General features: G+C 29.4%; 8 protein-coding genes across 8 annotated transcripts; 2 read left to right on the top strand and 6 right to left on the bottom strand.

The window, feature by feature from the left end:
* Nucleotides 1-3,235: 3,235 nt before the first annotated feature.
* LOC132926010 (zinc finger MYM-type protein 1-like) lies at nucleotides 3,236-6,294 on the top strand. The gene is given in 7 exon segments (XM_060990362.1): nucleotides 3,236-3,277; nucleotides 3,391-3,630; nucleotides 4,923-5,105; nucleotides 5,248-5,491; nucleotides 5,685-5,835; nucleotides 5,837-5,866; nucleotides 5,961-6,294. Coding segments are annotated over 7 exon segments (1,224 nt in total).
* A 25,087-nt stretch (nucleotides 6,295-31,381) lies between these two features.
* Nucleotides 31,382-32,245, bottom strand: LOC132926009 (zinc finger protein 28-like). The gene has a single exon (XM_060990361.1). It carries the CDS (start codon nucleotides 32,243-32,245, stop codon nucleotides 31,382-31,384), a length of 864 nt encoding a protein of 287 aa, XP_060846344.1.
* Nucleotides 32,246-33,508: 1,263 nt separating this feature from the next.
* LOC132924157 (uncharacterized) lies at nucleotides 33,509-34,303 on the bottom strand. Its single transcript, XM_060988295.1, has 2 exons — nucleotides 34,280-34,303; nucleotides 33,509-33,850 (listed from the first exon to the last, which is right to left on the bottom strand). The coding sequence occupies exons 1-2, from the start codon at nucleotides 34,301-34,303 to the stop codon at nucleotides 33,557-33,559; spliced, it is 318 nt and encodes a 105-aa protein (XP_060844278.1). The 3' UTR covers nucleotides 33,509-33,556.
* Nucleotides 34,304-41,950: 7,647 nt separating this feature from the next.
* Nucleotides 41,951-42,566, bottom strand: LOC132926008 (putative nuclease HARBI1). The gene has a single exon (XM_060990360.1). The coding sequence runs from the start codon at nucleotides 42,398-42,400 to the stop codon at nucleotides 41,951-41,953; it is 450 nt and encodes a 149-aa protein (XP_060846343.1). The 5' UTR covers nucleotides 42,401-42,566.
* A 7,134-nt stretch (nucleotides 42,567-49,700) lies between these two features.
* LOC132926007 (uncharacterized) lies at nucleotides 49,701-51,607 on the bottom strand. The gene is made up of 3 exons (XM_060990359.1): nucleotides 51,587-51,607; nucleotides 50,484-50,586; nucleotides 49,701-50,377 (listed from the first exon to the last, which is right to left on the bottom strand). The coding sequence occupies exons 1-3, from the start codon at nucleotides 51,605-51,607 to the stop codon at nucleotides 49,701-49,703; spliced, it is 801 nt and encodes a 266-aa protein (XP_060846342.1).
* A 141-nt stretch (nucleotides 51,608-51,748) lies between these two features.
* Nucleotides 51,749-55,867, top strand: LOC132926006 (uncharacterized). The gene is made up of 5 exons (XM_060990358.1): nucleotides 51,749-51,968; nucleotides 52,059-52,592; nucleotides 52,691-53,080; nucleotides 53,583-55,250; nucleotides 55,374-55,867. Exons 1-5 carry the CDS (start codon nucleotides 51,749-51,751, stop codon nucleotides 55,865-55,867), a joined length of 3,306 nt encoding a protein of 1,101 aa, XP_060846341.1.
* Nucleotides 55,868-62,298: 6,431 nt separating this feature from the next.
* Nucleotides 62,299-63,526, bottom strand: LOC132926005 (zinc finger BED domain-containing protein 4-like). Its single transcript, XM_060990356.1, has 3 exons — nucleotides 62,854-63,526; nucleotides 62,416-62,667; nucleotides 62,299-62,315 (listed from the first exon to the last, which is right to left on the bottom strand). Exons 1-3 carry the CDS (start codon nucleotides 63,524-63,526, stop codon nucleotides 62,299-62,301), a joined length of 942 nt encoding a protein of 313 aa, XP_060846339.1.
* A 1,407-nt stretch (nucleotides 63,527-64,933) lies between these two features.
* On the bottom strand, nucleotides 64,934-69,330 carry LOC132926004 (zinc finger MYM-type protein 1-like). The gene is made up of 5 exons (XM_060990355.1): nucleotides 69,319-69,330; nucleotides 68,876-69,120; nucleotides 66,322-66,839; nucleotides 65,602-66,246; nucleotides 64,934-65,508 (listed from the first exon to the last, which is right to left on the bottom strand). The coding sequence occupies exons 1-5, from the start codon at nucleotides 69,328-69,330 to the stop codon at nucleotides 64,934-64,936; spliced, it is 1,995 nt and encodes a 664-aa protein (XP_060846338.1).
* Nucleotides 69,331-72,089: the final 2,759 nt, after the last annotated feature.

Raw genomic sequence — 72,089 nt, 5'->3', positions numbered from 1 at the left:
ATTCGCTATGGCTATTGAAGTCGCCTAGTAGAATAAATGGTTTGGGAAGTTGTTTGATAATGTTGTCTATATCATATGTGTTAAAAGATGTTTGGTTTGGGACGTATATGTTACATATAGAAATTTTTGATTCTAGAGTTATCTGGACTGCGATGACTTCTAGATTGGAAACGATAGGAATCTGTTCACAGGGATAGTCAATGTGTATTAGAGAGGCGACGCCGCCGCTAGCCCTAATACAGTTTTGTCGGTTGGTGTAGAATATATTGTAGTTTTTTATATTGGGTATGAGATTGTTTTTAAGATTTGTTTCTTGAAGGCTAATACACATGGGTGAATATTTTTGTATTATTAATTGTAGATCCGGCCGTTTTTTGGTGAGGCTATTTATATTCCATTGTATTATATTCAGGTTCTTCATAGTAGGTTACTTTATTTAAAATGCAATGTATACAATGAATGGGAATTATTATTGTTGTGTTGTAGTGAGTTAGTTGAAGTCGGAAAGGGGGGTCAATTCGAGCAGTAAATTGGCTAGACTCGAGAGTCTGTTCTTGATGCAGATGCTTTTGATTTTGGGGCGGACTGTCTCCAAGATCTCGATCATTTCTATGGATGATATATTGAATGGTGTTAAAACGCCGGAGGGATCTTGTCCAGTGAGTGTGTTTTCAATAATATGTTTTAGTTGGTTAAAGTCAATTTTTAGGTTTGGTATATTCTCAAAAGCAGTTTTTGCTGGTAATAATGCTTCATCCAGTTTGAGTATAATTTGCTCAATTGAGTTTGAGCGCCTTGGTTTTTTTTGCTGAGGTTGAGGGATTTTGACAGATTCTTTTAATTTGGTTGCGAGTGAATCGGTGTTTTTCCGTATATTTGTAGTTTCTGTTGGTGGTGGTGTGGGGTTATTTGGTGTTGGGATAGGGGTGTTCTCATGGGAGCTACTATTCGAGGTTGATGGTGCGGGTCTTTTTTCTTGAGTGGTAGCTTTTTGTGTGGAGCGGGTGATGGTATTCGTTTCCTTGATAATATTTTCGACGCTTGTCTCTGTGTGTGTGCTGTCGCCAACGGTATCTTGTATTATCTGTTCATTGTGGTCCGTTTCGTTTCTAACTTGGTTGTCGTTTGTGTTATTGAAGTGTTCTGATTCGGCTTTATTTTCTATTATATTTTTGCAGTGGTTAGAAGTGTGTCCTGTTTGTTTGCACAGATAACAAGTCACTGTGTCGTCAGCGAAGAATATGCGATATTCAGTTTGGTCATATTGTATCAGAATGGAACCGGGAATTTTATTACTATGTTCAGGGTGTATATACATTTGACGCCTGAAGCTTCCTATATGACCGAACTCGTCATTAGAGAATCCGGCCTTCATAAATGTAATCGGTGACACCATTGTAATTGAGAGGTTATTAATTGCCTTTGCGATTATGTCGTGTGGTATAACCGGTTGTACGTTAGATATGATTATGCGTTTGGCTGGGTTAATGAGACGGCGATAAGATATTTCCGTGTTGTTTATTATGATATATGGTTGTTTTGAAATGATTTGTTCAACTATATTTTTGCTTGCAAAGTATATGCAGAACCTATTGTTTGAAATGCGTGATGCGAATTTTATATTATTTGGGTGTGTTAGTTGGCTGAATGCTTTAATATATTCAATTTGTGGCACATCTTGAATTGTATTGAAGATTATTGCTTGATCTCTTTTTGGAAAATGTGTGTTTGCAGTGGTTTCTGCAAAGGTTTTATGTGTATTTGGTTGTTGTGTGTGTGATGCAGTGGGGGGTGGGTTGACAGTGGAGTCGACCATCGTGAAGAACGACGATCCGACGAGAGTGATATTACCTACTACGGATGAGGGGGGCCGTAATTATGCAACATACCTCGTTAATTGTAGTGAAGTTCTGATTACTGCTATCGAGAGCTAATAAATGCGATAGGCGACAGACGGTAACACACGTGTGTATCGGTCGGCTGTAACACACGTACTGTGTAACCTTTTTATAGTGACTATATTAGTGCATGTTACGGCATAAATGTTGAGAATCATTGGTTTCCGGATTTTTGCAGTCCGGAATTTTATGTTCCGAGACATAACAGTCCGTAGTTTTATAGTCCGTAATCTTAAATTCCGGAAATTTACAGTCCGTAATTTTTATAGTCCGGATTTTTACAATCCGAATTTTTAACTTTCCGGACTTTTACTATTCCGTATTTTTACTTTCCGTAATATTACAGTCCGGAGTTTTACGTTCCGATATTTTACATTCAGAGATATTACGTTCCGGACATTTTATTTTCCGGATTATTATAATTCCGAACAATTACGGCTTCCCTTAGTAATTAATATAATACGTAGTAAAACGCGAAACATTTTGGTAACTGGGCGCACGGCCTATTATTGTCCGTTCCCGGGTCAAACAATTCTAATTCAATCAAATACTAGATTTTAAGACACAAATAAATTACTTTTTTTACAGTTAGCTGATGTAACTAATTTTAAAGAATATTCTTGTAAATTTCCAGAAAATACTTTAAATAATTTGAAATTAACTTATTCTAATATATTTTGTGATATAATTAAATTAAAAGTTGAATTGGAGGTTTTGTATAGTGATATAAAATATCAACATTTATTACATATTTATGACATGGTTAAAATTATTGAACAAGATAGATTGAAAGACATTTTACCTGAAGCTTATAAATTATTTATTCTTATTTTGACCATACCATCAACTAGTGTATCAAATGAAAGAAGTTTCTCTTGCCTCAAAATAATTAAAACTTATTTTCGAAATACTATTTCACAAATTCGTTTAAGTTCTCTCGCTATACTATCAATTGAAAAGTCCTTGATCCATCAACTTAAAGAGATAGAATCATTTTATAATAATATTATAAACATATATGCTAATCAAAAAGATTGGAGTATAAATTTAACATCCAAAACATAATCTATCTATCTATATATATCGCCTAGCCGGAACTGCTGAAGCTATTAATAAGAAATTTTCAGTAAATGTACTTATTACTATGTATATAGTCTATACCAAATAAGAGCGCTACCGTCGTGCGTTCCAGCGCCACCAGGGTCAACCGCTTATACAGAGTATGTTATATTATCACACCATTTTAACGGTCTTTAGCGGTAACACGTATTTTTGTTTTTTTGTGCGCATTCGCTGTTTATTGAATTTTTCTTGTTGTTTAATTTTCACGTGACACTATGGCAAATGTTTCACCTTCAACGAAAAATCCTATGGGAAAGGTTAGTAAAAAAATATATACACATAATGTATTATGCATTATTATATACGTATTATAGTTTTGTCTGTATATTATACATTACTTAACATAGTTTTTTTTTGTTTTTTATTCCAGCCAGTTTCATCAGGTCAATGCATCATGATTGTAAATTCATATAAAATGGAATTAAGAAAAAATCCTAATATAACTGTTCGAGAAGCTCGGATTTATATATCGAAACAACTTGGCATCGGACAACGAACAGTTTCAAATGTCATCAGCGAATATAATACTAACAAAACTGTCACCTCTCCGTGCAAAACTCGCATAAGAACATCATTCAAAGATAAGTTTGACGATTTACAGATGAACACAGTACGTTTTCATGTTCATTCATTCTGGTTTAATAAAACTATACCCACATTGGACAAAATACTGCAAGTTATTAAAGACGACGACACTTTGCCAGATATTTCCAGAATGAATTTACATCGTCTGTTGAAATCCATGGACTTCGTTTACACAAAACGCAATCGCAATAGTGCTCTTATACATGGGCGCAACTAGGGGGGGGGGCTTGGGAGTGCTTAGCACTCCCAACATCAAAATTAGCACTCCCAAATTTTCTATACCGTTTTTTTACAATATTGGTACCTGGTACCTATTAGTAAAATTTCTGATTTTATAATTAATAATTTACGAGTATTGACCAGTAAAATTGATAATTTATCAAAATATTATAAATGGAAATTACATATTATGCGTTTATTGCTATAATGCACTAAAGGCGTAGGTACAGTACTACAGTGTACACACTATACGTAGAATCAATAAGTTGTATTTTTAAATATTTTTCCAAGATTCTCAACCAATCAATGACCGTCGTTAATTTTATCGTCAACATTAGCGTGGCGAGGCGAGAGTGTACTGTCGACATAACAATACAATAGATTAATAATAGAATTAAATTGAATGTTATGGATTTAAAAATTATATATAAATATATTATACGATTTATACGTCTTGTAAACAATATTTCCATCTTGGTACAATAATACGTGTTTGCCATTCACGATTCACCACTGCAGTATTGTATTTTGTACTTATTAGTTGGTACTTGATATTATAGTTATTTTATATTTGACCGAGTTTTACTTTATACACTTGTACATCGTGGTTTCGTGAACCTGTCATTTAGATCCTTAAAATTAACATACAACATTGTCTACAAAATTGTATTTTAAAATGTTTAGTATTTTTAATAAAATTAAAACAAATTCACGTGTTACTACTGAAAACTCGACAAATGATCAACTTCAAGAGGAAGATAATATTGATGATCCTATAATTCTGTCGACTATTAAAACTAATAAAACAAAAGTAGTTGAACACAACTGCAATGATTTGGGAAACATTGAAACTGGACCTATGCGTCCCGTACTAACAGTAAGTGGATAAACTATTTATGCTTTTTAGTTATTATGATTTATATTTAAAGTTAATATCAATTTATTATATGCTTGATATTTAAAAAATCCGTATTTTAAGCAACTATACTTATTTTTTTTATGATTAATTTTTTTCTCTTAGATATTCAGTAAAGTTAATAATTGTGTATAATGATGTTATAGGTGTTCAATATTATTTTTGTTTCCTTTTAATTTCAGGCATATCCAAAAACAAAATTTGGTTCTCAGTTAAGGTCATTCAGTAGTGAATACTTCAATACATATAACTGGCTTGAATATAGTATTATGTGCGATGCAGCATTTTGTTATGCTTGTCGGATGTTTAGTAATACAAATATGGAAGATACTTGGGCAAAAATAGGATTTAATAACTGGCATAAAGTAAGTTAAAAAAACATAATTAATTTGAATAAATTCAATACTTCTAATTACTCAACTTTTTTATTTGCTCATACATAATTAAATAATGATTTATTTTTTTGAAAAATTAAATTGTATACCTACTTATTGTTATTTTATATAGCTTTCAGAAAGATTGAAGAAACATAATTCATCTAAAAGCCATTTGACAAATGTTTCAAAACTAGTTCTTAATATATCAGCTAAAAAGTCTGGAAGTGTAGTATCACAACTGTCTGCTGCACATCAAGAAGAAGTTAAGCAAAATCGAAACTATATATGTCACATTATAGATATAGTTCTGTACCTTAGTAAACAAGGAATGGCATTTCGAGGCCACTCTGAAGAAACTAATTCACTTAATCAAGGTAAGTTTTAATGAAAATATTATATTAGCTTATTAACATTTTACTGAATACAATTAAATAAAAATATATAATTATATTTTGTAGCAAAATAAAATAATATGTTAGTTTACAGTACAAAATTTTTTTTTCTTGATTTAAATTTATATTTACTTACTACTTAACTATTTAAAAATAAAAATAAATACATTTTTAGGTAATTTCAAAGAGTTAGCTAAATTGTATGTAAAGTCAGTACCTGGATTTCAAAATATTCATAACCGGCATGTTAATTATACCAGTTGGAAAATTCAGGATGAAATTATTCAATTATGTGCTAATGAAATTAATGAAATTATTGTAAACGAAGTTTTTCGCTCTAATGTGTGATGAAGCAAGGTAATTTATTATAATAATATAGTCATATAATATGTAGAAATAAATTAAGTAATTTAATATTTGCTAATTTAAAAAAAAAAACTTAATGTTATAGATGTCATAAAGAAGAGCAATTATCTATATTTATTAGATACACGGTTGGATTAAATATTCATGAACGATTTTTAGGATTTGTAGATGTATCTAGTGGTCAAAAGTCAGACCAGATTGTAATAGCTATATTTGACTTTTTTAAAAAACAAAAAAATAGTCTACAACATATAAATATTGTAGCACAGTCATACGATGGTGCCAGTGTAATGTCTGGTCACTTAAATGGTGTACAAACTAAAATAAAAGAGCACCACCCAACTGCCATTTACATACATTGTATGGCACATCGTTTAAATTTAGTTGTTGTGGATGTATGTACTTCAATTAAGGTATAATATTAATAATATTTTATTATATATATTAACAAAAAGAATCATTTATCAATTTATTTAAATTTAAATTTAGGAGGCTCGTAATGTATTTAATACCCTTGAAGCTGTTTATGTTCACTTTGCAAAGCCTACAAACAATACTAAACTATATGAAGTACAAACTAAATTAGGTTTGAAAAAAAGTTCTGTTATGAGGGTATGCGATACCCGTTGGGTTTGCCGTTTTAAAAACTGTAAAGCCATTATTGATAATTATGTTGCTATTGTCGATACACTTAAAATTGAAATTGAAGATCAAGCTGATAAGAATGTGCCTCAAGCTTTAGGTAATTATTATTTTCAACTGTACCATAAAAAATTTATTTATTTTTTTAATTTTTACTCTTTATTAATAATAAACTTTTTCAAATAGGAATTCTTACTTCAATAGGAAAAAGTGAATTTATTGTTTTAGTTTTTATTCTTCATGAGGTATTAAGTATAATAAATGTATTGAGCAACCAACTACAGAATATTAATACTACATTAGGAAAGTCAGTTAATATTATTAATGGAGTTATATCAACATTTAAAAGCCTAAGATCTGATGAATCGTTTGCTAACCTTTGGACAAGAATTGAAAAATTTTCTGAAGAAAATGAAATAGATCTTCAAATTCCAAAAACAGGTGTATTTTTTTATCTAATATATTTAATTAAAAATAATAATTTATAAAAATTAGTAACTTAATATATTTTGTTTAGGGTCAAAACGTAAACGAATTCAGCCAAATAAATTAAACGATTTTGCTTTATTTACTAATACTGGTATTCAAGATGAAACTGTAGATAAGAATATTGAAGTTAATGTTTATTGGAGACAAACAGCTTATATGCGTATAATTGATCAAGTTATAACTAATTTAGAAAAAAGGTTCTCAACTGAAAGTTTGCAGTTTGCAATATCAATAGATCACTTTTTAAATCTTGATTTCCAAAATAGCATGCTTTTTATAAACCATTATAAAGTAATTATTATTATGAAAGAATAAAATTGTATTATTATTTACTCCTCAATATTTTACACAGGACCTTTTAGGAATATGCATAGATAGTTTAAAGGCAGAAATAATTGTTCTGAAAAATTGTTTAGCTAGTAATTACAATTTTGAAGATATAAAGAAAATAATAAATAATAATGTTTATCCAAATCTATACAAATTGATACAAGTTGCAATCACAATACCAGTAGCATCAGCTACATGTGAAAGATCTTTTTCTGCCATGCGTAGAGTGAAGAATTGGCTCTGAACAAGCATGCTACAAAACCGATTTACAAATCTAGCATCAATTTGTATTGAAAAAGAAATAGCAAATAAAATAAATACTAAAAATATTTTAGATAAATTTGCATTAACTAATAGAAAAATTAATTTATTATAACAAATAACAATGATGATATTATATTATTATTATATTATATTATATTATTATATTATATAATATTATTATATTATTATAATTAATTATTAATTTTTATATTATATGCTATATTAAACTAAAAATATTTTTTGTGTAATAATTTTTTTTATCAAAAACAATTGGGGGGGGAGCCTCTCGTGTTGTATAGGTTTTAGCACTCCCATAAATTTTACCCTAGTTGCGCCCATGCTCTTATAGAAAAAGATGAAATTGTTTTGTGGCGTAGACGGTATTTACAAAATATTCGTAAATATCGTGAAGAAGGGCGGCATTTATACTATCTTGACGAAACCTGAGTCAACGCAGGCGGCTGTTCCAGCAAAACGTGGGTAGACAAAACAATTAAATCGCCTCGTGATGAATTTCTTCAAGGTTTCACAACGGGGTCTCAGAACCCATCTGGCAAAGGTAAGAGGTTAATTGTTCTCCACATTGGGTCTGAAGATGGGTTTGTGCCAGGTGGCCTATTATGTTTTGAGTCAAAAAAAACGACCGACTATCACGAAGAAATGAATGGTAATACATTTTATGACTGGATGAAAAACATAATACCACGGCTCAAAGAAAATTGTGTCATTATAATGGACAACGCCCCGTATCACTCTGTAAAAAAGAAAAAATTCCAAACACGACAACAAAAAAATCAGACATCATCAAATAGCTACAGGAAAAAGGTGAAGTAATCTATCGACCTATGGTGATCCGTGAAAGATCACGTTAAAAAGAACAACACCAGCTACAAGTTGAGTGACGTCAAAACACTTTTATTGGAAGGTATAGAAAGAGTGGATGAGAACATGTGGAAAAATTTTATAAGACACACTATGACGGAGGAAGAAAAATTCTACAAAATCGATTTTATAGTAGACGATTTGTTGTCTGCAGAAACAGGAAGTCTGGCAATGACGGTTGGCGATACGTCTTCGGAGTCTGAATTCTCTAGCGACGATGAGTAATATTAAATATATTTTGTTTTTTTATTTTTTTTGTTTTTAAATTTATTTTTATTTTTTGTAAATAACTTTGACAATGTGTAAAAACTGACTGTGTAATTTTGATAAAGTGTAAGAATACAAAACAAAATATGTCCTATTAAATGTTATTCTTTATAATCTACCCTATCCTATTGGTATGAAAAATTAAAATATTATATATTATCAAAGTGCATATGAAAAATAAATAATAAAACGTACACAAATAAAAAAAAAATTGCAGTAGTATCGGTAGTAAAAACGTTTGTGTTCAATATTTTTTAAAAAAAAATTAATTAAAAAAAAACAAAAAAAGGTCTATTATTTTACTATGTAATACGCGGTAGCGCAATATAATACGCGGTAGCGCATTGTTACTACAATTCCCTGTATGTACGGCGGCGTCGCCGATGGCGGTAACATCGTCGACGACGCTGATCATAGCCGACTACGGCGACCAATCACAGAGCTAATAGACCTGTCCAGGGGGGTCCGGACGTCGCTCCGCGATTCATTTGTATGCGCCAACGCGGTGCGCTCTTATTTGGTATAGACTATAGGCGCACTAAGAAAAGATTTTTCGAAATTCGCATTTTAAAGGGTGGGTGAGGTTCGCGGTACGGCAGCCGTCGACGCGTGGTGGCTAGACGTGGCCGCCCGAATTTCCCCTTCCGTGTCACCACCGGTGCACCGCGCACCACCGCGTCACCGACCTATTTCAATAAAATATTGTAAATTATATCACCTCAAAATCCTAGCGTTACCATACGGTCACATCAAATTGTAAGTAATTGAGTCGATGAATAAAAAAAATTTGCGTAAGTTTTTTATCAAATAGGTTATTTATAGTAACTAAATGAAAAAAAAACGACATTTATAAAAAAAAAAATACTTCGGACTGTGACAGCAATATGTTTCCAAACATGTATCAACTCCTAAAGTTAATATCAGTACTACCTGTATCGACTGCTACTGCAGAAAGGAGTTTTTGTTCTTTGAGAAGACTAAAAACTTACTGTTCGCGACTCACACACGGCCGAATATTTATCGGTGCTATTATTGTCGTTAACGATGATAATCGGCGATAGCCGACGATGTCCGTCTGGCTATCTAAAGTCCAGCAAGCTCCCCGCCGTGCTTTGGTGTGGTCACCAGTAGTTGTTGCTCCGCCGTACGTCCGGCATTTTGCGGCCTTTGGTTTTTTTGCTCTGTGAGCAACCGTGTCGGTTTGCGTGCGCCGCATTTTACGGATCCTGAGTCTCGTGGTACTCAGACTGAAGAGCCGCCTTTCGAATTGCGAACTGTGTTCGTTGTGCCACCTGCTTTCGGCCAGTACGTGTGTTATTCGCCCGCTGTTATTTATATACCGCGTGGTTTTCACTGCCCGATTATTTCGACGTTTTGCCGTGTCGCACTTACGGTCATTGACCTCCGGCTGTGCTGATAAATCGCCGTCGTCATGTCAGTTGTCGGACCCGATCGCCAATCATCATCGTGATAACAGTTGTATCACGTCGTCGACGCTATCACGGTCGTATTACTATTATTATTATTATTATTTTGTTACCCTAGTCCTTTTGGACGGTTATGTACGAATCTTTTTATTATTTATTTATTGTAATCTGTGGAGACGTCCACCTTTATTATAATTATTATTAATATTGTTATTATTTAATATAACTAAAACAATAATTCGACAAAATTCTTTTCTTTTTATATTATCTACATATTACCACATCTTATAGTGCGAGTCATTGGGGCTAACTGTATATTAAGAGCCCTTTTGGCGAACACTTACCTTAGAAATTCAACTTCAGAGTCAAGACTTGTCGGTCTCGCACTACTATCCATTCATAGAGATATTGACATTTCAGATGATCAAATATTGGACAAATTTTCTAACAGCGGAAAGGCTGGAAGGTTAAAATTGTCACTTTAATTTTTTGTAAATAAATATTGTTAATTTTTTTTTATTCATCATATTATATTCATGTTTATTAAATTCGAGTTTGTTTTATTATATAAAATGTTATTATACTAAATGATGTCCAATTGAAAAGAAAATTGATTACTATTTTTATTGTTTTTTTTTTTAAATAAATAATACAGGTAAAATAATTTATTGTATATTACTAAACCACCGATGTGTAAAAAATTGATCAGCCCCCCCCCCCCCCGAAAAAAATCCTGGCTACGCCACTGCGATGTATAGGCAGTTGTTTGCCGCGACTCGCATGGACTTTGATTAGGTTACCAATATATTATGATAAATTATTATGACAACAAATCAATTATGAATTCTCATTATATATATATATATAATAATAAAGACGATACTGTCGCACTCAACTATAAAAAATATTATAACAACACGGGGCCCCAAAATAATAATAACATAAATAATAATAATAATAATAAATAATATAGAATATTTTTTTTTTTTTTTTAACTTTATTTTAAAAACATACAATCTGTAATTTAAATTTACAATAAGCATGTATGCGGATATACATTTATTTTTTTGACATGCGACGCTTGAAAAAAAAAAAGAAGCCACCCAATAGCAGCACTTTATAACAGAAGTTAATTTAATTTATAGTTATTAATTAATTTTGGTTTAGATTACGACACCATCTTCTCTTTAATCTACGCGGATATACAATATAAATATGGAATATTAATTCTCTTTTAATTCTTTCAGGCACGGTGGGATACCGTTTGTCCCACTTCTAAAATCACATTTCCAGCACGGTGGTACGAAAAATAACCCACCTAGTGAAATATTTTTTTCCCAATTAGTTGTATTTATTTTTTTACAATAAGTGATGTAAATAGTTTTAATAGCTTATCATGTATCTATTAATATCAAAATAAATCTAAAATTAATGTATTTAGTGTTATTATTAGCTATTTTCCCGTTTTTTTATTTCGATAACAACGAGTCACTCATAATTTTGTTAGGCTTATATTACAATATATTTTTTATGCATTTGAACGAAATTATAACATATGATGAACTATATTGTAAAGTGTCATTTGGTGCAAATAAAATCATTTTATCGATAGCGGTTTGTCTGTTACGACGTAAAAGTCGAGAGTACAAATTTTAACCCACCGTGCAGCAACTGTCGTCGCGACTCGTAAGTATTATTCATACGCCGCATACCTACTATAATGTACTAAGTAATAAATTGCATTATAGTGTTTGGAAATTATAATTTATAAACACATAGGTACACGTCGTAATATACATTAACAATTTATTAATTTAATGCTACATTTAATAATAATATTAATATTATTATCTTTCATTTTTATGATAAATGCATATTACCTATTGCTTTATGTGTAAACAAAATTTTTCCAAACATTTTATTTTTCAATTTTTTTTATAAAGAAGCAACTTTCTTTTTTGTTTTTAAATTTATGTTATTCTAAAATATATTTTATTATATTTTAGTGTTTTGATTTTCAAAAATGAGTTCTCATCTAAACGTTGGTGAAATTTCTGATGTGTTATTTGAAGAAATTCCGTCTGATGATAATAGTATAACTTCTTTTGTTGATTCGGATAATGATAATGATTATGTCCCACCTTCTGGCGAGTCGAAAACGAAACCCGTCTTATTTGAATCTAGTGACGACGAAAGTGACGATGAAAATTCAGAAATTTTGAACTTAGATGATAGAAATATTTATTTGTTACCTTCGCCAATAAAGCAAAAAAAGTATACTCGTAGTTCAAACCGTCGAAAATGTATATTAAAAACAACTGAAGTTAGATCTCGGACAACTATACACCGACAATTATTTCCCGATTCTGAAAATGCACCTTTCAATAACGAAAATGTGTCGTTAACATTAGATATTCATTCTTTACCTAGTACTTCTTCAGATCTAAATAATGATTATCAGTCTAACTTTGAATCTGCTCCAATACGTCCAGTAAATATTAAAACAGTTGAAACTGAGATTGAAACTCAACCAACGTGGTCAAAAAAAAATGACATTATAATAATTGATTCTACTCCATTTACAAGTCCAGAGGGTCCCACAACATTAATAAATTATTTGACAATATGTACACCAACAACTATTTTTAAATATTTATTTACTGATGAAATTATTAATCAAATAGTTCATCATACTAATTTATATGCATATCAAAAACAATTAAAAACAGGAAAAGCTTTTATTCGAACAAATATATCAGAAATGAAATGTTTTATTGGAATGCAACTTCTAATGGGTATCAAGAAGCAATGCAGTTATAGGGACTATTGGTCATCATCGCCCGATTTGCATGATTCTTATATAAGTTGTTTGATGCCAGTAAATCGATTCGGTTGGTTATTATCTCACTTACATTTGAATGATAATTCACTAATTCCAAAAAAAAAATCAACCTGGGTATGATAAATTATACAAAATTAGGCCGTTTATACAAACTCTTCTCAATAATTTTCAAAGAGCGTATAATCCTTCTCAAATAATTGCGATTGACGAAAGTATGGTCAAATTTACGGGACGAAATTCCAACAAACAATATATGCCGAAAAAACCGATAAAGAGGGGATTCAAAATTTGGTGTTTAGTTGACAAGCAAGGGTATTTATGGAATTTTGAAATTTATACGGGATAAGTCGGTGAAAAGGCTGAAAAACAATTGGGTGCTCGTGTAGTAAAACAACTATCACAACCTTTACAAGAAAAAAACCATTGTTTATTCTTTGACAATTATTTTACTAGCTACCCACTAATAACATACTTAAAATCAAAAAATATAAATGCATGTGGAACAGTCAATCTGACAAGAAAATTTTTACCAGCATTAAAAAACGATAAGAATTTAACATTGGGAGAATACGATTGGTCCATAGATGAAAAATCTACATCGATTGTTAAGTGGCGCGACAAAAGAATAGTAAGTTTGTTGTCAAATTTTCATAATCCGATGGAGACTACGCTAGTTCAAAGAAGATCCAAAGATGGTTCAATTACAATGGTATCATGCCCTGTAGTATTAAGTGAATATAATAAACATATGAACTGCGTTGATAAATTCGACAAGAATAAGAAGTCCTATCAAATAGATCGAAAAGATAAAAAATGGTGGCACAGACTTTTTTTTCATTTTATTGATGCGGCAGTAGTTAACTCTTACGTCTTATACAAAATAAAATCAGGTAACAATATAGTTATTTTTATATATTTTTAAATTATTTTTACATTATTTATTATAGTTTTATCAAAAATCGTTTTCAAAATTTAGGTATAAATATAACAATGAAAGATTTTTGTCGTGAAATTTCTAACGATTTCGTTTCAAAAACATTGGTTGAAAAACGATCTGTTCAAACCGTTTCCAAAATACAAACAGCAGTAGCTGTTAAAAAACATAAGCCACATGTAAGTTCTATGATTAGGTTCGAACAGGCTGCTCATCAACCTAAAAGAGGAACAAGAAGATGTGCAGTACTAAGCAAAATGAAATCCGAACGGAATGGATTTGCTCAATATGCGATGTTCCTTTGTGTTTGACAAAACAAAAAAATTGTTTTGCACTTTATCATAGTTCATTATAATTTTAATTGTCTTTTAACTTTTAAAATTAAGTTATTAATGTTATTTTAATTTCACAGTATAATAGTAAACCTAAAAGTGTAGTATAACTAATAAGTGTAATGTTGTTTTTTTAATAATATTTCCATTCAGTATTATTTGTAATATTAATATAAGGATCCAAGTATACTATAAAATTTACTAAAAGATTAATACTTAATTTTTTTTATAATATTTATATTTTACGGGTCTATGTCTCGAAATTTAACATATAATATAATACATTTATTAAATAATTTTATTCAAATAATATATCCAATAAATATATAATAAAAAAAAATATTTGTGTACTTATTGGTAGTATACTAGTATAACATATAACTAAACACTTAATGCATGGTGGGATATACGTCATCCCACCTACATTAACTTTCTAAAAAAATATTTTTATGTTTTTTTAATATTTAAGTCTTATTATTTAAATTATTTTTGAATTAGTGATTTTAGAATGCTCTCTCTAAATTCAGTAACGCCCATTTTGTTACCAGTAACAGTAGTGAACAAGGTTAGTGCATTTAATAAACTTGTGTATAATAATATTTAAAACGCTACTTTGTGATACCACTTCAATGATCGCCAAAGCGGTGAATGATATGATCCCCTTAAGTCCAAAATATCCACAAATCCTTTGGCTTTATTATAGTCAAATACAACTTTTGGCTCAACAGTTTAATTACTATATTTGTTAGAAGTTTCTATAACGTTATCGTTGTGTTTAGTTGATAACATTAATACATCTCTCTTGTCCTTCCACTTCAATACAAGAATATTATTTTCATTTTTATTTGATATTATTTCCCCTTTCTTTAATTTTGCATTAATAACATTTTTTGGATTAAACTACCTGTTGGATCTTAAAGTACCTACTGAACTCGTTGACGGGATAAAAGTTCATTTGCTAAGCTAATAGAAGTGTACCAGTTATCTGTGAATATTGTTCTCCCCATATCCAAGTAGTCTTCGGACAACTCCATAACAATTTTAGTTGAAAGTCCCATCCCAGGAACTGATTTCTGTCCAGCGTATATTTTGAAACCTACTGTATATCCATCATTCGTGCATAGCTTGAAAACCTTTATTCCATACCTATGCCTTTTGTTTTGGATGTATTGACGGAACGACAAACGTCCGACAAAAGGAATAATTGATTCATCGACACATAAATTTTCACCTGGTATGTTGCAATTTTTAAATTTGTTTACTAAGCCACGTATCTTAAATATTCGATCTCCTCGAGGACATTCATTATTATTACAACAATGAAAACTTCTTAGTAATAAATCAAATCAATTTCTTTTCATATAATTAGAAATGTTAGATTTATAAATGTCATTTTTGCTCCAATATGATATGGTTGAGGAGTCAATCCCATCCAAATAATGATACCTAAAAATGTCCTCATTTCTACAATGTCTGTTTCTACCCATTCCTTGAGTCCAAGGCCTATGGTGTAAGCTGTCTACAAATACAACAGCGTACGTGACGAAACCAGTGAGTACCAGTATTGGTACTCATAGCGTGTGTGGACAACCCTGTAAAAATACTCCGGCAGTCAACTTGTTTTAAAAAAATATTAATTGCACAATTCCCAATATTTTAGAAGTAAAAATTATAGCTTTATTAATTTAGCTACAAATTTAATACAAAACCTTTATTAGTTTTGGAATATAAATATATTATAGATTTATAATCAACATAAAATTTAATAATGATAAATCAAAGTTTAATTTTTAGGAAATTAAACATTGATTCATTAACCAAAGTCTGGTTAATAAACTGCTTGAATTTCTTTGTTTCTCTGTATAAACAAATTATCTATATTATTATTTATTACCACAGACACATATTAAAACACAAAAGTATCTAAATAAAATATGTAACTATTTAAATGTGAAATACCTGATCCTGATGTGGCTGTAATTTCTCAATACTAGCAATGTTTGTTTCTATCAAGTCTGTATTTTTCTACGTTTTTTAAAAATTAAATATTTTGTATAATAATTTACTAATTTTTTCAACTATTTAATAATGTTTTAAAAACATTGCTAAATACTTACATCTACATTTTTCGATTTTTTGTTTAAAAAATGCTAACAAGTTGCTTTGGGATTGGGACCTTTTTTTGCTATTCATATCAGTCATATTGTCTAAAAGAGAATCGAGAAAATACCTTTTTTTTAATATGTTAGACGGAAGTGAATCTAAAAATATAAAGGTACTCAATGGCAGTTCACTATTATTGAAACTATTGTGCTAACTGTGCTATACTACTATTATAGACGGACGTAATTGTGATTTATATACAATAAAATAGATTAGATTACCAAAGGAATAGTTGTGATAACTGATATCACGGTTGTATATCGAGTAAGTATAAACCGCGGTCAAAGATAGTAAATCGTGATAATTATGGGAGCGCGTATAATAGCCGAAAATATATCAGCCGATCCGTATTCTAACCGAAAAATATTTCAGCCGAAAAATAATTGATTGGACAAGTATATTAGCAGAACCGTATTTTAGCCGACAAGTATTACAACCGACAGTATTTTAGCCGACAAATATTACAACCGACAGTATTTTAGCCGACAAACATTTCAATCGACAATATTTTAGCCGACAAATATTACAACCGACAGTATTTTAGCCGACAAATATTACAACCGACAGTATTTTAGCCGACAAATATTTGCTCCGACAGTATTTTATCCGAAACGTATTAAAGCCGAATTTACACCGATAAGTGTTATCATAATCAAGTTTTTAAATTTATTACATACCTAGTGATAGTACACAAATACACAATATAATTTTATATACATATTAATTAGTAGGTATATAATATTATTAATATTTTATTGCATAAAATTACATATAATGTTCAACACTTCAACCTTATTGAAAATAAAAATGCCGTAGTGGTGCAATTAATACCATTGGTTAATCAATACCTGATGAATATAACAGTTACAATGACCACACAGAAAACCACGGTCTTAGAAGATGTTCTTCCCAGAAAAATATTGTTTACAATTTTTAATCAATAATATTTGTGCTTGTATTTTATTTGAATGTACCTATCTGTAGTTTTTCTTATTCATTTGATTTAAAATAATCATTATTGTATTATTCTCTATCTCTATCACAGGCTTGATTAAAATAGAGATATTCATAACAATTATATAAATATTAAATAATGTAGGTATTATGTTAATTTTTATTGATGTTAAATAAAAAAAAAAACAAATATAAGGTGATAAGAAACAGCAATTTAATTTTTGTTTCTTGTCAACGTGAGCATTTATATGCAAATGGATGTCCTTAACATCTTTTAATTTGAATTTTAAATGGAACTGCAATTGAATAAAAAATGCCACCCAAAATTATTATTTTCAATAATTTAAATAAAAATAAGTGTAAATAAGCTACTTACTCAAAGCATGACATAAAACCATGGAAATATTTACCACAAAATATAATTAATACCTAAGTACTTTTGTTAACCTGTTTATTAATTTATAAGAAAACCTTAAATCACATGTTTTGAAGGACAGAGTAAACTTATTTGACTATACTCCAATAAAGGTACAAAAGTAGACAGGGTATTACTAATTTTGATTTGAGTTTTGCATGTATAGGTAACATAAATATAATTTTGAATATTTAACATATATATTAGTCTGATATTAATACATACATATGTATTACATATTACATTATTAATGATTAATTAATACCAAAATCTATAAAGAAGTATTAAATTAATAATATAGGTACACCTTGTACTCAGTACAACAATTTTAAAATTAATAGCTTAAATAGTTATACAACTTAGTACTTACCATTATTTGTATTATATCAGAAAATATAATATCCTAAATTATAATACAAATCCATCTTATTTAATCATTATTTCTAACAATCTATAATATAATATAAATTTATATTATAATTTATAATGTACTCTTTTGTGTAGGTATACGTAGTAGGTAATATTTGGTCACTGTTTTTTCATCGAGTTCATTGGTGGCGTATGGTGCTATTTAAAAATATATATAAATTATAAATAGCCAAATAGGTGTATTATAAAGTGATAAAGTATAAATATGCAAATATTGTAAATAGTAATGAATTTTATGGTATGCATTATTCAATCAGCCTGGTCAGATACTCAAATGAACATTTTACTGCACTGTAATAATAATAAATAATTAATAATATATTATAATTTACAAAAATGGGATCATCATGTTTAAAAATTACATTACTTATAATAAAAACCATTAAGACATTTAGTCGTTATTGTAAAAGCTTATTAGATATTACCATTTAACAAATATTATATTTGTATTTTTATATTTTAAATTTTAGTAAATTCCGCGGTATTATTACTGTAAAAATTAACTCTTGTAACTTGTTATTTTATATTATTATTTTTTTACTTTTGTCCTTTGCTTGAAATACGAAATACCAAGTTATGTACATAGAAATAATACATATTTATAATCATAAAACAGTAGACAAAGTTGCATGTATTGTCGATAGCAAAAAAAGTTTTACTACCCACAATCAATAAGTCTCAATGCATGACTTTCATGGACATGTAATACTTAGTAGCTCAGTTAATCATATATTCATATAGGTATTTCGTACAAAAAATTATACTATATTATTTTTTATATTATATAAATATTTTATTATTATTTATTTACATTTTACTTATTTAATATCACCTTTTACCAAGCCATCTAGGTTCTAGGTATTTACTATTAACTATTTACTCAAAAGCACGATTGAAGGTTTACTAATTACTAGGTGTATACAGTAAAAAATCTAAAATCGTGATAATATTATCAATATTATTGTGGTGAACCGTCACCACATAATTCCCCTCCGGGGGAGTTAAAACTTGTTAGACGGTTGGTCACCATGTTTTAGGCGACACAACCGGTCGCCTACTCGGGCGGCGGCCGGTTTACCGCCAGTTCCCTTCGATCCGAGCGCACCGAGTCACCGCACGAGCGACTCACGACCGACCGCCATTTTTGTTGCCCTTTAACGCGCTCCTAGAAAAACCACGTGACCACCGTCATCGCGTTTCGTACGCATTCGTCTTTTGTATATAAAATTGGCCTTTTGTTACACTAATAAACATTAAGTATTTTTATCTACGACATTGTTCATTAATTTTTCATTGCTCCTACCTCCATACGGAAATCACGTGTTGGTGATCGTTGGAGGTCAGAGCGACGTCAGCCATATTCGTCCTCCGTACGGCACGACCGAGCCGTAACGTCGACGTTGGAGATATCGCGGGGGAAACTCGTCGTACCTCGCCCGCGGATCTCCACATTATGATTTAATCAAATCATTTATCAATATTTTATCAAATTATATATCAATCACTATATATATTTCCTAGGTTATATTTAATATAAATTAAATGTATTTCCAGAAAATCACGTATTAAACATAAATTATTCAGTATATTTTCATTGTTTTTAGCGGTTTTTTTCGATTTTTAACGTAACTGTATCTTTGCTTTATATTTTACCAAAGTTTATGAATATATTTTTTACTAATAGAACACTATGTGCTGAAAAATTTCATATAATATTTATCATAGAACTATGAATTTTTTTATTTTTAAATTGCTTCGAAAAATGATGTGTTTTGACGATCCACAATATCTTAGACTTCACCCCACTGATTCGGTTTTAGGGTTGATGGAAATTTTCCAACAGTAAAATATGACTAAGGATGCCATTCTGATTATTTTAAAAAAAGAATCAAGTCGATATGTGCAATATTAAAGAAAATAGGTTTTCATATATTTTTGAAAAAACGTTATATTTTTCTGATAGATAATTACACGCTGATTCGTTTGGTATACAAAACTTAGCTTAGGTTCAAATGTATTTCCAGAAAATCACGTATTAAACATAAATTATTCAGTATATTTTCATCGTTTTAGCGCGTTTTTGAACGTAATAAGGCTATTTTTCCATCTTTTTTACCTAAAGATTATGAACATAACGTTTTCTGATAGACCACTATGTGTTGAATAGTTCCATAAAACATTTGCTTAAGTACTATGATTTTTTTATTTTTAAATTGCTTCGAAAAATGATATGCTTTGACGATCCCAAATATCTTAGATCTCACCCCACTGATCCGGTTTTACGGTTGATGGAAATTTTCCAACTGTAAAATATGACTAAGGATACCATTCTGATCATTTAAAAAAAAAAATCAAGTCGATAAGTGCAATATTAAAGAAATTAGGTTTTCGTGGATATTTGAAAAACATCCATGCTGCTTACGTATAACTGCAAATATGTTATTTCATAATTTTGCAGACCATATGTAGTAGAAAACCTATATTCCTCAACCAAACTCTATGAATTTATATTTTTCTGATAGATAATTATACGCTGAATCGTTTGATGTACAAAACTTAGCTTAGGTTCAAAAAAAATTCCAGAAAATCACGTATTAATCATAAATTATTCAGTATATTTTCATCGTTTTAGCGCGTTTTTTCTTTTTTGAACGTAAGGCTATTTCTATTTTGTTTTTTACCTAAAATTTATGCGCATAATTTTTTTTGATAGACCACTATGTGCTGAATATTTACATATATTATTTGTCATAGTACAATAATTATTATTTTTATTTACTTTTATAGCAATTAGACTTGTATTTTTTTTGTGCGATAAATATTCGAGTAAAATGATTGAAACTAATCTTCTAAAATGTAAAGCCATAATATGTTCAAACTAATATGATTTAAAAAAACGACCGAGTGACAATGATGTGACATGTAACTAGTGCGAGCCATGAAAATGAAATGAAGTGTGTAAAATAAAGTGAGGCTAGGGTATTGCGTCCTAGTTAATTGTAATTGAACATAAGGTAATTGGACATAAGGTAATTGAACATAAGGTAATTGAACATAAGGTACCATTTTTACCATACTGTTTATTGATAATATGATTACGACTGTGATTACTTAAACAAACAATATAACCATACATTAGGTATTATTTCGGGTAAATAATAACCGTCATGACCTGGATACATTTTTTTATATAGTTTTGGACAAATTTAATTCTTACAATTTAACACAGAGTAATATAGAGGGGCCATTACCGATACGCGTATGCATAGCAATATGAAGCAATCAAAACAGCAATCAACCACCTAATGAAAAGACTCCATGTCCTTATTCCATATTTTTCATAAATAAGAAGAATAAGAAAAATCAGTGTTTACATTTTCATAACACTGATAAAGATATTATTGTTATCAATTTGTAAAATATGATTGATATTATAATTAATTATTATTCATATTAAACTTTAAAGTTGTATAGGTAGTTCATGATGTTAATAACTTAACTTACTTACATGCTTCTTAAATACATATTATTAACTTTTAGCTTATTCAACAGTTATGTAAATTATGTAATGGTGCACGTGAATACTACATTATTTTATAAAAAATTGTTCTATTGTAAAATATTTTTAAAAACAATCTGAATTAATTAATTACAACAATACTTTTATACTACCTTATTTAATAATAATACAATTTAAAAAAAAAAAATCAAAATAAAACTGGTACCTATAGTCTTTACTGGTAAATTATATATTTTTAGTAATAGTACCAATTGAAGTTTTTTCCAACTACAATATAAAAAAATATATCTGTGATAAATTAATTTCATATATATTTTTTTATATTGTTATTGGAAAAGTACTTATAGTGGACGCCTAATATGAATATCTATATCCTGCACGACAGCCACCCGGTCGAATTGATAGAATTAAAATATTTATAAAGAATTGCATTTTTCCTGTTAAATAAAATAACTCAAACTATCATTAGGAAAGGGAGAATTTGTGTATTTAAAACCATTGTGTTCAAATGTACTCCCGGCAGTTAATTTTGGGAAACAAATTATAAAATATAAGTGATTAAAATATGAGACAACAATTATGTAGCTCTCAAAGCTATTGTGATTTGTGAATACTAGTCTGTTTTATTTTTTTTTTTGGGGGGTTAAGGCTTATGGGGCCTGATGTTCGAGGATCGAACTCGAACCGGCTGTGCCAAAGCCGACGCGTTAAAACGCTCGGCCACCTCGTCCCCCTCTAAGTTTTATTGTATAATGGAAATATTATAAAAATGTTTAATTTTTTAATAACAATATTGTTAATCAACATGTAAAACTATTTTACCTGATAGTATTCACACGTAATTTAGCCATTGCTGATTCAATTAGCCGATTAATTATAATATTAATGTCCGTTGGCCCCATGTCAACATATGAATCAGATGTATTTCTCAGTGAGACAGGTATAGGTTTGGGTGGCACAGAATATTCACTTTCCTTAGAAAGTTTATTGGACTTTTCGACCCTGTTCCCTAAGTAATATTTATAAATAGTAGTTATTGATTTATAATCATAATTTATAAAAAAAATTGTATTACTTGGAGGTGCTTTGTATTTTAACAAAAATTCATGTACTGCATCATACAATTTAAGCAATGTGTCCAAAGTTAATGTTTTCATCCAAATTTTTCCAGAACCTAAATAAGAATCGTTATCTAATACAATATAAAAAAACATATCTTCAATACCGCATGCACAAACACTTGTCAGCTGTAATGAAACAAATAAATATAATTATATGGTTGGTAAGATAATATATGCCTTGTTTGGGCTTAAAAGTACAGTGATAAAATTCAGGTCTATTTAACCGACCTCAGATGGGCGTACTTTTATTAATGAGTTAATACCAAAAAATATAAATGGATGTATAAAATACCTTTATATCCACTGATTTTTGTTCTATTGATTTTATTGGATAGTTTAATATTCTCACTTTTCCATCACTAAGATAGAGTCCTGTCTGGCCATTTAAAGTTTCAGTTATTCCTAATTCTTTAGGTAATATAGAGATATAACTAATAAAATCTGCAAAAGATTTCATTTTAACAACCAAAAAATAATGAAAATGTATACAACTAATTACTAGAAGCATCATGACCAAAGTCAGTATCCTGTTGTAAAGCCAACATGAGGCCCAACCACTCGTTCAGTTCTGTATTGCTATCAAATTGTATATACAAGGATTTTGCCTGGGTGTGCAAACATATTGATAACTTTTTAGTTTGTTCATCTTCATGCTTTCCAATACTGATGCAAGACGTTAGTACCATTATTCTATAATATAACGTGCAACAAGAGCATTAACAATATTTCAGCTAATACAGTAAAACCTCCTTATAACGGAATCGCACGGTACCAACTGATTTTTTTCCGTTTAGGGGGAGTAAAATATACGTGATATAGGTATTTGGGACAGTTGTTTTTTTTCGTTATAAGGAGAATTTCGTCTTATATAATATTAAGCGGGCTTTATACGTAGAATCTTTCCACCACTCCAGGAACGTACAGATTTGAGCAAAGGCTTAACCGTGCACAATCTTCAACAGTGAAATTCTTTCCCATGTGCTTTCCTTGTTTTAACATTTGCTCAAAAGTGTATCCCGTCGATTCGAACGCATAAATGCGTGGTACGTAGAATGTTTGCAATTCCACCAGTCTTGAAGACATAACACATTCCAATCAGTTTAGACAGAAATTCTATCCCATGTGATAGTGCGGTCAAAATTTTATGTGTGAAGCCCGCTATAAATAATTTAATTCATATAGGTTGAAAGTTATAACATACCTTTTAGGTGATGCATAGTTTCTCCACTTTTTTTCGGTTTTATAATATTCAATACAATTTCTGCGTAGAACAAAAAATTTTTTTTTGTTACAGTTTTTTTTTTTGTAAATAGCCATATTTTATGACATCATCAAAATTTTTGTCGGCCTGTCGGCCATCTGGTAGGCACTTTTTAAACACATTCTGAAAATACGAAAATTTAGAATTAGAATTAAGACAATAAGAAATTAACCGTTGGTTTAGTACGTTATTAAAATAATATAATACGGGTAGGTAATACTTACAATCAAAGCGTTAATAAATTTTGACATCATGTTCTCAGGGTTCTGACCTTTTGAAAGTTCTACAATAACGTCTAAGTCTAACGTTGTAATTCCGTAGACAATATTAACATTAGCAATTAAAGAGTAAAGACCAATTCACTGAGTTAACATTAATACTTAAATCGATTTAATAACGGACGAATGACGATATACGATATACAGCGCATAATTTAGGTCGACAGCCAATCAAGCATCTTCTGGTCAGCGGTATCGATGATTGCGTGCCCTTCCGGGAACTATACCTGCTAAAGATATGAACTACGATAACATTATACGAATAGTGTATTAGTGTGTATTTTAATTCTATCAATTCGACCGGGTGGCTGTCGTGCAGGATATAGATATTCATATTAGGCGTCCACTATAAGTACTTTTCCAATAACAATATAAAAAAATATATATGAAATTAATTTATCACAGATATATTTTTTTATATTGTAGTTGGAAAAAACTTCAATTGGTACTATTACTAAAAATATATAATTTACCAGTAAAGACTATAGGTACCAGTTTTATTTTGTTTTTTTTTTTTTTTAAATTGTATTATTATTAAATAAGGTAGTATAAAAGTATTGTTGTAATTAATTAATTCAGATTGTTTTTAAAAATATTTTACAATAGAACAATTTTTTATAAAATAATGTAGTATTCACGTGCACCATTACATAATTTACATAACTGTTGAATAAGCTAAAAGTTAATAATATGTATTTAAGAAGCATGTAAGTAAGTTAAGTTATTAACATCATGAACTACCTATACAACTTTAAAGTTTAATATGAATAATAATTAATTATAATATCAATCATATTTTACAAATTGATAACAATAATATCTTTATCAGTGTTATGAAAATGTAAACACTGATTTTTCTTATTCTTCTTATTTATGAAAAATATGGAATAAGGACATGGAGTCTTTTCATTAGGTGGTTGATTGCTGTTTTGATTGCTTCATATTGCTATGCATACGCGTATCGGTAATGTCCCCTCTATATTACTCTGTGTTAAATTGTAAGAATTAAATTTGTCCAAAACTATATAAAAAAATGTATCCAGGTCATGACGGTTATTATTTACCCGAAATAATACCTAGTGTATGGTTATATTGTTTGTTTAAGTAATCACAGTCGTAATCATATTATCAATAAACAGTATGGTAAAAATGGTACCTTATGTTCAATTACCTTATGTCCAATTACCTTATGTTCAATTACAATTAACTAGGACGCAATACCCTAGCCTCCGGTGCAACACGATTGCGGACTTTTTACCTTTTTACCTGAAAAAAACATAACACGATTGCGGACTTTTTACCTTTTAATATTTGAGAAAAAACAACACGATTGCGCACCTTAAGTATTTTTTCTTTGAGCAAACACAAATATTTAAATAAATTTACCAACATTAATAATAACTTAATACGTATAGTAAAAAAATCTTATAATATATCACAGTAATTACGCGTCAAAAAAAGGAATAATATGCCGATATTTATTTATAAAAATAAAGAATTAAGATACACTCATAACGATAAACAAATATTTAAATAATTTTAAATAAATGGTTATAGTTTAAGAAACACACCTATAATAGTATAGTATACGTATTACGTATACACAATTGTTACGGCCAGTGGATACTATTATATGGCGTCTAATAATATTTTATTACTATAATAACCGATAATAACTGATAAAGTGATAAGTGTTATAGTTGCTGTGCTTTTCCAACGTACGAGTATTCACATCTGTTAATATTTATTGTACCGAATTTTATTTTATTGATAATTAACTAATACTGTACGTCAAAGAGATCTATAATGTGATAGTCGTAGCCCGTCGGTCACATTCTCACGTCATATTATCTAAACGTTATATTATATTGAGACAGTCTAAATTGTGCAACGTATATATTTCCGTTTTATTTTTGTGCAATTTTGTTTTGGGAAAATGGAGAAACAAATACAAAAAAAATTTTAAACAGAAAAAGGTAAGCCGTGTATTTTAGTTGAAGATTATAAATATAGTGAATTTAAAATTCTGAAAAAGTGTGGGAACATTCGGTATAACTGTACGAATAAAAATTGTTCTGCCAGTTTACTCGTTGACAAGGATGTAACCAAAGTGTTAAGTATGTTAAATGAGCATACACATGAGGTGATTCCAAAAAATATTATTAATAGGCAAATTGTGAGTTCTCGTTTAAAAAGAAAATGTGAAAATGATCTTCTTACTAGGCCAAATAAAATAATTAGGCAAGAACTTATAAATACCGAAAACGATATCCAGCCGGTTTATTCTGATATAAAGTTATGGAGAAAGTGTATGTATGATAAACGTAGAAAGAATATGCAAAAAATTCCAAAATCGTTAGAGGAAGCGATAACTCAGTTGTTAGATGGTCGTGAAAATATTATAACTAATACTGGTGAACTATTTTGTCATATGGAAGAAACTTCAAGTCCAATTATATTCACTTGCAAAACTAATCTTGAACTATTGAGTCAATCTTCTCATATTTTTGCAGACGGTACATTTTCATATGCACCCAAATATTTTGAACAACTGTATTCAATACATATATTACAAAATGGTTTTTATGCTCCTATAATTTATTGTTTTTTAATTTCAAAATCAACTGAAACTTATATACAAATGTGGCACACAATTATTAATTTATGTTTAAGATTCGACATAAATATACAAAATTCATTAAAGTGTTCAAATTTTCATTTTGATTTTGAAAAGAGTGCTCACAACGCTGTTAGACATTTTTTCCCAAACTGCAAAATTATGGCCTGCAGATTTCATTTAGGCCAATCATGGTTCAGGAAAATTCAAAGTGACAGTAATTTATTAAAAAACTATAATTCAAAATCTGAACTAGGTGTATGGTTGAAACAATTTTTTGCACTTGGATTTTTACCTTCGGAAGATGTAGAAGATGCTTTTACTTATTTAATTGAAAATAGCCCTACTGATAATTTTGAATTTACTGATTATATACTGAACAATTATATATCATCTGATGCCGCTTTCCCACCGATTTTATGGGCAACTGAACCTTCAACAGAGGCAAGAACGACCAATGGGCCAGAATCTTTCCATAGCCACTATAATGCTCAGTTTTATACTTCTCATCCATCTATTCACCAAGTTATACATATTTTATTGGGTATTCAAAGTGAAACTTATTTAAAAATATATAGTATAAAACAACAAAATATTAACAAGCCTCGTAAAGAGCAAGAAGAGAATATTGCATTTATAATTAACACTTGGGAAAAATATAAAAATAATGAAATATCTTTAAATGATTATTTGCTGATATTAGGACCACGTTTTTGTGCTAAAAAGTTATAAGAACTTGATTTTTATTATATATATATATGTATATTTTTATTTTGACGCGTAATAATAAGTTACTGTAATGTATATACAAATACTTTTTTTTTTACTATACGAATTATGTAATTAATTATTATTATTGTCATCGTTATGAGTGTATCTTAATTCTTTATTTTTATAAATAAATATCGGCATATTATTCCTTTTTTTGACGCGTAATTACTGTGATATATTATAAGATTTTTTTACTATACGTATTAAGTTATTATTAATGTTGGTAAATTTATTTAAATATTTGTGTTTGCTCAAAGAAAAAATACTTAAGGTGCGCAATCGTGTTGTTTTTTCTCAAATATTAAAAGGTAAAAAGTCCGCAATCGTGTTATGTTTTTTTCAGGTAAAAAGGTAAAAAGTCCGCAATCGTGTTACGGCACCTAGCCTCACTTTATTTTACACACTTCATTTCATTTTCATGGCTCGCACTAGTTACATGTCACATCATTGTCACTCGGTCGTTTTTTTAAATCATATTAGTTTGAACATATTATGGCTTTACATTTTAGAAGATTAGTTTCAATCATTTTACTCGAATATTTATCGCACAAAAAAAATACAAGTCTAATTGCTATAAAAGTAAATAAAAATAATAATTATTGTTCTATGACAAATAATATATGTAAATATTCAGCACATAGTGGTCTATCAAAAAAAATTATGCGCATAAATTTTAGGTAAAAAACAAAATAGAAATAGCCTTACGTTCAAAAAAGAAAAAACGCGCTAAAACGATGAAAATATACTGAATAATTTATGATTAATACGTGATTTTCTGGAATTTTTTTTGAACCTAAGCTAAGTTTTGTACAACAAACGATTCAGCGTGTAATTATCTATCAGAAAAATATAAATTCATAGAGTTTGGTTGAGGAATATAGGTTTTCTACTACATATGGTCTGCAAAATTATGAAATAACATATTTGCAGTTATACGTAAGCAGCATGGATGTTTTTCAGATATCCACGAAAACCTAATTTCTTTAATATTGCACTTATCGACTTGATTTTTTTTTTTTAAATGATCAGAATGGTATCCTTAGTCATATTTTACAGTTGGAAAATTTCCATCAACCGTAAAACCGGATCAGTGGGGTGAAATCTAAGATATTTGGGATCGTCAAAGCATATCATTTTTCGAAGCAATTTAAATAAAAATAATAATTATTGTACTATGACAAATAATATATGTAAATATTCAGCACATAGTGGTCTATCAAAAAAAATTATGCGCATAAATTTTAGGTAAAAAACGAAATAGAAATAGCCTTACGTTCAAAAAAGAAAAAACGCGCTAAAACGATGAAAATATACTGATTAATACGTGATTTTCTGGAATTTTTTTTGAACCTATGCTAAGTTTTGTACATCAAACGATTCAGCGTGTAATTATCTATCAGAAAAATATAAATTCATAGAGTTTGGTTGAGGAATATAGGTTTTCTACTACATATGGTCCGCAAAATTATGAAATAACATATTTGCAGCTATACGTAAGCAGCATGGACGTTTTTCAAATATCCACGAAAACCTAATTTCTTTAATATTGCACTTATCGACTAAGTTTAGTATATATAAAGATTCAGTGTGATATTATCTATCAGAAAAATATAATTGTATAGAGTTTTGTTGAGAAATACAGTTTTTCTACTACATTTTGTGCGCAGAGTTAAAAAACAACGTATTCACAGCTATTCGTAAGCAGCCTGGACTTAAACAAAAATCTATGAAAACCTAATTTCTTTAATATTGCACATATCGACTTGATTTTTTTTTTTAAATGTTCAGAATGGTATTCTGACTCATATTTTACCGTTGGAAAATTTTTATCAACCCTAAGACCGAAATTATGGGGTGAAAATGACTAATATAAAATATATAATTGAATTAAAAGATTAAATTTTACCTGTACACAAGGCTTCAATGAAGCTATCTTACTATAGTAATTTACTATTTCATGTAGAGTGTTAAAGGTTGTATGCCTAACAATGAAGTATCCACTGTCATAAAACTGTTTAATTCGGTAATGTCTGACTCTATCACCACAGCGAACTATAAATAAATGTACATAATATAGGTACAGGGTGTAACAGAAAGAACTGATTTTTGGAATAATTTTTGTTCTAATTAATATTTTTAATTTATCATTGAGAGACCCTATGTAAAATGTATTTATTTTTATGTTTATTTTTTAGTACTGAAAATAAAAAAAATAAAATTTGATTTAATTTATTTTAGATAAATTAAAAATAGCCAATTTGTGAATCTGATTATAAGAACAATTTTGATGGTAAAAAGATTTATCTTAGTCAAGTAGTTTATGCTCATTCTGTGGAAAAAAATATGTTCAATTAACTCACCAGACAAAATTTAATTACAACATAATAATACACTACAAGATAAAAAAATTGTATATAGAATTTAATAAATGAAAAATTATTAGAAATATTTTTTTATTAAAAAAACCAAATAATTAATATTAATAATCAATCAAGTTTATAGTAAGTTTAATTAAATATAGTGCTTGGCAAAAAAAATTCTATAAATTGCTCTTATATTACAGTGCGGCCTTAGAATAGACTATAACTGATATAAAATATAAAATGAGTTAATGATCTTACCTGATGGGAAGATTGTCATACGAGCATCTGTTACTAATGGTGAATTGTCTTTAAGCCAAGTTATTTTTGGTGGAGGCTGTATAAAATTAATAGTATGAGTTTGTTGATCTTCAACCACTGATTGCTAAAAAACATTATGTTTAAGTTTTAATATTGATTTTTACAAACGTTTTATTTGAAAAAAACCTAAGCTGATAAATATATAGTTTCAATAAACTTACATCATAAATATTGACGTCGATTTTACTCTGTGGTTCAACAACAGGCGCCAGAGGTTTACTTAATGCTTTATTATAGTACTCAAATAATCCCCTTAGATTACTAAACTTTATATTCCGATCAATGAAGAATGAAGAATTTTCATGTAATTGTTTGATTCGGTAATGATGAACAATATTACCATAACGAACTATAGTAAATGTACATAATATATTAATATATCAATCAAAAAATATGTTCAATTAACTTACCAGTCAAAGAGTAAGCATTTACCACGGCTCGACTTTTAGTGGCATATTCTGAATGGAAACACTTGTGAATCCTGGTGTATCTTGCTCTGTTCTTGGAGTTTTCCTCCGACAACGGCGACAACTAAAGCAGCCGCTAATATATTATCTAATATACGTAATAAGTAAAAAAAACAGAAATACCTGTGACTTTTAAGTTTAATCTCCTCCTATCCCTCCGGTGGAGCTATGCCCTTTTTTTATATTAATATATATTATAGAAGGTCTCTTGGTCGCATAAAGATTCGAATCAGTAGCGCCGCCACGGGCGCCACGTCGATCCGAACTTTTTGCTAAGCGGTTTCACCACGTCAAGGTGGACCTTTTTCGAAACCGCCACCCTTACGCCCAGCCATCCTCCCTAATTACGTTAGCCGCTTACATAACTAATTTAATAATTATAACACCACATAAAAATAAGTATTAATAACAATTGCTTAATTATTGATCGTTCCGTTGTCTATCATTTGATTTTCTATGAATGTGGAGCAACCGAGGTGTCTCAAATCCTTGATTGCATTCCTTGCACTTATACGGTTTTAAGTGAGTGTGCTTTAAGTTATCGTGGTATTTTAGATCTAGTTGGCAAGTAAACGTCGAAGGACATTTTGGACAATGGACTGTGGTATCCTCTTCGCTATGAATCCTGTTAACGTGTCTAGTTCTGGCATGGGTAGTGCTAAATTTAGCCTTGCATATATTACATGAATGCTTCATTAAATTGTGAACAGTTTGTTTATGTCTCTTAAGGGTATCTTTCCTGTTGAAAACTCTGTCGCAATCTTCACATGCATGAATCGGGAGCATATGGGAAGCAATGTGTCTCTCCAACCAACATTTATATAAGAAAATGTGACCACACATATTACACGTAAAAACATCGTCTCTGGGGGTCCTCTCTGAGTCTTCTTCAGTGCAGTCTGAAATTGACATGCAACCGGCACGTTGTTCATCAACTTGATTTACTTGAAAATGTCCAATCCCTTTAAATTCACACGAATGACACATACAGTCTTTGTTATTTGTTCCAAAATAATGTGGGCCATAATATACTGTTATTTCTTCGCCGCGTTTGATTTTTTTATTTGCTTTTACGATTGCACTGGTTCTTCCTAAAGCGTATATATCCGTATTGGCTTCACAATCATGATTTAAGAATGCAGCCGGGCCAAGCCACAGTTTTGTTTCACCTGTAGTTCGGGATTTCACGACTGAATAATCTCTTATTTGATAATGTGAAAAAAAATCTTCAGTCACGGGTGTCATTGTACCGTATAATTCTGTTATGAGAGTATTCATGAACATGGTCTTCTTAGCCACAATTTTGACTCCAAAATCTTCGTCTCTTGGGTATCTATTACACTTCTCATGATTTTTGTTTAATCATAATGGACCCAGGACAAAGACACTTGCTACAAAAATTTGGACATGGAAAAGTAGTTTGTCTTGATGGGACCCACGGACTTAATGGATATGATTTTGAGTTAGTTACCTTAATGGTAATCGATGACCTTTGGTTCAGGGTTTCTGTGTTGTTTCATGTATAATCTGAAAGATAAAAAAATATATACTATTATGTTCACAGTAATTTATGATGTCACAGGTATAATAAAACCACAAACATTCATGACTGATATAGTTGAAACTTTTTATTCAGCATGGGAAACTGTAATGGGCCCAGTCCCACATCGCATTTTTTGTTCATGGCATGTTGATAAAGCCTGGAGACAAAATTTAAATAAAATTATTGGACCTCAGTGTAAGGAAAAACAATCAACAGTTTACAAATCATTAAAAATGCTTCAAACAATAACCAGTGAAACTGATTTAAAAAAAAATTTTAAACAAATTTGTTATTGAAACGATGAATGATCCTGAAACTAAAGACTTTGGATTATATTTTGAACGAATGTATGCAAATAGAGCAACATTATGGGCATATTGTTACAGAAAAGGACTGGGAATAAACTGCAATATGCATCTAGAATCAATGCATAAAACTATAAAGTATCATTATCTAAATGGATGTAAGATTGGAAGATTAGATAAAAGTATAATGACAATAAGACGATTCACACGTGATAAAAAAGTAGAAAGAATGATCAAATTAACAAAGGGTAAATCAACAACAAGAATACAGGAGATTAAAAAAAGGCATTTAACTAGTATTTCGCTTAATTTAAATATTACTAAGAACGATGCAAATAGCTAGAATGTAGATATACTCCGCGCCACGAGAGAACGCATACGGCACGCGCATCCAAATAATTGCGCTCGAACGTCTAGAGGCCAAATCTCCCCACCATGCAACAACTGGTCTCTGCATACAGCGCGGCTCAATTAATGCAATAGTAACACGCATCGTGTCGCGTATTTACGAAAAAATTATTATTATTATTTACCTGTAGTATTTTATGGAATATTCTCCGATCGAAATCGCAAATAATTAAACATCACAAAATTAAAAAATACAAATTAATCATTTATTGTCAGTGCATAGTATAAAAATACAAAAATTACAAATTATATATTAATTTAATCGGATGTTGTTTCGGAAAAATTTGGTAAAGTTGTGTCTTCGTTGACTGCAGTTAAAATTTTCTTTAACGTTGGAATTTATCGCCTGTGCCAAAACTTGTGAACTTTTTTCCTAATGGCATCTTGGTCAAAATCATCATCTTTTTCCGTAACAGTTGGTCGGACTTTGGTTTTGTTAAGTGATTTTACACTGCCTTTATTTCGGTATTCCGATAGAGTAACACTGACAGTCCTTTGCCCTATACCACTCTCTTCTGATATTTTCTTAATAATCTCCTTCGCTTTTAATTTTGGGCCGTCTGCATTGTGTTGCTGAGCCATTTTAGCCTTGTAGAGGTTTACGATCATCAATTTCTGCCGAGAACCAATGAACTAAAAATAATAACTTATTGAACATTAAAAACCGTATTAAAAATAAATGAAAAGTAAATATTTTCATATAATATATTCGAATAACTAATTCTAATGATTAAGATTTTTATTATAACTATTACATTTTAAAGATTTTTTTAGTATGACATCGGTTTTATATTTTATTGTTATTTTACTTTGAATTCGACTTAAAAAAAAAAATGTACATTTAAATAATCTTTAAATTGATTTAAAGCAATATTTAAACAAATAAATATGTCGTTCCCTCAAAAATATTATTCTCTATCGTTTTTGTAATAGGTGATTTTACTCTAAAATAACTCAATAACATAAAAAAATTAAATGATTCTGCGTAAATGTGTAGAGCATGGGCCAGAAAGACAAAAAAGTGCGCTGACATCCTCTTAAATAAATGTTTTAAAATCTTACTTTTCCACGAGGATTTCTTTTCATCGGCGATATGTTGGATCCACTGTCTTCATCCATTGTATTGAGAGTAAAATCGGCAAGTGAAAAAAACAAAAAACGAGAGCAAAATAGTACACGTTAAACAAAAATCGGTAAACGACTAACGACGTAATCGACGATAATAATTTTATAATGGATTGTAATCGCAGTGTATACACCTGCCGACAAAATCACTGTGCCCCGAAGCGCTCCGACTGGTGGCGATCGTGCTGGTAAAGTGGTGGGGATGCGCAAAAAAAAAACGTGTTTTGTTCGGCCGCCGTATGCGTTCTCTCGTGGCGCGGAGTTTAGTGAACATACACCAAATCAATCGTATGTAGTTAAAAAAAATAATGAAGAAATATGTTGTGTAATAGTTTGTAGTACGTGTAAAATATGCATTCATACATTTGAATGCACTTGTTTAGATTACTTGATAAAATCAATTATTTGTAAACACATTCATACTATCGCACTAAGTCATGAAAATGCCACGAATAAAATGATCAGTTCAGAATTAAATAATATAAATAAACATGTAAAAGATACAAACAATACAAAAGAAATAGAAATACATATGAAGACTTTAAATAACAAAAATGAAAATGAAAATGAAAATTTGTATGAAATATTAAAAAAAAAAACTATGAGCACATTAAATAAAATCCAATTAATCGAAGATTCTGATCACCTTAAAGAAGCTATTAAAAAGATAGATGCTCTCAATGCATTTATAGACGCAACATCAAAACAGTCTGCACCAAATAATGAATTCATCAAAGTAAATAACGATCCGCCTAATAAAAAAATAACCACACAAAACAACTTTTTTTCGACAAAATCAAAACGAAAAAAACCCGAAAACGATTTGTTTAAACCATCGGAACTTGAAAGCAATGAACTACAAGACACCTTTTTAAATAAAAAATTTAAAATATTGCAGGAGAAAGATGTAGAACATTCATATTTTAAAAACAATAATTAAAATTATTTTATACTTTCCAGACATTACTTTTATACATTTTATTTGATGAAGTCTAAAGACTGATTATTATTATTTAATTATTTTTTTGCGAATTACACTATTATAATGTTATTGTTTTTATTAATTTTCATTATTTACTATTTAACTATTTATATTAACTTTATTATATAGTATTATATTATACGTACCATGAAAATGTATGATTTACTTTTCAGTTTCTAGTTTTTTTGTAAACATATTCATATTATACATGAATGCATGATATAATAATTGATAAAATGATAAGAGATTTCAAATCTTGATATGGTACTCGCGCATGCGCAGATAGGCCACGGTTCAGTTCTGTGTTTAGACGCTCCTCGTAAATCATCGTCACTGTTACCAACTGCCGCATCGCTACCCGAATTGTGCGATCGGTCATCGTTTGATATTTGTAGGTTAGGTACATTTTCACCGCTTGCCTCACCATCATGATTGACATTATTTGACGGAAGAACTTTCCCGTTTCGCAAAAACCACGTAGAATCCACGTTGGAATCCGAATTCACACTATTCATCTTGCAGTAATTTACACATATGATAATGAACTACGAGCAATATAAAATTGCCTAATTGTTAATACAATTTACGGTCGTCGATCACGCGTAATAATATTATAAAAATAAAAACGAATCCACTTCTGAATCTGTAGGGCATTCTATACAACTACAGTACAATTAAGATACATATATAACACTTTATTAATATAATTAAATAAACAAATAACATATTAAAACAAAACGTAAAATATAAAATAAATATGCTCCGAGAACAACGTTGTGACGCGTAGACGACGCGTACGCGACGGAGCGTCAGTTAATAGTTAATACTAAAAATTAGAGTGTGTGCCATCCACTACGCGCTGGGGAAGTGAAACTTCTTATGTTAATTAATGGCCGGTAGAATTTTGGGTCAGTTGTTTAAAATAGAATAAACATAAAATACACAATGACAATTTTTATAAAAAACATGAACAATATGTTTATTAATTTAATTAAATACAATGATAATTATTATAACTTATTGACTAATATATTATTAATAATAATTATAATTACTTAATATCAATGAACTAATTTATAACGATATTTGTTGAATTTGTGCTTCGGGATTTTGTGGTTCTATGGGTACAACTGTAATTATTGGTTTATGGTAACTGAAATAAGAAATGTAATTTTGTGATTGGACATTATTGAGGTATCTTGTGAAGATGGCATCTATAGTGGTGCCGGATCTCGTTGTTGGAATCGTCGGATTATTATTCATAGTTAAATTGAATTTTTGACGTAAAAAATTTGTCAACGGCTGAGACTCTGGACAGTCAAACCTGACATTGAAGTCGCCACTTAAAATAATTGGTATTTTGTCTTCTCCAGTGCCGAGTTCTGAACCACCTACAGGTGTATAAGGCAGCAACGATTTATGCAAAAATCTAATTATATCAGGTATATTGCTATTTGGTGAAATGTAAACTGCTACGATGAGAATGATTTGTCCGTTTGGTCGTTTACATTCAGCAAAACATATATCACCAACTGATGTTACTAATGCTCCAAAATATTGCGATGGACTAACTTCCACAGACATTTTTGGACTTACAACGTGAATTGTGTCATTAGCATGGTGATAAATCGCTACTCGTCCATGTGATATATTTGGTCGTCTATAACTGATGACACAATTGAAATTTGGGATATTTATATTCTCATCAGTAGTATTAGGAAGTTTATGTGAACGTTAATGCAATAGTCATCATCCAAATTCCGAGGAAGAGTTTTAACCATGTTATTAACTGAGACAGGTACGTTAATAACTTGACCATAAATACCATACTGGCCAGTAACATGTCGTAGCCTCCTAATGTTCATGAAGGGAAGACGTGGAGAAATTAGTCTTTCTTCAACTAAATTCAAGGCTGGCAGACAGCTAGGTATAGCTGGATATTTGAAACCATTATACGTGGCCATGACTGGAATCTTATCCTTTGTTAATGAGGCTCTACACGTGTTGCATAGCATAATATCTTTGTTTGGAATATCTGGTACGATAGTCTTTAAAATAGTCTCGTATTTATTACCAGCAGGTTTCAAATCTTGCTGGAACCATAATCGATCACAAACAGAACATGGATAGCCAAATGGATTATTTATAAATTTATCCTCAAAGTATTTGTGTGCTCGACGAAAACGACGGAAATCACTGTATGGCAGAAGAAGATCATCGTCACTAGTATCATCATCTTCATCATTTATTGACACATCACTCTCACTGGAAGCCTCACGGTCCTCACCCTCATTCTCGCTCAAATATGCATCAACATTATTCGTTTTTTCACTATCTTCATTGAATTGTCTCTGCCTTTGTCTGTTTCGATATTCCTGCATGCGTTGTGCTCCAGTTTTAGGTTGTGATGTCGGTTGTGAAGCATTGACAGTTTCACCATTATCACTTTCACTTTGACGTACCCGATAGTCTCGACTACGTTCTGCAGGTGTTTTACACGTAGGCTGAAGTTGATTATTACATGCGATAGATGCTTGTGACCTTGCTTGATGGACTTGAGCATTAACAACAATTACCCTTGGTTGATTTCTATTAGATTCTTCATCAGAGCTATCATCATTATGAATTGAACGAGAATCAGGATTTCTCCATTGTATAGTTGTTGAATTTTGTTGTTGTGTATCTGAAAAATAATTTTTTTTATTGTAGATAGATTTTGACTTTATTTTGAATAATAATGAAATATTATTTTGAATATTTCCAATGATAAGTAAAATTAGTTTGAATATTTTCAATAATAAGTAAAATTTATTTCAAATAATGATTAAATATTATTGAAATAATAATAGAGATTAAGAAAGTCGTGTAATAACTATTAAATTACCATTTAAGCTAGGTAATGTTGGACCACTTGTTATTTCATCATTTTCTAGATTTTGCCGTTGAAGTTCTTTTTGTCGTGCCCGGAATTCTGGATTACGTTCTGCAGATGTTTTAGGTGCAGGCCGAGATACATGATTTTGATTTTCTTGTCGAGCTGCTCTTAGACGTGCCCGATAGTCTCGGCTACGTTCTGCAGGTGTTTTAGGCATCGGCTTGAGTCGATTAACATTGAAGTTAGGTTGAATTTTATTAGATTGTTCATCAGTACAATTATTATCATCATTTGATGTAGGTTCAGGACCCATGCATTGCATGGTTGCTGAATTTTGTTGTTGTGTATCTGAAAAATAATTTTTTTTTTGTATTACAAATAAATTTTGACTTTATTTTAAATTCAAATAATAATTCAATATAATTTTAAATGATAATGAAATATTTTTCCTCTTATTATAGAAAATAATAATTTAATTTAATTTTAAATAATAATGAAATATTTTTTCGAATAATGATTTAATTTAATTTTGAATAATAATTTTTTTTTTTCGAATAATAATTTAATTTAATTTTGAATAATAATGAAATATTTTCTCAAATAATAATTCAATTGAATTTTAAATAATAATTATTGTTCACCCAGACATTTTGAACTTACCATTCGAGCCAGGTAACGTTGTGGCACTTGTGACGTCACTCTCCACTAAATGTTGTAGTGTTATTTCCTCAGCTAACTTTATTTTTTTTCCGGCCGAACTCTCATATTCCGCGACGTTTCTTTTACTCATCGCGCACTCTGAAATATTTATTCTTATTATTTTTATTATTTATATTTATTCACTCCAGATAATGTTTACAACAAAACCTTCACTCTTATAACCTTACTTTTCTAGTGTCACTCGGTTAATGAAAAAATAACACTTACCTCACCAATGCATACGCATAAACAAAAGTAATAATATAACAAAACACAACAATATAACAAAAATTAATAACAAAAACAATAACAATAATAGATAACGATATAACAATAATTAATTTGTATTTTTCACAATTTTTAAAACGAACTGCAAACTTATTAGAACGTGTTAGAACGTATATAAACAAACGAACGACTGGTCGAAAGATATCCATCCAACGCGCATGCGCGTACAAGGCCCACTGCATCCCCTCTACCACTATATCTTCTCACTCACTCGGCGGCTATTTTTTTTCTCACTCGCACCGTTTTCGTGACGCCCGAGCGTCCGTGACCCATGCCAGTGCCCGTGACGGTCAGGGGGGCGATTCTACTAATGCGTGTTGGCCATATTGAGCGTGTTTGGCATGTACACAACGTACTGATGTTATCAGCGCATTCTACGTTATCATTAACTCTATTCTGTTAAAGACGTAAACGGCGTTATTTAAATTTTATAATGTTCATATTAATTTTATAAAATCCAAAACATTAATTATTTTAGTATGGCTACGGGTTTGAATAAGTAAGTTTTTATGATTATAAGTAAATTTAAGATACTTCTCTTATAAAATATTATTTTGATGTCTGTGTAGAAATTGTGTGTTTAATATGATTCTTACGCGGATTATACTTACACATTACCTACCTACATTTTTTGTAGAATTGTTTTTTTAATAATACATTTTAGCTTATTATAAATATTTACCAAGTTTTTAGTTAATTATAAAATAATTGTTAAGCATCACTTGTGTGCAGATGTATCTTTCTATGTAGTTTAGATATTAGGTATGTATTTTGAAGATAAGGATTTCAAAATTAATATTAAACATTGATATATTATAATTTCCATTAAACTTATAATTGTATTCTAGTAGTTTAAGAAAGAAGGCTACTCTTGAGCAGAAAGAGTTGATCACCTCATTCCTAGATGAGCATGAAGGAATGCGAACTAGGAAATTTTCAGCCGAAATGACTTATCAAAAATACCAAAATTTATGGAATGAGTTAACATTAAGACTTAATAATATAGGACCAACAAAAAATGTTAAAGACTGGCAAAAAGTTAGTTAGAGTATTGTATAAAACTATTCTTCAATCATAATACATTGCAGTGTGTAATATTAATATAACTTATTATAATGAATTGAATACGCACTTAGTATTGGAACGATCAAAGAAGTCGAGTTAAGCGAAAAGCTGCTGAAATTAAAACTAGTCAACGAAAAACTGGTGGAGGAGTTGATATGCACCTAGAACCACTTACCGTTGAAGATGAAAATATACTGAAACTGATGGGTGGCAATATTGTTGTATGTGGTGATGATGATATACTCGAAGCAGGATTACCTATTATGGACAAAGTAAGTTCAATAAGCACTATATACACTAGACTATTAGAGTATTGTTATATTCATATATATTATATACTCTCTAGTCTCTATTTTTATATATATTGCTTAACTTTGCAAATCTACATAATACAGTATGTATTATTTCCGGTGGCAAAACAAGGAGGGGTTTGGGATTGTAACTAAATAGTTTTCATATTACTACTATATATTCTCCAATACATCCACTGTCAACCATTAACATAAAAACCAGCATTCTAGTCATCCTGTATGTGTTGCATTTCTATTTTCTATAGATTATGTAAACATTCATTCTATAATAGTACTAAGTATAATATTAAATGCTTAATCTATGATATTTAAATTATTTAAATTTTGTTTCAACAGAATGTTTCTTGTGAAGAATACATCATGGGAATTTCAGATTTACCTACTGAATCAACAATAGTAAGTATTTATTTGGAAAATATTTTTATTTCAGTATTTTATCATACTATTATTAAAAATTAATCAAGTTTTCCTCTAAGGGACAAGTGCATAATGAAAGTTTCATCTTCAGTGTTCAAGATTCAACATTGTCAACAAAAGAAAAAAATAAGAATCAAGAAATATTTGACACAAATACAGTTTGTGGTCAAAAAATTGAAGAAAAAAAAAACACCTAAAAGAATTAGTTTCATATATTTTTACCTTTTCAATGTTACATTATTTAATCTTATTTTTCCATGGACATTGATATATTTTTTTATTATAGAAGAAAAAAAAGTGTTTAGATTCTTCTCCGATAGATCGTCAATATTTAATACAATTTCAAGTTGAAAATAATGAAATCCAACGGGAAATTGCAACAACAATGAAACACAGAAATACAATTGAACAACAAAAAGTAGCATTGAAAGAAAAGAAATTAACTCTTCTTTTACAGAAAAATGAGCTAGAGCAACAGAAAATAGATGCCATTAATAATGTTACTAATTTACTATTGAATTTTATTTCATCTAAAGAAAATATTAAATAAATGAGTATATGAACCTTTGTTCAAGTTTGATTTTTTTAATTTTATAAGGTACCTAATTTGTTTTTTATTTTGTTTACTATGTTTTGTTCAAGTTTGATTTTTTTAATTTTATAAGGTAATTTGTTTTTTATTTTGTTTACTTTGTTTTGTTCAAGTTTGATTTTTTTAATTTTATAAGGTAATTTGTTTTTTATTTTGTTTACTATGTTTTGTTCAAGTTTGATTTTTTTAATTTTATAAGGTAATTTGTTTTTTATTTTGTTTACTTTGTTTTGTTTAAGTTTGATTTTTTAATTTCATAAGACTTTTTGTTTTTTATTTTGTTTACTATATTTTGTTCAAGTTGTATACTTTAATTAAATTTATTTCATTAAATCAAAACATGTTCAAAATTGTTAATTCAATACATCGATAACACTATTTATTGATTACGCTGAATATAATCCATAATTTCTGATCGATTATTATTACCCTCTGTGTGAAGAGCATTTCCTGCTGGAAACTGTACTTGGTCATTAGCATCATAAGGTTCATAATATTCTTCATCTTCACTATTGGCATCAAAATTGTCAATACAAATATTGTGGAGAACTGAGCAGGCATTAATAATTTTACTTGCAGTTGTTGGTTTATAGTGCAACATTCTTTGTTTGCAAAGGCATCTCCAGCGACCTTTCAGCATACCAATAGCTCGTTCTACAATCGATCTAGCCGAAGTGAGCTTATTATTAAATCTGCTTTCTAGACTTCCATCTTCTGGGTTACTGAAAGGTGTTAGTAACCAAGGTTCTAATGGATAACCACTATCACCTAAAAGCCATTCATGATCATGCCTATATGTATTACTTAAATGGTTTCTAATTAATGACATTTTCCAAATGTGGGAATCATGTGTTGATCCCGGGAACTTTGCATTAACATTAAGTATGCGGTAGGTATGATCAACTATCTATAAAACAATACCATCTTCATTAAAAATCTTTTAAGTAATTTTAACAGTTCGAAACATAAAGTTTTAAGATGCATAGAAATGTATTTATTTATTTACTTATTACTTACAAGCTGGGTATTGATTGAATGAAACCCTTTTCGATTAACATAAACAAATTCAGGATATTGATTATGATTAGTTGAAGGAGGAAATATACCAATTTGTGAGCCATCAATTATTCCAATTACTCCAGGAATACGGAATTTTGTACGAAACCTTTATAAGTATAAATTATTTGTAATTTATAAGTAGACAATATTTTATTTTTATTTAAAATCATACCAGTCCTTGATTTTTTGTTTTTCTACATTAGATGTTGGAAATTTAATGTACTTCTGAAGGAGATGCAAATTAATACAATCAATAACTTCATTCAAAACTTTACTCACTGAAGGTTGGGATAAGCTAATATTACTTTCATTACCCACTCCTCTTTGGTAAGCACCTTGAGCAAGAAATCGAACAACGGTACTAACCTTTATAATAAAATAATGAAAATAGAAATGTCAACAACACAATATTCTAACTTTAATTGTCCAAAAAAATGTATGTTACTTTAGTTTCTATTGATATTCCATCACTTCTACAGTTTTTTTTCAAGAATGGTGTTAGTTCTTGAATAATACGCTCCAATGTGGCTTTATTAACTCTATATGAATTCCGAAATTCAATGTCTGGTAAATTAAATATACTTCTGCTACGACTTAAAAGTCTTTCTACCTTAAGAGTAGCACACAATGTTCGCTGCTGTTGATCATATTCTATTTCTCGAACTTCATCATCCAGCAACAATCGAATATTTAATTGAATATTATTCATTGTAAATGTATAGGTAAAAATCCCAAATAAATTATACTTAGGACAAGTGAAAAACCTATAAACTATAGTATATAGGAAATACTTATAATATTGATAATAACAAACTAATTGATAACGAAATCATAATATTTATGCCATATCACGCTTTATACGCTCAAAACGACGGACTTATCCAATCGTTTCCAGCGTAATTATTGGAGTCCATTCTGCCGCATCTGCCGAACACGCAATAGTGGAATAGTAAAACGCCTAACATCTACTCCCTGTAATCATGCGCGTTACGCTTAGTACGACGATCACGCATTAGTAGAATCACCCCCCAGAGCGTCACTCAAAATTTTTTCGATACCCCTCACATAAGAAGTTTCACTTCAATAACAAAAGAATAATAATAATAATAGTAATAATAAAAGTTGTCGCCGTTATCACTTATTACTACAATATACATATGTGATAAGTTCTTTTTTTTTTTTAATATTAATTTAATTTACTCTATTTATACATATTATAATTATACATACCTATTAATTATTTACTTTTAATTATTATTATTATTAAATACATAAGAGTTACCTATTATTTAAGTTTTAATGATTGATGTTGCTGCCCCATATTAAATTTAACTACATATGAAGTATTAAAATTACAGTACATTAGCACTTACAATATTTTTTTATCATTTTTATTTTCTTTACATATTATTTGTTAGTAGTTTAGTTTTCCTCCGGAACATAGTTGGACAGGTTTTATTATTTTACACTTCTTTGAAATTAACTAGATTATCTAAAAAAAAATACAGTAAAAATCTAATAACTTGCCTGTAAAATGTATTAATGTAAAATATATTTATACACACCTATGTCCTATAATTGATGTTATTCCATCTCCATGTTGAAATATTAAAATCCAATATAGTATTTTAACTGTATTTTTTTTTAGTTTTCACATTTTTCTCAATACAATTGTAATATAATATGTATATTATTCAAGTCATCTGTCCAAGAATATTTTTAGTACATGGATGTAAATATGTAATTATCTTAGAATTTTAGTATGAAACAAATATTCTGGATTAATTGGAGCCAATAGCTGTATAGTTACAATGCAACTTGATTTTAAAACAAGCTATGCGTTATCAACTTTTGAATAATGCATAATAGATCAATTTTAACCTGGTGTGAACTAAGTGCTGTAAATATTTAAAATTTAAAATTTTGACCGGTCTGAAGGTTCAATGATTGAACGTTCCGTAACCGTGTATATGTTTAAGTTAGGACGGTTCCCATTCAGTTCACTATTCATTATTAGACCGTGCTATAACAGTGTTTAAGTTTAAGTTAGGGCGGAGCCCAATTAGTTCACTGTTCATTATTAGACCATGCTACAACAGTGTATTGGTTTACTTTTGAATCTTCACAAATATTGTAAATTAAATATAATACATTTTCTTAATAGACAGTCAAGTAAAGTATTTATTACTAATACATTTTATTCTAAAATTAATAATAACTTGAATTGGAAGCTTTAAATTTTTAAGTACTATATTTTTTAAACAGTTTTATTATAATTTCGAGAGGTGTTCTAAATTTAAAAATATAAAGGCATATATATGTTATAAAATAAGAAAAATTATATTTTTATTACATTTTGAAATCATACATATAAATAAAATAAAAATTAATCAACAAATAGAGGTTTAGAGTGTTTCAAATGTTATTGATGACTTGAATAGCTGCAGAAACGTCATCTTTAGTTTTTATTCGTCCAGATAAGGATTGTAGACATAAGATAATTTCAAAAATTATTTATATTAAGGACTATTAAAATAACAATAAATTATAACAGTTAGATATTCTTTATAAATATACATCAATATACATGCCATTCATTACTTTGTACAAGTGTAATACTTTGAATGATCTTTTTGTTTTTCCATGAAAACTAAAATTTGACGCTACATGTCTGGTAAAACATAAATCAAAACATTTTGAAACAGCAGCATTCAATGAAAGATTTGATCCTGTTTGGAGAACCAAATAATTTTTCTGTAAAATATATAAAGCATATTAGAATATAATTTATGTTATACAATGTGTAATTAAATTTACTAGTTCTTCAGTATGACAGTTAAAGTTTAAATTTTCATTTTCTGGTTTTAATATTTGTTCTACCAAATCTAAGTTGTTCATAGATTTCAATGGTAAGAAATCAATAAAAGGTGTTGGTAAATTTGGAAGAGGTATAACAGATCGAGAATTGTTAAGTAATGTATTTAATTTTTTATCTAAATTGCTGAGAAAAGTTGAGACTTTTGTTTTTTGAGTGTTATATAATGTAAATTGAGTTAGGATGAAGTTTTCTCTTTTCATAATACTAGCTTTCAACTTATCTATTTGTTTACAGCAACAATTTAAATTGGAATTAGTTGGAATAACCTCTGAAAAAATATTATAAATTATAATTTAACGTTGTTGATATTCATTTTAGTGATTTAACTGTAAGAGAAATATTGTTTTCCATTGCAGTAGGTGTTACATGACTATTATCTTAATTTAAATTTTCAACATGATTTGATGTTACTGTAGGTTCAAACTAAAATATTGAAAAAATCATATTTATACTTTATATTAATTATCATAGATATTAATTAATATTACAGTGTTTATGTCAATTTCATAACTGCAGTAATTGTCATCATTCTCATTGATGATGTAACTCTCATCAATTTCTATTTCTTTACAAAAATCAGCTATCTAAAACAATATTTATAACTAATAAATATAATTTATGCATTAAGGTTAACAATTAGATTGATTTAGTTACATATTAATGAATTAGATACAACTTTAGCAGCAACTTCATTAGCTGTATGTAGATTAGCTGGGGTATTAATAAACGCACTGTCTGTTATTGTTGAATGAAGTGGTAAACAATCATTGTTAGAAGTTCCACTTAAATTATTATTAATGATATCCTGTGTGAAATATTAAATTTTTTTATAATTTTAAAATCACAAGATATATTTTAAATAGAACTATTATTTTACCATATTTTTAGTGTTTATGTTTCTTGACCTTTATAATCATCTACATTTGCAGTATTCTCATTCTCTTCTGTACAACTTGTATTGGGTAAATCTGCAGATGTTGAGTTGTAATCTGTGTTTTCATTAGTGTTTATTTTCAAAGGTCTTAATACATTACTCTAAAAAGTTAGTAGTATAATTTATAAAACCTTTTCAAATCATTATCAACAGGAAATCAAATAATAAAAAATAAATAATTTCTAAGTATTGATTATATAATGGTACTTACAGTTAATGCAATTTGACTTGGTTCAAAAAACTTGTATTTGGTGGTATTGGTAATGTCATATTTGTAGGTAATGTTGACTGTTTATTTGTAGTACTTTTTAACATTTTTATTTTTAGTGTCTTATCAATATCAGGTAAGAAACGTTTCGGTGCTTTTCTACACCAATTCTCATTGTTATATGAATCATGCACACGAGTATCATTATGGTTATCGCTCCCAGACCATGCTTTAGCAACGTTTCTAGCAATTAGTACACTATCTAAAAAAAAAAATTAAATATTCAAAAACGCTTTTACAGATTAAATAATAAAAGCTAAATGATAAATAAGATGTAATTACATAAAAACTATAAAAATTATTAATTTATTTCCTTTACCAAATGGTCCAGCAATTTTTATTGAATCATGCCAAATAGGTACCATCTATAGTGTTTGGTTCAAATGCTTCTTTTATCATTTTACCAATTTGTTGGTTTTTAAAAAACGAAAATCCTTTTTGTGGTAGTTTAAGATCAGCTTTTGAATGTGGAAACCAACATTTTCCAGGAGCTTCAATAGTCGGATCTTCTTGAGTATATGGCTTGTACCAATTATATGGGACATGCTGTATACTGTTGCATTCAGAAAATTCTGCAATTAACCATGACCTAAACCACCAAAAAAATATATTAAGTACATACTATATATAGTTATTATTATTTTATCTATATTTTAAATATTAAACCAACATCATGTTCGTTCAATAGGTAGGAATTAACAAGCACAGTTTCAAAAGGTATTAGTAATGACAGTAAGTGTAATTTTACTTCTATTTCCTCAGTTTAAAAAGCAAAATATCTAGGCATTACTATATAAATACTAATCTAAAATGGGAAAATCATGTTATTAATTAAACTGGAAAGATCAGATTATCATGTCTTAATTTTATATTTTTAGTTAGTACCTATATAATTAATTATATTAATATACATGTATGTATTCCATAAAATTATTTAAATGAAAATAAATAAATAATAAAAATATTATAGGTATTATAGGTAATTTGTTTATAATAACTTTATTGATGAATAAATGGAATTACAATATTATGCACTTCATCAAAAGGCAACAAGTTTTTCAACAATATCGCTTTCTTCCCAACTAATAAGTGGTCCTACCTCAGAACTTTGTAGATCCTAAAGACGTTGACTTGCAAAGATTGTCGAAAAATTATTCTTTTCTAACATAACTACGTCCAATTGCTACAACTTGCGGTTTATTAGAAGTTAAGGTAGCAAAATTTTCAATCATTACTACCAGTCCATCACTTGTTTTCACACAATTATTGGCCTTGTCTAATTTTATGATAAAATGTTTAAATTGCCATCTATTATATTGAGGATTACAAGTGTTTGACAACAATGCTTTTGTTTTAATATTGTCATGTCTACATTCAATTGGACCAACTTCTTTTTGTGAATTGTTTTGTGACATATTCATTTAGAAAAATGATCGTTCCGCATTTCTTAAAACAATTTGTTGTAGGGGTCTGTTTCCTGTTTATACATCTCTTTTTAAAACCTGAATATGATTTTCAAATGGAAATGCTGATATAGTCAAGTGGTCCATGTTTTAATGCATCTTGTGCTAGATGTACTAAAGCATGTACATTATGTGATACAAAATTAATACCATAAATGTTTTTAAAAGTGTCAACAAAATACTTTAGAAGGTCTTGTGCATAATATAAATATTCTTGATTTGATTTATTTGATAATAAAATTCTCATTGCTATAGATAAAACAAGAAAGTGGTTATAAATATCAGGATCTATTATGTTATTTTTAAACAAAACTATTCCAGTGTACAACAAACATTGACGCAACTCTGTAGCTTTCCATCTATTTATATCTTTTAATGGAAGTGTTCTAGAATATTCTGAAGGTTTTCTTTGAAATTCAACAGGAATGTGGTGAGCTAATGAAGTGAGCTTATTATCAAGGACAGCAATTGATTTCGGTGGTAAATTATGTCTATGTTTTACTGAGATCCAGAATGACATAATTTTTTTAACTACACCAATGCAAACTAAATGCATATAATCGTAAGGCACAGACAATATTATATCAAAATCAGGAACTTCAGATAGTACTGTAGTACCATTGTGAAAACTTTCATATTGGTAATTAATAAACCTGTTATGAGTTCGCAGAGGTGCATCTAACTCTGGAAAACATGATGTATTTTGAGCTCGTTCGCCAGAAGTTGTACAGCGGACACAAGAGTATCACCCAGTGTGACCACGACAATTCAATACAAAAGACTTTGCCGGGGCATCACAGATAACAGCATGTAATTTAACTGTAACTTCTTTATTATTATATTTTATTATTGTTTGTTTCATAAATTTTAATTCATCAACAAACTCTTTTAAATAATTATTTGGGTCATTTGGTTTTTTTTTCTCCAAAATATAAACCAATCAAAAATACAACTGGTTTTTTAAAACTTAAGGTGGTTCTAGTCAGTTATATTCTAAGGAATGTTGTATAGGCAATACATTAGACCCTTGCGATATGACTTGTTAGTGTGTGAAAAGTAAAATTACATTAGTGTGTGTGCGTTATATTTTATCGAGCCCGCGACCCGTATCAGTACCCCTATATATATATGTCAAGCCGCGTGGCACGTACCGTGTCATTACGGACTGCTATTTTTAATTTTATCTTATCTAACAAAATAAACTGCAATCAATATAATATACAATGAAGGGTCAATGATCTTTTTATTATTATTTATTGGCGGGTGACACATAACAAGGAAAATGCTTTTGCAAATATGATTTGTTTATAGTTCTTAGATGGGAGACCACTCTGTTTTTCAGTTACGTGTCATCTCTAATAATACATCGAATTACCTATGTTGCCGTGGCTTAGAAAAAAGTTTTATAAAAGCAATAATTAGAATATTATATAATATGCCTTTTGTTCATAATATACAAATTACAAATACAAATTAAATGATAGTTAAATAAATGAAATAATAATTATAAATGTAATAATTTACCAACTAGGAACTATCTTCATTTTCTGATGCAAGTCCATCCCTAATAGGTAAATTTCTATCAAACCGAGAATCAACCATTTCTGGCAATAAACAGTGATAGTAGAAGTTAGTTAATTGTTGTAACATTTTTTCGGACCAAAAATTGTCGTCTCTTTTAATTTTTTCATGCAGCATACCTCGAGGTGTCCAAATACAAAAATAACAAAATTGTCTCTTTGAAATATGAAGTTGACCTTGTACTTGGTAATAAAACGTATCCGTACGTTTCAATCGAAGCTTCCCATTCACAATTTCACAACTTGTAATTTTTTTTCTTGTTATACCTTCTTCAGGAGTTAGATCTTTAGAAGTTATTGGACACTTGATTTCAACCAGTGAATCTCCATCAATCAGACCATCTGGAGAAGCAGCTAAAAACGGCAAATCTTTATCAATAATTAATCCCGACGGTACAATAGTTTTATTTAAAATGCCAGATAATGCACATTTAGCGTTTTCTTCGTTTTGCGTTCCATATTTTGTTGCATTATTTCCATTAAATGAACCGTACAAAATATTCGAAACAGTTTTAGCTCGTGATGTTTTAACTCTAAGTTTGCATATTTTACCGAAATAAGAAGCAGTTAATCTTTTTTTTCTGTGCAGATGCCACTCTGTGCATTCATTTTGTCGCCGTGTATCTAAAATCAAAATTAATATTATGAAATAATTTGGATTCAAAACACAAAAGCCCCCCCGGCACAAAACCATCTGACGAACCGATGTGTAATACAATGAGACGCTTACCTTTGACGGAGGGTTCCTTTTGTCCTGTGGTATCAACCCATGCTCTGTTTTGCGTCTCACCTGCGTTGACCCACGTCTCGTCTAAATAATATATTGACCTGTTCTGTGCTCGATAATGCCTAATTTTAAACAAATATCTTCGGCGCCAAGATATTAGATCTTCTCTTTCTATAAGAGCACTGTTCCGATTTTTTTTTCAGATACTCAAATTGCAAATCTTTCAATATTTTTTGGAAAGACGAACGTTTCAGGTCTGGTAATCGCCCCGTGCACAGATTTCTCTTGCGCAGTGGCACTTTTATAAGATTTCAAAGACAGCGACTCGAGTTCGAACCACGGTATCAGACACTTTTTTTTTGCATTTTTTTCCCACTTTTCACTCAACTTATCTTAGTTTTGTTTGTAGAAACATAATAACTGAGTTATTTCAGTATACAGATAACACATTAATTATCGTTGTCGAAGCGTATGGTGTGTGGAGCTTCTGTGTATATGTATGGACTTAGACCGTATTTCTTTTTTTTTTAGTTATCTCTGCAACGTCTACAGTGAAAGTGGAGCACGTTCTCGACGTATAAGTGTTATATTGAACAGGCGCACCAAGCGAAAAAATAATTGTACGTACGATTAAAACGACATTTTCAGTCGATATAGGTATTAATTTTATTTTTGAAGTGGACTGTCACGGTTGGTTTTTGAAGTTATAGTTACCGTACGTTTGCATTTTATGCCTGTTCTCGCAACCAAAATAGACCAAAATACTCACACTGGCAGTTTCCACGCCGCGCGCGTGACATTACGCGTTATCGAATGCTATTGACTCTTATCGTGCGCGCGGTTGATAATCACAACACGATAATAATAATTGGTTCTTTGAGCGCACAGTCGAGACACGTCGTCAGTCGTTTACCAAGTCGTCTAGGCAGTCACTGCGTGTTACGTGTGATCGCTCGCCGTACACCAACGTTATTATTATTATTATTATTTAAAAATAGTAGTGTGGTGCCGTGTTTTATTTTGCATATTTTGTTTTATATTACCATCCTATTTTACCTTTCCACCTATTGTATTGTTAGCCTTTCGGCAATCAAACAATGCCTAACCGAAAGTCTACTACAGGACATAGTACGGCAAATGCTAAAAGAGTACGCTTAGTACGTAGCAATGAAAATTCTGTTGAACGAAACAATAGACTTTTACAAAATCGTGAAAGAAATAAAAATTTAAGAAATGTTAATGCATTGTTTAATAAAGAATAATCTGCAATGAATTACGATTTTACTATTGATTACAAAAATGATCCGATGGTTACATTAGGTGCAATGTCTATTGTTTGTCAATATTGTTTAGCTTTAAAATGGAAAGATGAATCTAAAGGAATGTGTTGTTCAAATGGTAAAAATAAATTAGTAGAGATTTGTCCCCCTCCTGAACCATTGAATTCTCTCCTTACAGGTGATCATCCTAAACATGGAGAATTCAAACGTAACATACGTTGCTATAATAATGCTTTTCAAATGACATAATTTAAAAGTCGTAAAATAGTTTAAGGTAATTTTATGCCAACTTTTAAAGTACAAGGCCAGGTATATCGTTTGGCTGGCAGTCTACTACCGAATAGATCTGACGAATACAAATTTTTGCAAATATACTTCATTGCCGATCCTGAAACCCAAGTGACAACTCGATGTAACATAGATTCTAGGAAACTGTTAGATAGCTCTTTGATCAGGTCATTACAAGATATGTTGCACTCACATAATATATACATACAATCTTTTAAAACAGCCATTGAAAGTGTCCCTCCAAATGTTGCCGATTACAATATAGTCATACACGCTAGCAGGGTACCAACAGGTGAACATCGAGGACGTTATAATGCGCCATCTACAAGCGAGGTAGCCGTAGTGATATCTGGCCAACAATTTCATAAACGAGATATTGTACTGTGTAGCCGAGACGATAATCTTAAAAAAATATCCGAAATTCACAGGTCTTATGACAGCCTGCAATATCCTCTAATGTTATGTCTTGGTGAAGATGGATATTCTATCGATATTCATCAAATTGACCCTCATACTGGAGTTCCATTACAAAAAACCGTTTCGTGTATGAATTATTATTATATTACTGTTATCGCATTATGGAAAAACAAAACAATTGCAATATGTTACTCAGATATGGTATGTTGTTAAACCAATATTTAGTCGATCAATATTCTAAAATAGAATCAGAACGTTTAGCGTACATACGAAACAATCAGACAACATTACGAGCTGAAAATTATATACATTTTAAAGATGCCTTGAACTCAAATGAGCCGAGTACCGAAATTGGACAATTAGTAATTCTACCATCATCATTTACTGGTGGACCACGATATCTTCACGAAAAGACACAAGACGCAATGACCTATGTAAAAAATTATGGCAAACCTGACCTATTTATCACTGTAACATATAATTCAAACTGGGAAGAGATTAAAACTAATCTTCATCCTAACGCACAGCCGCAAGACAGATATGACATAATCAATAGGGTGTTTCATTTGAAAATACAAAAACTATTGACTCTCATTAATAAAGCTAATATATTTGGTGAACCATGTTGTTTTATGTATACGGTCGAGTGGCAGAAACGTGGCTTACCACACATTCATCTTCTATTATGGCTAAAAAAAAAATAACACCAGACCAAATTGACAATGTGATTTCAGCAGAGTTGCCAAACAAAGAAGATGATCCATTATTTTTCAACTCTGTAGTCAGACACATGATTCATGTGGAGTTTTAAATACAAACTATCCGTGTATGACGGAGGGAAGGTGCTCAAAAAAATTTCCAAAATTATTTCAGAGTCACACATCAAATGGCGATGATGGTTACCTCAAATATCGGAGACTATCACCTAAAGAAGGCGGACAAATTGCTATAATTCGAAATAATGATATTGATAACAGGTGGGTAGTCCCTTACAACCCACTGTTGCTTAAAATATTTGACGCACACATAAACGTGGAACTGTGTAGCTCTGTAAAATCAATAAAATATATTACCAAATATATAAACAAAGGTAGTGATTAAGCTACATTTAGTTTAGACAATCGAAATGAAGTGGAACAATTTCAATCTGGTCAATACATATGTAGTTCTGAAGCGGTTTGGCGTATTTTATCTTTTGATGTACACGAACGAGCGCCTGCTATTATTTACTTGGCAGTTCACTTAGAGAATGGACAAAGGGTTTTTTTTACACAACATAATGTCAATGACATTGTGAACAATCCACGTGATACTACATTGACTGTTTTTTTCAAATTATGTGCTAAAGACGAATTTGCTAAAACCATAACATATGACAAGGTTCCAAATTATTATACTTGGAATCAATCTATCAAAAATTTCCAACGACGAAAACGAGGAACCCCCGTCGAAAATCATCCTGGGGTAAAAAAAACTGATACCCTTGGCAGAGTGTATGTAGTTCATCCGAATAACAGTGAATGTTTTTACTTAAGAATGTTGCTCCACGTGATCAAAGGTCCAATTTCTTTTGCAAGTCTACGAACTGTGCAAGGAGTGACGTACGATACATTTCAAGAAGCATGCAAAGCAATGGGTTTGTTAGAAGATGATTTACAATTAGAAAACACATTATCTGAAGCTACTGTATGTTGTACTTCACCGTCTATAAGATATTTATTTGCCATTTTGATAGTATTTTGCCAAGTAACAGACCCGATAAGGCTTTGGCAAAATCATCGTGCAAGTATGGCTGAAGACGTATTGTTTCGAAAACAAAAAGAATGTCCATCAGATGATATAAATTACGATGAAAATATTTTTAATGAAGCTTTACTTGAGTTGAATAAAGTGGTGCAATTAGTTTCTGGCAAAAATATCACTGATTTTGGATTAATTCTATCGAACAATATAGATCTGAATACCAATACTGAATACTTGCGAGAGACGTCCTACGATAGTGTCCGTCTATTACAGGTCATTCAAAATGAGAGACGTTTAAACTCTGATCAGAAAACGGTTTATGACGCAGTAATGACATCTATTAATAATTACGAAGGCAAAACATTTTTCCTTGATGCCCCTGGAGGTACAGGAAAAACATTTTTAATTAATTTATTGCTCGCCAAAATAAGAACAGACAGAAAAATCGCTCTTGCTGTGGCTTCATCTGGAATTGCAACTACGCTTTTAGAAGGTGGTCGAACTGCGCATAGCACTTTCAAGATCCCGCTAAAAATGTCCTACGATGACACATCAAGTGTCTGTAATATATCCAAACAAAGCAACACTGCTCAATTGATGCGGGATTGTGTATTCATTGTTTGGGACGAAGCATCCATGTCCCACAAAAGCTCGGTTGAGGCATTGGATAGAACCTTGCGGGACTTACGTAATAAAAATACATTAATGGGTGGCTGTACAGTCTTATTTTCTGGAGATTTTCGTCAAATCTTGCCAGTTGTAGTAAGAGGAACGAGAGCTGATAAAGTCAATGCATCATTAAAGAGATCTTACATTTGGTCAGACATAACTAAATTGAAACTGAAAACTAATATGAGAATATTATCATCTGACCAAGGAAATAAAACTTTTGCTGATGCTTTACTCCGTGTTGGTAATGATCAGTCACTGACTAGAAATGGTAAAATTGATCTGTTTGAGCTTTGTTTTTTGATGTCTAATTTGATGGACCTAATTGAAAATGTTTACCCAGATTTACCTAATATTTCGACTAAAACGCCAAGTTAGTTTCAAGAAAGAGCAATATTGTCACCAACTAACGATCAAGTCAATAAAATAAATGACATGATACTGTTAAAATTCAACGCACCAACAAAAGTTTACTATTCCATTGACACTGTTTTAGATGCAGAGGAGGCGATACATTATCCAACTGAATTTTTAAATTCTTTATCACCTTCAGGGACCCCACCACACAAATTAATTCTAAAAATAGGGTCTCTTATAATTTTACTTCGTAACTTAAGTCCACCTAAATTATGCAACGGTACAAGATTACAAATAAAGTCTTTAAAAAACTGTCTGCTTGAGTGTATAATCCTTACTGGCTGCGGAGCTGGGGAAATGGTCTTGGTTCCTAGAATACCAATGATACCAACCAATTTGCCATTCCAGTTCAAACGGCTCCAATTTCCCGTGAATTTAAGCTTTGCAATGCCTATTAATAAGGCACAAGGTCAAACATTAAACGTTGCAGGTTTAGACTTAACCGTCCAGTGTTTTTCCCATGGTCAATTGTACGTAGCTCTGTCACGTGTCACATGCAAACAAAATCTATTTGTGATGGCCCCAGAAGGTGAGACACTTAACGTGGTGTATCCAGAAATCTTTAATGCTTAAGACAAATTGATATAATTAACAAAAAAAATAAAAATCATACATCATACATCATAATGAAACAAATATATTCCACACGTATATATAAAATTATACTAAACAAATTAATAAAATTAAATATCTGATATAATTCATATTAAACTTTTCACATATTCCTAAACATATATAAATGTACTGAAATCTAGCAATAGCAAAGCATTGCCGGGTCAGCTATAATAGTAACCTATTCAAATGTTTTTATACAAAATTAATTTGTTGTTTACTTTATCTATATAACAAATATTAAAGTCAACTTACCATTTAATTTTGTTATTAATAAGTTTTATAAAACACTAAACATAATTAATTGTTACCAGCATGGAATGTATGTTTAAATTATACATTTATATTACCGATTTATTAATTTGCTTATCGAAATTTCTATTTTTGAACGTATTACGTATATGAAAAATAAAAACATGATATATACATAATATTTTTGAACGTTTCGATTAAAACAAATATCTATTTTGAAATCTTAATATACAATTATTGTTACTATTGGTATTTTGTATTTAGGTAGGTACATATAATTTTGATATTTTTCATTATTTGTCCTCATAATAAATTGTATATGCATTCCTAGCTTAACTGCTGTATAGCGTAGCTGTTCCATAATATAAATTGATTTGACATTTATAACTACATATTTTGTTTTAAGTACGTATACCTGTAGTATTGCTGGTTTATTCAATTTTTATTTATTGTTTTAATTAATTTTTACAAGACACGTACGCAGAGAAACGGTAAGTAATTTATAATAATATTTAAGTATTTTTTTTACCTTTAATAATAACCATAATATTTTAATTAATTTTATATTTTGTATTTAGGTGTGTACTGTGTAGTGTGATATATTCTTTGTTTTAAAATATAATTATCATATTTAGAATAATTGTGCTGTTATATTGTGTCCAAACTTCGTAAGTACCTATATTTTCTATTAATTAAAATGTGTGTTTAATATTAATTTGTATTAATTGTAGTAATAATATTAAATACTAAATAATGTTCTATCAATTGACAATTATCAGAGTTTTATATTATGCATTAAAAGTTAAAACCATAGAATAATATAGAGGTGGCGTTCTGTTGTGATGTTGAAGAGCAAACGGACGAGATTTTAAAGTGTACTTTTTTGAAAAATCAAAAATAATGTAGTATACATCTTTTTTATGTAGCGTTGTCATGAATGAAATGTTGACACCCTAGTTCTCCCGGAGTGATAAGAATAAAAAAAAATCTGATATTATGGATTGTTATCAGCTTTTGATTTTGATATTTTAACTAGTGATGGGCGTAATCGATTAATTTAGAGAACCGATTATTAGTCGATAGTTCATCTAAACTACCGACTGATCAATCGAATAATAAATTACAAGAACGATTGGATGCAATTACCAAAAAATAATCGAAAGTATTTGACTACAATCGAATGTTGTAAGAAGCATAGAGTAATATAGAGAGGCCGTTTCGTCAGAACATTGATGCACAAGTAGTGTATAAATTACAGGTTAACCACTTACATAAAATAAAATGTGTGGCTTTGCGCGGCGCGTTGGCTGCTACCTTACTGTGCCAACTTACCAACCACAGCTACTAATGGCCTTAGTCGCCGGGCTCAAGTTCAATAATAATTATTAATATTTTCTAATATATTACATTATTACAATGATGTTTTTTTTAAAATATATATTAATACGTTGGATCTTAAATGTCCATGCACATTTATTTTAAAATATATTATTATTTATCAATTTTTTTTTTCACTGATAGGCACAATCATTAATTCCATCTACGATTTCGACTACTCAAATTTTCTTCTATGCTTCTGAATCATTATTGAATAATTTATATTTGTATTATTATTAAATTTCTGTGAGGGGGCCACTGGTGCAACCCATACAGTAACTTATTATTACTATTTATTATACCTATGTAAATATTTAAAATCGTAATCTAAAATAATTTAAGTAACATAATAATAATATTCTGTAATTGCAGAGTTATTTGTATATTTATATCACAATAAAATTACACAGGCTATTTTATAATACAGCTATACAATTTTTTTATTTACATAGTATTTAAATTTTACAAATATAATAATAATTACTAACATTTATTGGCCCTTAAAAATAGTAAGCTTGTTGTACCATGTTCTGAGTGAAGGTTTTTCGCTGAGCATTTTTAAACTATAGTTGATTTTTAAATTAATGTATGTTGAAGTTATAGATTTTATTAGGAGAGTTACATGATCTGTTAATGGACTTCTGGTTTCGGAGCTATGTGTTTTTAGTGATTTAAATATATTTGAATTGTATAAAAAATAAGCAAGAACTTCAGATTGAATTTTTAATTTGTTAAAAGCTTTATTTAAAAAGTCATGTTGTTTTAAAGTTTTTTCAGTTTGGAAACATATGTTGAGTACATCTTCAGATGGATATATTAAGCCACCTTTATTACCTCCCTTATTTTTTAATGTAATAAGGGAATTTAAAAAACTGTCTCTTTCAACTGAACATAATGAATCTTTGCATATATCACATTTAAGAATATTGGTGAGTTTATGTACTACAAACCCTGATATATAAATTATAATTTCTTTTGTAAAATTAGTAAAAGAAAAATTACTATTACAACCAATATAATCATGATCCATGATGAAAGCATTTATATCTATTAAATTTTCTTCTAGATTCACTGCATCAGAAACACAACCATGAGAACTGTTATTTAAAACATTGACTGGATCGGCACTTGAATAATGAAGAATGTCTATGTCTTCAAGAGGTATACAATTTCCAGTGTTAATATTTTGTACATCATTAGCTCGGATTACTAATTTTCGGTAGGCAGAACGGAATTGTCTAACTGTAGGATTATTATTGTATCCGTCATGGGACCGAATACTGCCAAAAAAAAGTTCAAGATGATCCTGACTTAACTTATATATTTTTATGTGATCCAACTGATTAGTTTCTATTAATGTTGTATATAGTTCTAATATGCTATTTAAGCATATAACAAATCCAATAAACCCTGTTTTACGGTTGGATTGTAGGACAGGTATAAAATCACCATTTTGGTTTTGGATTTTAAGGTCTTTGATGTAGGATGTAATTTTGTTAGTAAATAATTTAATTTCTTCTATATTTTCCTTACACAGTGCTTTTTTAAACCCAATGCAATTAATAGACCTGGAGTTTAATATATCAAAACCAATGTTGAAAATCTCAATAAATTCTATTGTAGCATCTGCATGAAGAAATTCTTCAATTTTTAAATTATTTTTGCAAAATTTCAGTGCGTCCGCAACAGACTGGCTCAAAAGTTGTGTCGCTAACTTTACCTTCATTTTTTGTTTGAAGTAGAATATATGCTGTTTTCTTAGCTTATTCGCTAGATGGCATCCTTCCTCCTCCTGTAAATAGCATAATTTTTGTACATACTCAAAACTAATTATTCTACCTTTGTAATCTAAAAATGTTTTCTTTTCACCAAAAGCATTTCTTATAAGCTTAATAATATGAGCAGGATCAAGCATTGATACAATCTTATTATTACTTTCAGATGCAAAAGAAGTACTTAAAGTATCAATATCATAATTACAACCTAAAAGCTTAGCTGCTGTAATATTGGTCGAGCAACCATCAAATGTTAAGCTTATTATTTTTATTCCAGTGCTTTCTAATACATGCAAAGCGTGTTGTACAAGTTCAAATTTTTGTGAACTTTTTAAACTACTAGATAAAAAGTAGCCAATTGGTAATTTCCAATTTTCGTTTACACTAACTACTAAGAAAACAAAGCACTCCTTAGCCATTTCTAAACTGTCATTGTTAATTTCCGTTCCCATATCTATACGGCCATAATACTGATTCCCATCATATTCTAAGTGTTGCCTTATTGACATTTCATCTATGATTAATGCACAGTAAATTGTATGAGGAGAATGTTTCACTTTCAGTGTTAAAGCTTTCAAGGCTTCCTCAGTAAACCCTGGTTCGGCATTAACATGCCTATACCACTTACTAAGAGTTCGTGGGTGTGGCAAAATAGTGTTAAATTGGCTTCTAACATATTCATATGCTTTAGCAGAACAGAAATGTAAGGACAGTGCAAACTGTCGAATTGTAGGACTATATTTTTTTGGAACTGTTTTGCCCATATTTTTTTTACCCCAATTCGTTATAAGGTCTTTATGCTTACCAAATGATTCCAAAAGAGTGAAACTTATATCCTCATCAATAAGATTTTGTTTTTTAAGATCTTTAATAATTGTTGTCAAATTGGCAATTTTTTTATTTTGACGTCGAACAACTTGTTGAAGACTTTTCAGCTTTTTGTTTTTTATGATGATATCACTTGACAGTTTTCGAATACCATGTTTCAAAAAAATTCTACGCGGTGTATCATCTTTACACACCTCACTGGCGGCAATGAATGAGGTTTCTATTGTTTCTATATCTTTTGTCATTGGTATATCTAAACTAGTTTTACAGGAAATATTTTATGTTGTAGGTTCATTTAAAGGGGACACTCCTTCGAATTTCAAATTACTTCCAGAAATCTAAAGTTTACAATTTAAATGAAAGAAAGAACTATTAATATAAAATAACCATTACAACATGTAACAGTTAACAGTATGGAACTATAAAATATGTTTATCAATAATAAACAACACATAGTACCATTCAAAAAGTACTGACCTTAACTAATTTTCTGTTAAAACTTAAAGTATTTTTTGTTTGGGAGGTGCCAATTAAATTGCTCACAGAATCAGTGTCTACATTTAGAGTAGCAGTGTGTAACATTTCTGGGTAGATTTGTTTCGCCTAAAATAATTTATATTATATAAAAATATTAAATCTTATTGGTTAGGTTAATTTAATTGTAATTATATACTTACATTCTTTATTCTATCGACAATTATAGATGGAACAGCATGTTTTTGTAATAATTTTCTACTTTTATGTAAAATAAAGCATGACTTATCAAAATGTAACGAACACACCAAATTTGTCTTAATGACATTATTCGGGTTTATAGCATTCTCTTGTAAAAAATTATTCCATTTCACTTTCATGTACTCTTTCGCAGGAAATCTGAAATAAACATGAATTTTTATTAAAGGCTTTTATCAATTTTTAAAGAAATAATATTAAAACAAAACTGTAAGTCCTTAGGTTTAAAAAGTATACCTGTGAAAAGAAATGTTGGCAGCTTTAGATGTTTGATTATCTGATCTCCCACAAATCATACAGCTTGGCATTTTAAAAAATAAATTTAAAAAAATGAACAAAGTAGAAAATATAGCTATAGTATTTATACTTTTTAAGGTATAGTTTTGATATTTTCGATATTTTAATTTGTCAATACCACGATTCGCCAATGTCTTATTTTATTGTTTTATCAACCTATGGCAGGGTATTGAAATATGTATATATTACCTATTATAAGAATCAGCGATTAAAATCGGTAATTAATAATTGCCTAATTACCATTACAATTATATCAGTTGACAGTCTGTAATCACAAGACACAAAAACGTATTATCAACTCTATGGTATTATCACAACCATACAATATATTGTACTATACGTTTTACAATATTTTTTTTATATGAAGTGGTAAATCTGCATTTTATACACCAACTACGCTTCAATTAATTTTATAAGCGAGATATGGAACGGCCTCTCTATATTAATCTATGGTAAGAAGCTACCGACTGACAATTCGATAATTCATACTACCGACTGATAATTCGATAATTAAACTATCGACTGACAATTTTATAATTCATACTACCGACTGATAATTCGATAATCGACTGACAATTTGATAATATACCTAACATTGATAACATTGATAATTGGTATTATTGTGTATAGCTTTAAACATGCGTTGTTAAAGTGAATTTTAATTTTAAATAATTAGTTTGACAACAAGTAAATTTGAGTTTAAACAATAACTTACGTAGATATAATTATTAATTAATAAAGCACTTATGGAAATTTATAAAAATTTATAAAATGATTAATATTATTCAACATTCATATTTTTATTTAGAAAAATTAGTTTGTCTAAATTGTCTGGCAACAAACGATTTCTTCTTTCACTCATTATTTGACCAGTTTTTGAAAAAATTCTTTCGGATGGTACCGATGTTGCAGGGATTGTTGCATATTTCAACGCAACATCACTAAGAGGACTTAAAACATCCCTATGATGCTGCCAATACTGGATCAAATTACAGCTGAGATTCTGGTATGGCATTCCTAAATATTGCTTCACCAAGATGATAGCATTGCTCCTATTAGTTGTTTGACTCTGAATCGAATTAACTTTTTCAGTTAGGAAACTCCAAAGACTTTCATCAGATTCAGACTCATTTACATTTCATCAAGAACTTAAATAAATTTAAAATTTATTTTAATTAAAATATATTCGGTAATTAATTTTTACTTTTTTGGAGAAATTTATTAATTGGTTATTCATATAGTTTTTACCAGTTGTTTGATTTTGGACTAAACCAGCAATTTCTGAAATGATTGAAGCTTCAGCATCATTAGCATTTTGTTGATTTGTGAAACATGCCTTTTTACACCTGGGATCTAGGAATGCTGCATTAGCATAGTAAGGTATTGGCAATAATTTTTTAACTGACTGAAAACGATTTCCCACATTGTTCAATAATTGCTCCCGAAGAAACTTCCCTTGATTTGTTCTTGGGTTTTTTTTTGATAATGTGTTCTGTAATCCTAAATGTAAACATCAATATTGAAATGGAAAATATAAAAAAATAAAAAAAAAATATTGTATTGTTAATGTCTAATACATTTTAAATAATTGTTAAAAAGTATAGGTTTTAATTTCATATTATAAAATTATAATAAATTATATTAATTATGATATTCTGTTTTAGAAAATTTAAATAAAATATGTACCTCGTACTAATGGTATTACTTTGGAAATAGTTGGAGCCTTTTCATACGATAGTTCTACAGTCATTTTATTAAATGGTTGCAATAAAGGAATTATATCTTCTACAACATCCCATTGACTTGGAGTTAGATTCGATTGCCCATCTCTTAATGACATTAGGACTATGGTTACATGTTCTTTCAATTTAAATAATCTTTCTAACATAACTAATGTACTGCTCCATCTAGTCCTGACATCTTGTTTCAATTTCAGAGTGTTTGTCATCCCTAGTTGTTTCTGCTTTTCAACAAGATGTCTATTTCCAACTTCACTTCTTTTAAAAATACCTACTATACTTCTGCATTTTTTTAAAAGAAACTTAATCTGGTCTGCATCATTATCTTCAAAAGAAACTTGATCATCATAATCAATATCAGTCATCAATGCTTGACTTACTATTAAATTTAGCTTATGAGCTGTACATGGTACATGAGGTAAATTCATTAATCTTACAGCTGCTTTAATATTACTACCACCATCCGTAACTATAGCAGCTATCTTACTTTGTATGTCCCATTTATTAAATTCAGTCAACAATATTTCTGCCAAATTTTCCCCTATATGATTGTTCAAAAGTTTTTTTGTGCACAAAACTACAGTATTAAGACTATTACTTTGAACAAAATGTGCAGTCATAGTAATAAAGGAGTCAGTATTGATAGATGTCAGTTGTAATAGATACATATTTTGATTGAGCCAATAAAGAATGTACTTAAGTACGTGTTTCTTCATATAAATTTGGAATCATACTACGAGTTAAGGTACGTCTATTTGGGATCTTGTACCTAATAATTTAATTAAATTGAAAAAATTACCTATAGTTTTATAAAATAAAATTTTGATTTAAGAATTAAATAATCAATACCTAGAATCCAACAACTGTACTAAATTTCTAAATCCAGTGTTTTCTACTATAGACACAGGTTGTAAATCCTCAGCAATCATCTTTACTATGGCTGTAGTAAAATGTTGCACCTGTTGATCTGAGGGTGCTCCAAATCTAATGATTCGTTATAAAGAGTAACTTAACACATTTAAAGTTAATGGAAACTCATATTACAAATTATAAGAAATAAATTAAATTAGTATTTTTGTATAAGAAGTCTACAACATTACATTAATTTATTTAATTATTCATAAAAACCAATAACTAATTATTTTTTAATTGTTTGTGTAGATAAATATGTTGTAACTTGTAAACTAATTGAATAAAATAATAATATACAATATTATACATATTAATGTACATAAATATTACCTATTTGATAATGTTAATTGTTTCTGTCGTTTAGATGGCAGTTCACTCTGAGACAATCTTTTAGATGTGACGATTGTTTCATTTGTTACAATTCTTTGATCACTAACCGATACAGATTGTACAGATTGCCCACTTAACTCAGTTGTGACTGTAATATTTTATAAAAAATAAACATGTTTTGCTGCACAATATTTTTGTGGTTTTTAAAAAAATTGGACATTTAAAATTGAAGTGCAAGTTGTACATATTAAAGTTATACCTGATACATTGTTATTAGGCAGTTCATCTGTAGCTCTTTGATGCGTTTGATGTACTGAAAAGATTCCATCACGTTCCAATATTGTCATATAATCACGTTTTAGGTGATCAATAAGATTAGATGTACTACTCATAGGCGCCGACTTTTAGATATTAGCGCGGGGGCAAATTCTTCTGTTAATCGGAAAAAAAATTCTATAGTTTGCTGATCGGGAGGGGTAATTATCTGATTGTTCCGTAATTCTTTTTTAATATTCCTATAGGGTACAAAATAAAATATTATGCATGTATATTATTTAAATTTTCTTTATTGGTTTTATTTCTTTTAAATTATTTACATGAAAATATAGAAAATATAATTTTTTATTATACAATACGTTATATTATAATACATATAATTATTTTAATGCGAAAGTATTTTTTCTTGTTGAACACTTATTTATAAAATTATTTCCTATTTTGCTATAGTCCAAAGATTCTACAATTGTTTTGTGGCAATTGAGAACCGCCAAATCATTCAAACGTTTTTATGTCATAGTACTTCTCATATAATTTTTCAATCTTCTTAACATAGAAAAAGATCTTTCAGTAGTACACGTTGTGACTGGTACTGTCAATATCAATTGTATGCATTTTCTTAGCTCGGTTAAATGAATGACCAAGTGTGGTTTATCTTTAGCAATATTTAAAACATCTGAAAATGATGATACATTTAAGCCTTGGCCTCTAATTATATCATGAAACATATCTCTGTGCAATTTTAGTTTATCAATATTTAAATCATCTTTATAAAATTCGCAAATTAATTGTGGTGATATACTTGGATCAATAAAAAACATTTCAACGTCACTTAAAAACATTCGAACTTCAGAATTAAATCTTAATTGTAAACCAGATAGTATATGATCAATAATTTTTTTATATATTTTATTATATTTACTTTCAGGTGTAAATAAAAAGGACTGGGATGTACTGTCATCATATTTAAGAGGCATTTTTTGTTTTCTAGATTCTTTTGGTAGATCTAGTTTTAAATCTGACCATTCGTTTTTTGTAGATTTCCATAAAATATTGAATGTATCTCTCATACTTGAAATAGTATCTTCCAAAGTGTTCAAAATTTGTACGGAAAGTTTAAAGTATAAAGATTTACTTTGCAATATTGTATTTGTTGTTTCCATATGTTTAAAAATACTAATTACTATTTTAAGCATTATGTAAGTATCTGAAGATTTTAATTGTTTTAAAAATCCTTTTGCTTTACATCCTGCATCGTTCTTTTCAGTTTTTGAAAAATCCGATAAAAATGTCAATACTTCATTATAGTTATCCATAACAGATAATAAACTAGAATATCGTAACGTCCACCTAGTTGGACAAAACGGTCTTAGAGCAGTCACGTTCTCTTCTGTTTGTAACATTTTAAACCAAGATAGCCTCTTGAGTGATTGTTTGATAAATGTAATTAATTCTCTTATAAAATTTAGTATATCTCTAGCTTTTTCTACATTTCGCATACTATCTTGGGTAACAAGATTTAAAGAATGAGCTTGACAGTGAACAAACAATGCTCTAGGTTCAATTTCTTTAGTTCTAGCTTGTAATCCTTTGTGAATTCCAGAAACATTGCTAGCACCATCAAAACATTGTCCTCTAACATTATGAATATTCAACTCTAATCTACATAGAATATCTTTTAAAATATTGAAAAGAGTATTAGAATCAGTTTTAGGTGTTTCATAAAATCCTATAAAATATTCTTCAATTTCAAATGATTCTTTGTCCACTGTTCTTAAACAAAATGAAATTTGTTCTTTTACTGTAATATCACTAGTTTCGTCTAATAAAATAGTATAAAATGTATTTTCTTTAATTTTTTTAATAATGTTTCTAATGACTTCTCTTGAAAGTATACTAAGAATTTCATTTGTTATATCGTGGGAAACCCATTTATAAGTAGTTCTACCTAACCAGTTTTTTAATTCAGTCGAATCTTCCGGTCGAAGTTTTAATAACTGATTGAAATTTGCAGATTCATCAGTATGCCCTCTTATTGCTACGCCTTGTTTTGCCAAAAACACTATTGAAGATAATATTTTATCAAAAGCAAATCTTGATTCTTCCATAGATTTTTTATGACTATCCGAAATTTGAGCATATACATTAGCATTTGTTTTAATAAAAGAACTTTTAACAATATTTGTTTTGTGCAATTCTGAACGTTCATGCATATTAAACCTTTCCACCGCTTTTTTCCAATTATTAAAGCCCTCCAAGATAAATACAGAAACATTATTATTGCTATTACTACTCAGTCTACTCATAGATTTACATAATTTGCAAAAAGCTTTATCATTAATTTGATCATGTTCTAACCAGTCATATTTGTTTAACCAAGATGTTAAAAATGTTCTTTTTTTTGTTTTGAAAAATCTAATGTAGTCGATGTAGATAAATTATTTTCAGAATTAATTTGATTATCATAATTTTCATTAACGCTTGAAGTTGAACTACTATTAGAATTAATTTGGTGGTTAATTAAGTTTGAGTCAAGTTCGATATTTTTTTTTTTGTATATATTTCCACATAGACATAATTGTTATTTGTTGAAGAATTACTTTTATTATTATTTGTAATGCCCTACAAAAGTTTTAAAAAATTAAATATTAAAATTTATTTTAAAATCTGATTTTGCCATAACTATTTTTAACAAAAACTAGATAGGTGCGTACGTAAAAATGTGGAAAAACGGCGTAGGCGCTAAATTGCATTTGTTCCAATATGATTTATAATATAAAAACTTACCTTAATGGCTTATTGTTATAATCTTCGAATAGTACACTTCGTAGGAACAGTAATAACTAACAATAATAAAATAATTGAATAGGTATTGGTATTAATACTGTAGAATAATCAGTACAAAAAAGGAAATACTATGGATCACTAGTTAAGTTAACACGTAATACGTATATCACCGCAGTCTATTTTCCGTTGCGTTACTGTGTCGCCACAATGGAGATACTAGTCGACTAACGAGTAGGTAACGACTACGTGTCGACTAGTTGGTGCATAGATACATGTATATCATTCTAAAAACTATAAATATATTTGCTTATAATTTATAAAATGCCTATACAATATTATCATGCATGTTTTTATTTTTATATAGTATTAATGGTATACTATAAAAGTAATAAAATCAGCTCTGTCTCTACATTTCGGGAATAATTGAAATTACAGATGTATTTTTAGACCAAACATAAAACCAAATAGTAGTGAGCGATCTATAGTATTTTAGTATTTATAATTATTATCGATGATCATATTTAGGTTTTATATAAATATACAATCGTCGATGTTCATGTTCTAATGAATATTTTCATGTCATAATCTGGTATTTTAACCAAATAATTATTATTATACACAACGGGGGCGAAATAATACTTTTACCCCCGTTAAATCAATGCACGGGGGCGATCGCCCCCTTTCCCCCCGTGGAATCGGCGCCTATGGTACTACTGCCTCTTTTGTAACTTTTTTTGCATTCTCTACAAGTTGCCGAATCAATAGCGTTTGGATTTTTTCTAAAATAATCCCACACAAAAGAACAGTTTTTTTTATGAAACATCTTACAATTTTTTTAATCGAAATTATTTCATATCGAATAATTCGATAGTCCCCAATCGGTTGCGCCCATCACTAATTTTAACACTGTCAACTAGTGGTATATTAATGTGACCATAATTTATAGATTTATTATGTACCCACTACCCAATACCCAACTTACTCAGAGTAATTCATAGTATAGTAGGTATATATAATTTAAAGTACCCACGAATAATATTTTTAAATTACAATAATATAGCTAAAATTGTTATTTTTGGTTATTAATTTAGTAATTTGATCCAAATTTGAACTTAAAATAACTTTAAAAAAAACTGTGCTTACATATTTTTAGATTTTTTAGTTACAGAATAAACTACTTGCCATGTTTTGTGAAACCTTGTTTTAATTTTTCAATTCTTAGCTATAAAAGTTAAACAATTTTTAAATTTTTAACTCCAAAGAATTTATACATTTTCAATTCAATACTTTTTGTCGAAATTTGAACTTAGATACTTATAAAAAAAAATCATGCAATGTATTTTTAATATTTTTCAATTGGTAGGTATTGTAAAAATATATCGGGGACCTTGTGTTATATTTTCAAGTTTTATGATCCAACGAATGAAGTTTTATTGACATTTACACAAAAACAACTAAAAAATAAAGGAAAACTTAAAATGTGAGTAAACCGCACAAAACAGATCAAAATATTTTGAAAATTTGGTGTGAATAAAATAGAATAAATAATATAAACACTTAGCGAATAGTGCATTCGTTTCAGAGTTTCACCAAAACTCAAAACTATATTTTTCGACTGCGCTTTTTAACACTATATGGAATTTTTTAACTTGTAATGTACACACCTTATATTGCTCCAACCATCTAACTGAACTGCATAAACTTTAGCTTCTAAAATATTTTCATAGACTTTGTTATAAGTTCTTAAATATTCTTTTTCCAATAGGGTAGTTGATATTGTTTTTCTTGATGGTGGATTATATGTGGGTCTAAGTGTTTTAAAAAATTTTAACCAGTTCTGATTTTCCACAATTGAAAATGGTGTAGCAGATGTAAACATGGCTCTTGATAATAATTCATCCAAATAGTCCTACAGTTAATAAATTATAAATGATAGATTTATACATTAATTAAAATTGTTAAAAAATATCTACATTATTAAGTTTTCCAGAATATGAACCTACTTAACATTTTTTAATTTCTTACATAGAAAATACTATAAAAATTGTATTAAACTATATTTCAATTATATAATTTACTTTCCCAATAAATATGCAAATGTATTAACTATAAGCCCCATCTTGGCCTTATACTGTATTCTATTATTATATAGCTTAAAACTAAAATAGTTATGTTACCTTTTCTCCTCCTTTCATTGTATCTACAAATTTCAGTAAACTCTGATTTTTAAGGGTAATCTGAGGATTTTCAATAGAACTCTGATTTGTATCAGTTATCTGAATAACAGTTTCAGTATTTGGCACAATTTCCAATGAATTTTGATTAAATGCATTTATATTTTCTAGAAAATTAAAATAAAAATAAAAAAATTATTTAAAATATAATATTAAGAACTTTGATTATAGGTAATAATTTAATTTATAAATATTAAAAATAAACATTTAGGTACTTACATATTAAGTACCTACATACATTTTTCTGTAAATTTATATTTTATATTATGTGAATTTTGGATATGAATATTATCAATTCACAAAAGTATAATGAAATAATGATTATTATAGGTAATTATGACAACAGAAAATTTTAAATCTTATAGTAATAATTAAATAAACTTACTATGGTTAAACTTTGATTTCTTAGGCGACAATAAAGATTTTGAAATACACTGTGGAACTTCTTTACACTCGTTTTTAATGTGCACTGTCATTCTTGTTACATTTTCTTTATAATTTTTATTACAATATCTGCATGCATATCTTTCATTTCCTTCAATTTCTATTTTTGTAAAATGTGCGATGTCTAGTCGTACATAGACTTCAGGCAAAGTTGCATCTTTATTCTTTAATATTTTTAAACTGGTTTCACAGTATTGTTTTTTTGACATTCCACCACAAAAAGATCTGGTAATTGCTCCGATAAGTGCATTTGAATAATCACATACAATTTCGGTAGGTGATGGGGCTCCAGATCGAAGCCATTGACTTAGCCAAAAAGTAATTGTTGGTGTGTCTTGTGATTCAGATAGCATTTGGCTTATGGGGAGTTGTAGCGTTCCATTATGAAGCACTGCAACATATAAAAAAATATGTGCTGACTTCAATGCTTGGCTTGTTCTGAAAATTTTTTTTACTACACTTCCAGTGGCGTCTATACACAATCGGGAATTTTTATTATGACTTTTACATGCATCTTTATATACTACCATCTGTGTCGGAGTCCAGTAATGCACTATAAAAGGGTCAGCGCTAATTAAATGTATAGAACCAGCAAATGGTGTAGTGTGTTTGAGTTCGACAAGTGAAATAATTGGATGCTTGATGCTAATACCAAGTTTTGAATCCCTGTATGTTTGCTTAGCTTTTCGTAACACTTCTGTTTTATAAATATTCGGAGGCATTTTATCTCCAAACTCCATTTTTTTATCTGCTTCTTCTCTTTGCCATAAGTAGCAATATTGATTTTGTAGCTCTTTTCCTATTTGCTCTCTTTTGTCCCCATTTAATTGACGTATACATGAACCACTATGAGTTGTATTTCTTGTATCAAGAGTAAAAATTTTTAATTGTAAGGATTCGCCTTCAATTGGTTGTTTTTGGGAAAATGCATAAAAGGCTGCTACACAGGACTTATCTTTGCATTTCGCAAATAATTTCAAAAAATTAACTGCAGAAGATGAAAATACCTTACACCTTTTAAATACAAAGCAGCAAGGTAATTTGAATTTCTTTTGAAATTCATCAAAAATAATATTAGTCCAAGCACCTGGTTTTAAGACTATGTATTCTCTATTGTGTTTACCATATATTACTGAAACTGGTTTCATCTTACAATAAGTGTCATATGGTATATCTAAATCAAAAACAGTTTTACTTGTCATATTTTGTGCGTATTTTGGTTCATAATTATCACATTCACTTTCCTCGCCATTTTCCGATTTTCTGTCGCTATCATCATCTGACTCAATTTTAGTAATTCCATTTGAGTCCATGTTAAAATCGATGCTGTCTTGATCTTGGTAAAATAAATGTTTGTCTTTTGTCTCAGAATCAATGTTAAATTTTGCTTTTAAATTTGTTAAAATATTGTGGCGATTCTGAGTAACCATAAGATATAAACTGGATGGTTTGACAACATTCTTAAAATATGTGGCTACTTCAGACCAAATAATACTGTTATACTGTAGTAGATCATCATTAAAAATAGAGACTCCATACGTTTCCAATTTTGACTGTAGCTCAAATGGGCAAATCAGTGCTTTTTTACCAGCTTTCCGCTATTAGTAGAAAATACATAAATATTTATAAATTAAAATTATATTAATAAATGGTTTAGTAATAGCCTTAACTTATGAAATTTTAATATAAATTACCAATGACAAATTCTTAAAATGTACAAGGTTACCGAGTTAATAATTTTAACTTAGCACTGAGACGTTTACAATTATTATAAAAAACTTAAGAAAGTGGGTAAATAGGTAACTCTCTGCTGTACATTAGGTATCTATAGAGCCACTGCAATGGATGTGTTAAATTTAAATGTATTGTTACTTATAACTAAAGACTGGATTTAATTGATATTGCAACTTTTTTGCAGTTAAGATAAATCTCATTCAATCAAATATAATATAGTCTATATATTATATTATATACTTTATATTCTCTAATTCTCTGACTATTTAAATTTTAAAATTTGGATTTTCTTAAAAATTCTGTGTGTATATTAAAATATTATAATTATTTAACGTTTTAATATCATAATAGTTGTTATATTTCAACAATATAATATAATATAAAAACATAAAAATTAAACTAAAATTAAAATAAGTGTCCGCTATTCAGAGGTTTTCTGAGATAAATTAGTAAACGAATTGGTGCT

Source organism: Rhopalosiphum padi, chromosome 3 (assembly GCF_020882245.1).
Source record: "Rhopalosiphum padi isolate XX-2018 chromosome 3, ASM2088224v1, whole genome shotgun sequence".
Lineage (NCBI taxonomy): Eukaryota > Metazoa > Arthropoda > Insecta > Hemiptera > Aphididae > Rhopalosiphum > Rhopalosiphum padi.
This window is presented reverse-complemented; position numbering and strand designations above follow the sequence as displayed.

Excerpts from the sequence above, each read along its gene's own strand:
- LOC132926007 (XM_060990359.1), bottom strand. The coding sequence starts at position 51,607 with ATGTCCTGTAGTAGACTTTCG. Across the intron at positions 50,587-51,586 it reads TGTCCTGTAGTAGACTTTCG|AACAGGTCAATATATTATTT; the intron begins GTTAGGCATTGT and ends TATCGAGCACAG. Across the intron at positions 50,378-50,483 it reads AAAGGAACCCTCCGTCAAAG|ATACACGGCGACAAAATGAA; the intron begins GTAAGCGTCTCA and ends TTTTGATTTTAG.
- LOC132926005 (XM_060990356.1), bottom strand. The coding sequence starts at position 63,526 with ATGACTGCACATTTTGTTCAAAGTAATAGTCTTAATACTGTAGTTTTG. Across the intron at positions 62,668-62,853 it reads AGTAATACCATTAGTACGAG|GATTACAGAACACATTATCA; the intron begins GTACATATTTTA and ends GTTTACATTTAG.
- LOC132926004 (XM_060990355.1), bottom strand. Across the intron at positions 66,247-66,321 it reads TATAACAAATGAAATTCTTA|ACGAAACTAGTGATATTACA; the intron begins GTATACTTTCAA and ends CTATTTTATTAG. Across the intron at positions 65,509-65,601 it reads AATGCTTAAAATAGTAATTA|ATACTATTTCAAGTATGAGA; the intron begins GTATTTTTAAAC and ends ACACTTTGGAAG.
- LOC132924157 (XM_060988295.1), bottom strand. The coding sequence starts at position 34,303 with ATGAAAAGAAATCCTCGTGGAAAA. Across the intron at positions 33,851-34,279 it reads AAAGAAATCCTCGTGGAAAA|TTCATTGGTTCTCGGCAGAA; the intron begins GTAAGATTTTAA and ends TATTATTTTTAG.
- LOC132926006 (XM_060990358.1), top strand. The coding sequence starts at position 51,749 with ATGAATTACGATTTTACTATTGATTACAAAAATGATCCGATGGTTACA. Across the intron at positions 51,969-52,058 it reads TAAACATGGAGAATTCAAAC|TACAAGGCCAGGTATATCGT; the intron begins GTAACATACGTT and ends CAACTTTTAAAG. Across the intron at positions 53,081-53,582 it reads TAATAAAGCTAATATATTTG|ACAATCGAAATGAAGTGGAA; the intron begins GTGAACCATGTT and ends CATTTAGTTTAG.
- LOC132926008 (XM_060990360.1), bottom strand. The coding sequence starts at position 42,400 with ATGTCATTAATTAGAAACCATTTAAGTAATACATATAGGCATGATCAT.
- LOC132926009 (XM_060990361.1), bottom strand. The coding sequence starts at position 32,245 with ATGTTCATGAATACTCTCATAACAGAATTATACGGTACAATGACACCC.